Source organism: Cetorhinus maximus, chromosome 11 (assembly GCF_964194155.1).
Source record: "Cetorhinus maximus chromosome 11, sCetMax3.hap1.1, whole genome shotgun sequence".
Classification (NCBI taxonomy): domain Eukaryota; kingdom Metazoa; phylum Chordata; class Chondrichthyes; order Lamniformes; family Cetorhinidae; genus Cetorhinus; species Cetorhinus maximus.
Window position 1 is genome coordinate 116,967,962 of NC_135889.1, and position 72,089 is coordinate 117,040,050.

Sequence of the window (72,089 nt, forward strand, 5' to 3'; positions counted from 1 at the left end):
CAAAAGGGAATTGGGATAAATATTGAAATTGAAAAGTTTGCCGATCAGTGGGAAAAGGGCAAGGGGCAGTGGGACTAATCAGACAGTTCTTTCAAAGAGCCATGATGGGCCGAATGGCTAAAAAGCATTAGTGCGAAAATTTCTACATTTTAATGTAGATTCTGGCATGAGGAAGTTTTTTTTCAAGGGAAGGTAAGCAAGCATAAATATTAGAGCGCAGTCTTGGACCTTTGAAAAAAACGATACTGCATGAATATTATTATTGCTGTATTCACACATCGGTGCAATGGAAACAGAATGCAAAGAAGCAAATAGTATGGTTCAAGGAATCTACAGAAAGCCCAGCTGGGACAGTTCTGAGAAGTGATAAAGGCTACAGAGAGGTCACGAGATTTGAAGTATCTTGGTTATGATGAAGCATAAGCAGGACAACATATGGCAGTGGTAGTAATTATCTTCAGAGCTATGCAATCACTTTTTACTTCACTGGTGTGAAATAATACTGGCAGGGCATTTGGAGAAACAGTGTTTGATGAATTGAAGTCTAAGTCAGATGTGCAAAATCTCATCGCCAGTGAGAGCGATGAGATAACGCAGCAGGAATCCTGCCCTAAGCATTCAATCTGGATTTTACAACTATTATTTATGTTTATTTTTGGGAAATAGTCAAGAGTTTTAAACATGACTAATATGTGTTTTATCTTATTTCTGATGCGTTATCTGCTTGCTGGGGTAAGGTCCCATCTAATACAGTATCATACGGCCCTGAAGGCCTTTCGGCCCATCATGCCTGTGCCAGCTTCCTGAAAGAGCTATCCAATGAGTCTCACTCCGAACTCCTCATGAAAAATAAGAGTGTGACAAAGCTGTGTACTAGCCCCCACTCTGTTTGGCATCTTCTCCTCCATCCTCTTGGTCTTTGTCTTCCCTGCAGAGATGGAAGGAATCAAAAATGCTGTCTTTCAGATGGCGATGTTTCCTAGACTGGAGAATTTTAACGAAGAGGGAATATTGGATAGACTAAGGTTGTTTTCTTTGGAATGGAGGAGGCTGAGGGGAAACCTAATTGAAGTGTAAAAATTATGAGGGGTCTAGATAGATGGATAGGAAGGCCCTTTTCCTTTTGTTGAGGGATTCACATATTAGGCATTGAGGAAGGAAAGAGATAGAAGGTTTAGAAGGGGTTCGAAGGGAAAATTTTTCACCCAGAGGAGAGTGGGGTTCTTGAACTTACAGCCTGAAAGGATGGTAGAGGCAGAAATCCTCATAACATTTAAAGAGTACTTGGATATGCACTTGAAGCACCATAACTTGCAAGGCAACAAACCAAGAGCTGGAAAGTGGGATTAGGCGGGATGGGTTCCCGTGGGCCAGTGGCAGACAAGATGGACCAAATGGCCTCCTTCTGTGCTGTAAATTTGTATGATTTCTATACCTGATTTTTATGTTTTTGGTTATCAGGTGCGCTTTGTCCAGCAAACAATAGCTGTGCCCTTGATATTAACACATTAGTTGGTGCTTGAAACAATACAGGCAGAGAGACTGATTAACTGAACAAAACACTGGTAGTTTATTGGAACTAAGAGCAGAGCACTAACACCATGTGTGCTTCTTCAATCACCTCCAGCTCTAGACTTACAGTTACCCAAGAAGCCCGCGCTGTGTAGCAATTGGTCAATACAGTTGCATGGTCAACTAACCACATTCTCTTCAAGGTACACAAGCACGCCACTTCACCACACAGATGTTAAACTGAAACCTTGTTTGGTCTCAAGTTAAAATGAAAGATCGCATAACATTTTGGAGAAGAGCAGGGGAGTTCTCCCTGGCATCCTAGCCAATATTTATTTTTTAACAATTTAACAATACGAATTAGGAGCAGGAGTAGGCCACTCGGCCCCTCAAGCCAACCCCGCCATTCAATAAGATCATGGCTGATCTGATTGTAACCTCAACTCCAGATACCCATCCAGCCCTGATAACTTTCCCTCCTTGTTGATCAAGAATCTATCTAGCTCTGCCTTAAAAATACTCAAAGCCTTTCGAGGAAAGACAGTTCCAAAGAATTTCTCCTCATCTGTCTTAAATGGGCGACCCCTTATTTTTAAACCACAAGCAGAAACATCCTCTCCACATCCACCCCTGTCAAGAAGACCTTATGTGTTTAAATTTGCTTGTGTTTAGTTTTGTGGTTAGATCCCTGTCTCTAGTTATATCCTATGTAAATGCATCATCCTCTCAATTATCTTTCCCACATTCGCCCTGTTGTGGGAAAAATAATGAGTTTGCAACGTGACATTCTTGGGTGATTGCAAACATGGGCTATATGTGATGCAAGATGTTTTTCCTGCCTCAAGCTACCCTTCTTTTGATAATAAATGTGGATTTTCAGACTCTCTGCAAACTCATCAGAGATCTGCAGCCTCGAGTGCCACGTAAACAAAAGACTCGTGGCTTCTGATTGACAGCTGGGGACGCGCATGCGCCTGTCGGCTTGGGGGGGGGGGGGACGAGGAGGTGAGGCAGGTAGCGGTGTGCGCACGCGCACATTGACCCGGGACGAGGATGCCATGTGCGCATGCGTGCGATGGTCGGCTGCGGCTAAGGCGGTGTGCGCATGCACCTGTCAGTCCGAGGCGAGGAGGAGGCGGTGTTCGGTGGGTCTCGGGCCCGGGAATCGAAGGTGCTGTGCGCCTGCGTACCCACCCGCTTCTGCCGGAGTCCGGCGGACGGACGGAGGGAGGGAGGGGTTTCGGGACTCGTGCGCATGCGCCCTTCTGCCAGCCCGCGGCCTGAGGGGGGCGGTGTGACAGGGTGAAGATCGTGACTCCCGGGAGCCCTGCGTTCCCCAAAAACCTGCCCCGCCGACTGTGCGGCACCCCCCCCTTCCCCTCCCCTACCGACCGACCCACCCACCCTGCACAAGACCGGAAAGCCTCATGGCCTGAGCGCCCGGGGGGGGAGGAGGGCTGGGGGCTGGGGGCTGGTTACTCGGGTAAGGCCGAGGCCTGGGAGACAGCGGGGCCCTGCAGAGGAGGCCGGCCGCTTGGAGCAGCAGCTGGGCCAGAAGCAGCGACTGGGTAAGAGCCCAGCTATTCAACTGTGTGTGTCAGCACCCCCCCACTCCACATGGACTAGAGCAAAACAACCCAAGCTGACACTCCCATTGCGTTTTACTGAGTGACTAGTGGTGAATGGATGTTTTTCAGGCTGGAGGAAGGTTTGTGATGGTGCTCCCTAGGAGCGGGGGGGTCAGGGCTGGGACCTTTTGCTCCTCCTGAGGCATTCTTGGTGTGCAGGTCACAGTTTCACAAGTTTTATATGATGCAAACGTTGGGAGCCTGGTGAACTGTGAAGGAGGGTCGTGTAGACCTTCAAAATGACAGACAGCTGGGCTGGAAAGGTGAACTTGATGAAGTTCAATGTGGGGAAATGTGAAGTGATTCATTTTGGTTGGAAGAACCCGGAGGTACAATATGAAATCTGGGGTACAACTCTAAAGGAGGCGCAGGAACAGCGGGATCGGGGGTATCTATGTGCATAAGTCATTGAAGGTTGAGAGGACAGGTTGAGAGTGCGGTTAAAAAAATCATAGTGTCCTAGGCTTTATTAATAGGGACACAGAGTACAAGAACAAGGAGGTTATGTTGAACTTGTGGAAGACGCTAGTTCAGCCTCAGCTGGAGTATTGTGTCCAGCACTAGATCCCGCCCTTTACAAAAGATGTGAAGGCATTGGAGAAAATGTAGAAAAGATTCACGAGAATGGCTCCAGGGATGTGGAACGTCAATTAAGAAGATAGTTTGAAGAAGTTAGGAATGTTTGATTGGAGAAGAGAAGGCTGAGAGAAGAATTGATAGAAGTATTCAAAATCATGAGGGGTCTGTCTGGACAGAGGTAGGTAGAAAGTCAAGACTGGGAGTGCTGCAGAGTCGGAGGGTTAGTACCAAGGGAGCACTGCACCATTGGAGGATCAGTACTGAGGGAGCACCGCACTGTCAGAGGGTCAGTACCGAGGGAGCACCGTGCTGCCGGAGGGTCGGTACCAAGGGAGCGCCGCACTGCTGGAGGGTCGGTACCGAGGGAGCGCCGCACTGCCATAGGGTCAGTACCGAGGGAGTGCCGCACTGCTAGAGGGTCGGTACCAAGGGAGCGCCGCACTGCTGATGGGGCAGTACTGAGGGAAGGGTCGGTACCAATGGAGCGCTGCACTGCCGGAGGGTCGGAACTGTGGGAGCGCTGCACTGCCGGAGGGCCGGTACTGAGGGAGCACTGTGCTGCCGGAGGGTCGGTACCAAGGGAGCGCCAAACTGCTGGAGGGTCGGTACCGAGGGAGCACCGCGCTGCCAGAGGGTCAGTACTGAGGGAGCGCTGCACTGCCGGAGGGTCGGTACCGAGAGAGCGCCGCGCTGCCAGAGGGTCAGTACTGAGGGAGCGCTGCACTGCAGCAGGGTCAGTACCGAGGGAGCGCCGCGCTGCTGGAGGGTTGGTACCGAGGGAGCGCCGCACTGCTGGAGGGTTGGTACCGAGGGAGCGCCGCACTGCCGGAGGGTCAGTACCAAGGGAGTGCCGCACTGCTGGAGGGTCGGTACCGAGGGAGCGCTGCGCTGCCAGAGGGTCAGTACCAAGGGAGCACCGCACTGCCGGAGGGTCAGTACCAAGGGAGCGCCGCACTGCTGGAGGGTCGGTACTGAGGGAGCGCTGCACTGCCGGAGGGTCAGTACTGAGGGAAGGGTCGGTACCAACAGAGCGCTGCACTGCTGGAGGGTCGGTACTGAGGGAGCACCGCGCTGCTGGAGGGTCGATTACGAGGGAGCGCCGCGCTGCTGCAGGGCCAGTATCGAGGGAGTGCCGTGCTGTCGGAGGGTCGGTACCGAGGAAGTGCCGCGCTGCCGGAGGGTCGGTACCGAGGGAGCGCTGCACTGCCGGAGGGTCGGCGCCATGCCGTCAGAGCACAGTACAGAGGGATAAAAAGAGTTAAAGTTTCGAGTCGAATTTGTCTCCCTTTCAAAATTCTGAAGAATCAAAATAAAACTGGTTCAGTTGGTCATCTCATTTGCTGTTTATGAGGATGTTGTTTTGCACAATTGTCTGCCATGTTTGCTTCTATAATGGCATATTTAAAATAATGAGTTCTGAAGATAGTCATATTCGACCTGAAATGTTAACTCTGTTGCTCGCTTCACAGGTGCTGTGAGACCTGCTGAGTTTTTTCTGCACTTTGTGGAAGTTGGAAATCTGAAATAAAAAGAATGTTTAGCTTTTATCCAAAGATTAAAATTGTCAAATACTGAATATGATTTTCCTAATTTCCGTTCATAAGGGAAATAAAGATCTTCATTTTCAAATAATTAAATACAGATGTGTAATGATGTTTTTCTATCATCTGAGTGTTTAGATTGATGGGAATGGAGTGCTGTTGATGGCATTTTCATATTGTAAAGTTTGGAAATCTAGTTATTCCTGAGTTTGATGCTGTCATCAGGTCTCCATTTCAAACTAGATGTGCTTTTATATTTGGTGGATTTGCAGTTCTCATGATAGGGCAGCAATAGGATAGATAGTCTAGGATAGATAGGAAGCCTTGGCTTCCTTTGTTTATGTTGTAAAATCTATTACTGTATCCCAGCCATCGCACCATTGGTTGACGAAAATCTGAGTCTGCCGATTAACTTACGTGATAAGGGAGGCGGTTTTACTAATGCTTATTTAGGGAGTTGATGCACAGGGTTCAACTCTTGCAATACCCAAAACTGCAGAATTAACAAGTGTGGAACTTGATTGTCATCCTTTTGGGAATGTTAATCAACCTTCAATTTGGGATGAAAGCAGGAAGAATATTAAATGGGGAGAGAGATAGGTGGATACCTCACTGGTCTGCTTTTAGAACCCGAGGTAAACTTTGGGACTAAGTGTAGCTTCGTATGACCAGTTAGTAATTAAATAAACCACCATTGAAGTTTATAAACCAGCTGTCAATTGTGTATTAGTTTATGTTTTATAATGAGCAACTCAAGATTTTTAGAGCTAATTTCTGGATTTTTAAAAGTTTGTCTTCTGTATCATGAGATGGTGGTATTGACATCCCTGCTGTCTGCCCAATTAGGTAGATGTATAAGACCATTGTAGAAGAGCAGGAGTGTTCTCCAGGTGTCCAGGCCAGCATTTATGCTTGAATCAGCATCGCTTAAAGCAGATATCTGGTCATTATCACATTGCTGTTTTTGGGATCACGATCTGCACAAATTGATTACTTTATTCTTACATTTACAGTGGTTACTCCACTTCAAAGCTACTTCATCGTAAAGAGCTTTGGAATGTCCTGAAGCTTTGAAGTTGCTATGCAAGTGCAAGTCTTTTTGTTTCGACACAACAGCATTTATTGACAATGGCCTTGTCAATTGCAGTTCCTAACCTCACCCTGACCCTGGCTAGTCCCTCGACCCCCGCACCACCACCTCCTCCTCCCATGCAGTCACCCTGATGCCCTCCGCAATCACCCCCCCCCCCCCCCAACCCTTTCCGCCACAGCCTTATCAGTGGCTTATCCTAACCTTGACTCCTCCCCCTTTTCAACAGCAGTCTTTAACCGTAACACTACCCCTTTAACCCTCAGCTTGCCAACTTGCCTTGCACATATTCCTGGAGGTTCCATCACTTGACCTCCCACCCTGTCAATCTACCTTTTTTCTCATCTCTAATATCTTAATAACCAAGTGAAGAAGTTGAGGGGAAAAAAATGTCAATCTTTATGAAGACTTGTGCTCCTTTAGAAATGCGGGTGGAAAATGTGAGAGACATCTGGCAGATGTGGGAGGGCTGGCAGACCTGACCACTTCACTTAGTGGTTTTGGCCAAATTGTATATTTAATGATTCTGATTAACTGCCAAGGCTTTCAGTCCTTGCAAAACAACCCACTTTATATTCACTCATTTATTGATCTCTGCATAATATTTGCTACAGGACCCTGAAAGAAAAAAAATACCAAGTGAAGCATCTGACCCCACCCTACTAGAAATATTTCACTGTGAGCAAGGAGCCAAAATGGTTGCCAGTGCAGGGTCAGTGTGGTTGTCAAGTCTGACTGTTGCGTTTGGGTGTATATTTTACTGTGATGTAATGAAATAGTGGTTGTTTTAATCAGATTCTTGTACAAGCTTCCAGCAGTTTATCTGGTGAAAAGTATTGTCCAAAGTTTAACACAACCCCACTGACTAGGGTCATGGCTCTCAACTGAATTAGTTGTTCTCTGGTAGTCGTCTTCTGTTAATGCTGCAGCTGAGATCAGCTAACCCAAAATGCGTCAGCAATCAAACCAGTTTCAAAGTAGGCAATGAATCTCAATCAGAGCTTCATTCACTTAGAGGTGACCTGATTAAGATCTATAAAACAAGTAAAGGACTCGATAGCATTCCTATTGATTGATTATTCCACTTTGACAGATTGGGGAAGATCATGAGACACGAGTTTAAACTCTGTAAGAGGACCGGATGTCAACACTTCTCCCAGCGAGTAGAATCTCTGCAATAAGTTGCTGGCTGATCTGCTGGCTCCTGACTCTCTGCACTGCCTTCAGGAGGGTGCTGGAGTGGTTTCTATCTGGGGCAGTGGCCACATTGTAAAGAAGGTAACATGGCTTTATAGATCACACATGGTCCTTGTGATCCCCTGGGCTGGTTTCGATTATCTGTGTGGGGCCGGAGAGGAATTTTCCAGAGTGTTTGTTTTCCCCTTTTTGGTGCTAGGCTTTTTCCTCTGGTTTTATACCTCCCTTTAGAGACTATGTGGTTATGGAGGGAATGGGGAGCTGGCTGAAGAAGGTGATGATGCTCCAGCCATCATGGTGTGCGGCAGGCTTGATGGGCCAGCTGGTCATTTAGTACCTGTCAGTTTTGTATGTTTGTATGCCATGATGATAAGAGCACAGTTACTGACTTGATTGTGCTATGGCAGAAAATCTACACTATTTTCACTTCTAAAGGTTGTCTGGTGAATCTTGCTGAAAAATTTGGATGTTGGGTAAGAGTATTCACCTTGACTGGGATGTTCCCCTGCAGTGATTGGCTGCCACTCTGGAATCATGCATGAATATTGACCGCCTCAGCAAACTACCAAAAGTGCCATTGGAACTGTAGCCACTTGGTCAGTGTCTGAGAAAACTAATAAAATAAAACCAGAGTGCCTTAATTTAACAGGTGGTCTTGTGGCACAGTGATAGTGTCCCTCCCTCTGCGTTCAAGTCCCAAGCGAGGACTTGATGGTCATGGAAGGTATGTTCATAACATGGCCAAACAGGTTCATTATCAGGCTGTAAACCCTTCCAATATGCCTGATGGCAGGAGGTAAATAGCAGTGGAGTTTCCTGGTCAGCCATACTGCAGAAGGCAACCACTGCAGTACTTTGCCAAGCATAATCATGGACCAATTCAGTGGAAGTCCATGGTCTCCAATGCCCTCTTAGGGCATGGTACCTGGAGGAGGAGGAGGAGTCTAATTTAACAATAGTCCCACCTAGAATTCTCATTTGGCATGATGATTAACAAATTCACTGTGAAAAAGTTGCATAAACATAGTTTGTATTTCCTTGTGTTTAGAAGGTTCAGGTTGAAGTGTTTAAAATGATAAAAGGATTTGGTAAAAGATAACTGCAAAAAATCTCCATCCTCTGCAGGGAGAATTCAGAACAAGAAGGTATAATCTTGAAATTAGAGCTAGACCATTCATAAGTAAAACCAGGAAACGGTATTGCCGCTGTGAATATCTCGCTCCAGTGGGCGGTGGGTGAATTAAAATTTTCAAGACTGAGATGGACATTTTTTTTTAATACGTGTGAGATATGAATCAAAGGCGAGTAAATGGAATTGAGGTATGGAGCAGCCTCAAGTGGCTGAATGGCCTATTCCTGTTTCTATGCATGCTACTGTTCAAGTGTAAGCAGTTAACAATTCCTTGAAGGTTTCAGGGAAGGGTTTCAAACTCTTGTTTTCAGCAGATCTTCCAGTCTGCTGGTCTTAATGAGACCTGGCACTTCAACATTTTGGCTTGCAGCTGGCTGCACAAGAGAACCTAGTATTTGTATTCCAATATAAATGCCTTTAATTGCTTACATGGTGTTCCATGGGTGACATAGACAAAACATTGCCAACTGCGAGAGTCAAAAGCGAATTATCCAATAATTTGAATTAAACCGTGTGAATAAAATGGGAATTTAATGCTAAGAAAAATTTAAACTACTAAAACACTAACAATTAAGACACTGAGTGGAATCATAGAAAACTCATAGAATCCTGCATCACAGCCCGTCATACCTGTGTTGGTCTTTGAAAATACTGTTGGTGCTTAGTCCCATGTCCTTGCTTTTCGTCCGTAACCTTGTAAGGGCCTGATCCTCACTTGTCCATCTAACTCCCTTTTAAATTTATTTATGGAATCTGCTTCCACCGCCTTTTTAGGTGGACCACTTTTGATCCTTTCAGCTTCTTTACTGGTTTACTTATTGGCACTTCCAACACGATTCCTAACATTAACAATCTGAATGAAGCCCAGGGCTAGTGCTGCACATTCTCGATCCCGACAACTCTCTCAAGTGAAGTATTTCTGTTCTTCACCCTTCTGGATCTTCTGCCGACGATTTTAATTCTATGATCTCTGGTTATTCACCCACTTGCCAGAGGGAATAGCTTTTTTGCTACAAAACTTCTCATCATCTTGGAAACCTCTATTAGATAGCCCCTGAGCCTTCTCAGTTCTGAGGAGAACAGTGCTAACTTTTCCAACTTCTCAAAACTAAAGTCTCTTTGGAGCATCCTGATAAACCTCTTCCATTTCATGTATTTAAATTAATATAATAATACTTGTCCCTCCATTAACCCAGCCTTCCTTCTATATTTTAATAATGTTTTCAGAGCAAACCAATCTACCTATGTATTGCCTACCAATTGTTGAATAGATGATTTCCATTTATCATTAATAAAGGGATGCCCAATCTTGATAGCTGACTAAATTCTCTTGCAATTATTGTTACTCTAAGGATAGTTATCCACTCATTTATGGAGTTTGAGCTGTGTTTTCACAAGCAACTCAGCACTGAATCTTTTTGCACTAGCCAAAAGGTGGTGTTCAGCCTTCCCTCAGCCCTACCGATGACTGTCAGCATGGGTTCAGCATAATTAATAAAATGGGTTTTCAGTGGGGGAGTCATTGGTTTTGAATATTTAATCCAAGTGCTTGAGTCACATCGTTCAATGCATTCAGTGCTACTTTATTTTACACCTGAACCTGGGCTTTTGGGGAAAATAAAGAACAAACTTCCATTTACATCGTGCCTTTCATGACCTCAAGGCATCATAAAACATTTACAGCCAATGAAGATTCTTGCAAAGTGGAGTTGCTGTTGTAACGCACAGCAAGTTATCACAAACCGCCATGAGCAACAGATCTAAGCAGATAAACATGCCTTTGTTAGCTTTACACTTGCCCATTCCGATGTGCACCTGGTCAGTTTTCCACCTTGCACAATCCTGTGAAGCACCTTGGGCAGTTTTATTACTATTTAAATGTAAGTTGTTGGTACTGAACCTTGTGAACTCGAGACAAAATGCTTGCTAAGCTAGCAATGATTTATACAATCTCCTGGTGCAATTGCATCGGTGGCAACAAGGAATCTGAAAGTACTGTCGAAAATTGAATGCAGGTGCTTGCACAATGTAATCTTGATCTCATTGTTATCGGTGTTGCCCATGATTGTAGAAAAATAGTTAGAATCGATTGGCAAAATTGCTTGGGGCCTTTAGATAGTCTAGGAAGCTGCAATGGTTGACTTTGTATTGACAGAGCACCTTAATAACCATGCAAACTGCATGAGGCAAAGGGCAGTTTTTTCCTCATCCTCTTGTGCACAGCAATTACTCAATCTGACTCCATGGCTTAACATTCGGTCGTTGATAAGATTTTAGAGTCCATTATTAAGGATGAGATTTCAGAATACTTGGAAGTGCATGGTAAAATAGGGCAAAGTCAGCATGGTTTCATCAAGGGGAGGTCATGCCTGACAAATCTGTTAGAATTCTTTGAGGAGGTAACGAGTAGGTTAGATAAAGGAGAGCCAATGGATGTTATCTACTTGGACTTCCAGAAGGCCTTTGATGAGGTGCCGCACAGGAGGCTGCTCAGTAAGATAAGAGCCCATGGTGTTAGAGGCAAGGTACTAGCATGGATAGAAGATTGGCTGTCTGGCAGGAGGCAGAGAGTGGGGATGGCGGCCGGTGACTAGTGGAGTTCTGCAGGGGTCAGTGTTGGGACCACAACTTTTCACTTTATACATTAATGATCTAGATGAAGGAACTGGGGGCATTCTGGCTAAGTTTGCAGATGATACAAAGATAGGTGGAGGGACAGGTAGTATTGAGGAGGCGGGGAGGCTGCAGAAGGATTTGGACAGGTTTGGAGAATGGGCAAAGAAGTGGCAGATGGAATACAATGTGGGGAAGTGTGAGGTCATGCACTTTGGTAGGAAGAATAGAGGCATAGACTATTTTCTAAATGGGGAGAGAATTTAGAAATCTGGAGTGCAAAGAGACTTGGGAGTCCTAGTCCAGGATTCTCTTAAGGTTAACTTGCAGGTTGAGTCGGTAGTTAGGAAGGCAAATGCAATGTTGGCATTTATTTCGAGAGGACTAGAATATAAAAGCAGGGATGTGCTGCTGAGGCTTTATAAGGCTCTGGTCAGACCACATTTAGAATATTGTGAGCAATTTTGGGCCCCGTACCTCAGGAAGGATGTTCTGGCCCTGGAGAGGGTCCAGAGGAGGTTCACGAGAATGATCCCAGGAATGAAAGGCTTAACATATGAGGAACATTTGAGGACTCTGGGTCTATACTCGATGGAGTTTAGAAGGATGAGGGGGGATCTGATTGAAACTTACAGAATACTGAAAGGCCTGGATAGAGTGGACGTGGGGAAGATGTTTCCAATAGTAGGAGAGACTAGGACCCGAGGGCACAGCCTCAGAGTAAAGGGAAAACCTTTTAGAACAGAGATGAGGAGAAACTTCTTTAGCTAGAGAGTGATGATGGAATTCATTGCCACAGAAGGCTGTGGAGGCCAGGTCATTGAGTGTATTTAAGACCGAGATAGATAGGTTCTTGATTGGTAAGGGGATCAAAGGTTACCGGGAGAATGGGGTTGAGAAACTTATCAACCATGATTGAATGGTGGAGCAGACTCGATGGGCTGAATGGCCTAATTTCTGCTGCTATGTCTTATGATCTTATGTATTTTACAGGTTAATGTTGACAGCAGCTAAAACTTGACACTGGGAAAAATTCATAGTAGCACAGGCAGGCTTGTTTCTCATAATATTATTTCAGACACTGCATTTTAAATGCCTCCGTATCATGAGAACATAAGAAAAAGGAGCAGGAGTAGGCCTTTCGGCCCCTCAAGCCTGCCCCACCATTCAATAAGATCATGGCTGATCTGCCTCAGGCCTCAGCTCCTCAGAGCCCTCAACTCCCCGATATTTTAAAAAATCTGTCTACCTCCTGTTTAAATACTTTCAGTGATCTAGCCTCCACGATTCTGAGGTAGAGAATTCCAGACATTCACTACCTTCTGAGAGAAGAACCCCCTTCGCATCACAGTTTTAAATGAGTGTCCCCTTATTCTGTAACTATGTCCCCTAGTTCGAGATTCCCCCACTAGTGGAAACATCTTCCCAACACTTACCCTGTCAAGCACCCCCCAGAATCTTGTACGTTTCAATAAAACAGTCAGCTCTGGCTCAGTGGCATTCCCGCCACTGAATCAGGAGGTTGTGTATTCACTTGTCACTCCAGAAACTAGAACACCAAAATCTGAGACTGGCGCCTCAGGGGCTCTAACCTCTCATGTGGATGTAAAAGATCCCATGGCACTATTTCGCTGAAGAGCAAGGGAGTTATCCCTGGTGTCCAATATTTATACCTTAATCAAAATCATTAAAAGCATGTTATCTGACCATTAGCAGTTTGGTGTTTGTTGGAGCTTGCTGCGCACAAATTAAGTGTCGTATTTCCTACTTTCCAACAGTGACCACGGTCGGAATCTTTCGTTTTCAGTGGGTTCCTTGCATGCTGCCTGAAAAAGCGACAAGACACCCATACTGACTCATAGAAGGAAGGCCCATCATATCTTCTGCCCATCAGGCAGTCAAGAGGACAGCGACGGGCCTTCTTGCCAACTGAGGACTCCAGGATAGGACATCCCGTCTGCCAAGAGCTGCCAGCCAATCAGAGGCGGGCCGCTTTTGCACTGAGCAGTGCCACGGAGAAGGACTTTGTTGCTGCCAGAACAACACCCCTCCGGAGTCCCAGGACCGCAGAGCGACCCAGGAAAAAGGTAAGCGCTATTGGAGAGAGGGTCTTGTGGGGTGGGGGTGGCCATGTGGATCAGCAGCAAGGGCAGGGAGGTGGCAGTCGGTGGCCACCCTCCTGCCCCATGTCCAGGACCTCAATCATGCACAGATCAATGCAAATCGAGTACCCCGACCCCACCGGCCGCAACAACTGACATACAGCCCATACAGTCATTCACCAGTCATTCATGCTGCATGTTGGCGGGCCCACTTCGAGCTGGAAAGATTGCAGTGGAGGAAGGAAGAGGCCCTAAAGTCATCAATTGGCCACTTAAGTGACTAAAGTGGAGGCGGGGCGGGAAGATCGATCATGGGCCCTCCCACCCAGAGCTTACTTCCAGTGAAGGCATCGGGTATTGGTCCCGATGCCAACCACCAAATTTTCAGGCCCTCCCACCTCGTTTCGCACCTCCTGCAGGGGAAGAAGATTCCAGCCTACTTTTCAAAAGTAGTTCAATGGCTATAAAGCACTTTGGGACGTCTGGAGGTTGTGAAAGGCACTACATAAATACAAGTCCTTTTTGGATTCCATTTGTCTGGTCCTAGGTAGAAAGTCCTAGAACCATAGAAAAGTTACAGCACAGAAGGAGGCCATTCAGCATATCTTGTCCATGCCAGCCCGAGGGCACCCAGGTGCCCTTTCTAATCCCACCTTCTTACACCCGGCCCATAGCCCTGCAGCTTACAGCACTTAAGGTGCAGATCCGGTACTTTTTAAAAGAGTAAAAGTTTCTGCCTCTACCACCAACTTGGGCAGCGAATTCCAGACACCCACTACCCTCTGCGTAAAAAAGTTCTTCCTCATGTCCCCCCCTACACCTCCTGCCACTTATCTTGAATCTATGTCCCCTGGTTCTAGAATTCTCCACCAAGGGAAACAATTTTATCCTGTCCACTCTATCTATTCCCCTCAATTTTGTACACCTCAATCAAATCACTTCTCAGCCTTCTTTGTTCTAAGGAAAATAACCCCAACCTATCCAATCTCTCTTGTAGCTACACTTTTCTAACCCTGGCAATATTCTTGTAAACCTCCTCTGCACTCTCTCCAGAGCTATTACGTCCTTCCTGTAATGTGGTGACCAGAACCGCACACAAAACTCCAGTTGTGGCCTCACCAGTGTTTTATACAAATCCAACATTATATCCTTACTTTTATATTCTGTACCTCTGCCAATGAAGGAGAGCATTCCATATGTCTTCTTTGCAAACTTGTCTACTTGAACTGCTGCCTTCAGGGACCTGTGTACTTGTACGCCAAGATCTCTCACTTCATCTACCCCTCTTAGTATATTCCCATTTATTTTGTAATCCCTATAACTGTTTGACCTCTCTAAATGTATGACCTCACACTTCTCTATGTTAAAATCCATCTGCCACTTTACCGCCCACTCCACCAACCCATTTATATCGTTTGGAGATTATGGCTACACAATCCACTGCTCAGCCAATCTCTGTGTCATCTGCAAATTTGCCAATCGTGCCCCCCACGTTCACATCCAAATTGTTAATATATAACACAAACAGCAAGGGTCCCAACACTGAGCCCTGTGGTACACCACTTGAGGCAACTTTCCATTGCAAGGGCATCCATCGACCATCCTACGTGGTCCATGTTGGGTTTGATAGCCAGGTAGAGCAAATGTGCTTTTTTATAATTCTGTGGAGGTCAAGAGAGGCACTTGGATCTCTACATGGTACAAGGCTGAAATGCAGGTTCAATTTGGAGGTTATTGTATCTTTTAAAAGTGTAACCTGGAATCTAGAATAATTGTAAAACTGCTGATTTTCACAATCAATTTAAACACATTACTAAAACAGGTGTATAATAAAAGACCATACAATTAAGTACCTACTTGGTTGCAGCTGACCATAAGATGTAGGAGCAGAAGGAGGCCATTCGGCCCATCCAGTCTGCTCCACCATTTAATGAGATCATGGCTGATCTGATAATCCCCAACTCCACTTTCCTGCCTTTTCCTCATAACCCTTGATTCCCTTAGTGATTAAAAATCTGTCGATCTCAGCCTTGAATATACTTAACCACCCAGACTCTACAACCCTCTGCAGTAAAGAATTCCATAGATTGGCTACCCTCTGAGAGAAGAAATTCATCCTCATCTCTGTTTTAAATGGGCACCCCCTTACTCTGAGATTATGACCCCTGGTCCTAGACTCTCCCACAAGGGGAAACAACCTCTCAGTACCTATCCTGTCAAGCCTCCTAAGAATCTTATATGTTTCAAGAAGGTCGCCTCTCATTCTTCTAAACTCCAATGAGTACAGGCCCAACCTACTCAACCTCTCCTCATAAGAAAATCCCTCCATCCCCGGGAGCAACCTAGTGAACCTTCTCTGGACTGCCTTCAATGCCAGTATATCTTTCCTTAGGTAAGGGGATCAGAACTGTTCACGGTATTCTCGGTGTGGTCTAACTCATGCCTTGTATAGTTCTAGCAAGACTTCCCTATTTTTATCCCCCATTCCCTTTGAAATAAAGGCCAACATTCCATTTGCCGTCCCTATTACCTGCTGAACTTGTATGCTAGCTTTTTGTGATTCATGCACGAGGACTCCCAAATCCCTCTGTGCTGCAGCTTTCTGCAGTCTTTCTCCATTTAAGTAATATTCAGCTCCTCTATTCATCCTGCCAAAGTGCATAACGTCACATTTTCCCACATTATATTCTATCTGCCAAGTTTTTGCCCACTCACTAAACTTGTCTATACCCCTCTGTAGACTCTTTGTGTCACCCTCACCGCTTGCCTTCCACCTATTTTTCTGTCATCTGCAAACTTGGCGATAGTACATTCGTTTCCCTCATCTCTAAGTCATTCATATATATTGTAAATAATTGTGGCCCCAGCACTGACCCCTGTGACACTCCACTTGTTACAGGCTGCAATCCTGAAAATGCCCCCTGTATCCCAACTTTCTGTCTTTTGTTAGCTAGCCAGTCCTCTGATATTCTACCCGCTACACCACGTGTTTTTATCTTATTAAGTAGCCTTGTGTGTGGTACCTTATCGAATGCCTTTTGGAAATTCAAATATATTACATATACTAGTTCCCCTTTATCTATCCTTGTTTTATACTTTTCTACAGTGCTATTAGGTAAATTAGATTATATCAGGGAGTAGAGGGAAAGGGAATTTTTTTTTGGCCTAATTTTATTCCTGTTGCCCTTTTTCAACTTATGATGCACGTGGTTCTGAAGTGGCAAACAAATATATTTTCTTTAATTAGCCATTCTTTAAATTTAAGCGAGGTTGGGAAGGTCTGGTAGGCAATCGGATCATAGGATTCATCACCACCAAGCCTGAACTTTCACTTGCTCACTCATTCTGCCAATGAGCTCCTGGTCATTGGGTCATGATTAGGAGTTGGAACTCCAGCTAGTTTTTCCCTTCCTATCCCTGGCATGCTGAGGGCAAAAGTCTGGCGACAGAGACTGGAGGAGACTGGAAACATTTGGCAATTTAAGATCTGTATTTGCAATAGGTAGCGTATTTCAATGTCTGCATGTTACATTTAAGGAAATGTTAATGGAACCTTCTATTGGTGTTGCTTCACACACTTGCAGATTATTTACCATGATCAGCAATGATTGAATAATGTTTCTTCAAGTGTACATCTAACCATACTGTGCTTCACCTCGATGCTTGATTCCTATTGTGTTACCCTGCATTACAGTAAATGTACCAACATTTTAAACATAGCTCTTTTGGAAGTAACTTTTACATACTATGCAATTATTTAACACACATTTAAATGTGTTAAAGCGTTTTCCTTAAATGTTTTCCAGCACTCCTGGGACGTTGTCGGAAATGTCCATGGTCCTGTTTGCTTCAGTTGTGCGTGTCAGAGATGGCCTTCCGCTTTCTGCTTCCACAGATTTTGAACAGAACAAAGGAGTTCAGGAGGTCAAGAAGCATCTTAAAGTGCTGTCAAAAAAGCTAGGGCATCTGCCTGACCGATGTACTCTGAAAGGTGTACAGTACAATATACAGTAAGTCATTGATGCCCCTTTCCCCTATTTACTTTAGAAGAAAGGAAGCACTTGCAATTTAGTAGTGCCTCTTGTGTCCTTAAGCACCTTACAGTCAGTGCAATGCTTCTACAATGAAGTCACTGTCATTAAGTACTCAAATGTTAATCTGATTTTGGAGGTATTGGTTAGGTGAAGAAGGTTGACCAGGTCACTGGGGGAATTCTGTGTGCTTTTTCCCACAGTGCAGTGTGGGCCCTGAACGTCCACCTGAGCAATCAAGTTGGTTTTACGTCTTGCCCTAATGACAGGAGCTATAGACAATGCAGCATTCCCTCTGTAACTTCACTGAGGTTTATATGCCCAAACCCTGTGGTACACAGTATTCTGGCTCCACTGGGAGCTAATGCTTTAGGGAGACCCTTGTTGTTTGAGGGGCGTTGACTGCACTCGTAGAGAACTGAAATCACGTGGATTGATGTAGCATACACTAAACATGTAAGGAACACAAATTAGTGACATAAGTATACAAAGTGCTCTTCATTATAGGTTATATCGAGGAAACAATTCTTACTTCCCTCCTCCACATCCACACTCAGTTGTAATATTCATTGCATCTGTTTTGCTCCATGGGGAAAAAATAAGTAAATTTGAGTTTTACAGAGCAAGGCACAGATGGGAAATGCCACTGGTTGTTAGCAAATGGAACGCAGTGTGTAAACCTAAATGCAGATTACTGTCTTCCGCAGAACACTTTTGTTCAAAGTTGTATACAGGTCACTGTCAGCCAAAGGGTCAGTTGTGTTTTTGTAGTGCATGAATTAGTCACTGCCTTGTGTATATTGTACGAAATAAAGAATAGTTGGTGGAGAATTGATGATGTGTATGCAGCCCCTTGTTGGCTTGGGGCTGGTCTAAGATGAAGGTATTAAAACTGCTTTTGTTTGCTGTGCTGGCTGAAACTTGCCTTAAAATGGAAATAAATATAACAAAGCCAACATTACCTATTATACTGGAGGTCTGTGACTTCTAAAACCATGTTTGCCTGTTTCATTAATCATCTTAAATGTCATCATGTTTCTGTAGTTCCCACCACAATCTGAGGTCAGTCCCGTTGATGTGCAGCGTAACCTAGCAAAAAGGTCAGACAGGGAAGTGAGGGGAGGTGATGACTGACATCTCTTTAATCTAAAATTAATGGACTTGTTGAAAACATAAGACTAGAGAGACATTTCTCCAAAAAAACAAACCCATGATCTGGATATGTGCTCATCACTATTGGCTGATATGGTTATATACTAAGTAATTTCTACCCTTCAGCAGTGTAAATGTAGTAAGTGTTATTCAAATGATTACAAAACAGAAACATTGAAGCCCCACCTATAGTCTTCATGTCTCTCTGAAATGCAAGTTTCATGGTAAGTGACAGGGATAAGTCTAGCAGTTAGGGGCCAATTAGCTTAACATCTGTGGTGGGAAACGTTTGGAGACGATCCGGAAAATAACTAATTGCCATTTGGAAAAGTATGGGCTGTAAAGTGAACGTCAGCACAGATTTGTTAAAACAAATCATGTTTGACTATCTTGATTGAGTTCTTTGAAGTAATGGAGAAATTTGACGCGCATATGGACTTTAACAAAACATTTGACAAAATAGTGCATAATAGACTTGTTAGTAAAATTAAAGCCCATGGGATTAAAGGGACACTGGCAGTGTTGTTACAAATTTGACCAAGGCTCAGAGCACACGGAATAATAGTGGTGAATGGTTGTTTTTCAGACTGCAGGGAAATACACTGTGGTGTTCCCCACGAGCCAGTAAATAGGGCATCTTTTCAAAGTATACACTAACACAAATCTCAAAGATGTCGTAAATGGTGAGGAGGATAATGGACTTCAGGAGGACACAGACAGACTGGTGAAATGGGAAGACGCATGACAGAATAAAATTAACTAAGCAATGTGAAGCAGTACATTTTGGTAAGAAGAATGAGGGAGACAATATATAGTAAATGTCACAATTTCGAAGTAGGTGCAGGAACAGATAAACATGGAGGTGTGTGTACACAAATCCTTGAAAGTGTTAGGTGAAGCTGTGATTGGTTCCTTGGCTTTAGTAGTGATAAAGAGTACCAAAAGAATGGAAGCTTGGCAAAATCTTCATAAAATGCTGGCCAGGCCTCAGCTGGTGTATTGTGTTCATTTCTGGGAACCACACTTTAGGAAGGATACACACTTTTTAAGTGACTCGCTTCTGAACCATTTGAATGGCATCTCTGAGTGGGATGGCCACACTGTGACTCACTATAGGCCATTTTCTGTTATGGGCTCATGCTGAGCAACGAGGCTCAATTCTAGCTGGATTTGAACCCAGGCCATAGAGGAGAAAAGGCGATCTGTCAATGCGCTGTGCTACCCTGTCCTCCTACCTATTGCCCAAGTGTCATTTTTCCGCCTCTTGATTGACACTAGAATGTGTAGTGAACAGACGGATAGTTTATCATCTGCCTCCTTCAATAGATCATGTAGCTTTTGAAATCTGTAGGAGAAACAGTGACATGAAAACAAATAGTTCAAACCTCCTTTCCTTTGCAGAATAGTATGTATTGTCTGGCAATCTGTTAACAATTGGAGCATTGGATTCTATGCCTATCCTTCAAGCTTAAATTTTGCTCTTCTACTTAAAATATCTTTTGCTTGGCCTATTAAAAAATACAGAAGTGCAAAAATCCTAGCGAAGATACAGCTGACATGATGAACATTGAAGTTAGTAGTTTTAGCAGGCAGGAGAAATAGGCCTAATATTGCAGATACATGAAATGCTGATTTGACCAGTTGTATGTGGAAAAATTGCAGAATAAAAGCACTATATTATCCTCTTATAAGGGGAGTTCTGAGTGAGCTAAGATTACGGTAACTTTCTGGTTCTAGGATGTATTCATGCTTTCAAGTTGTGATTGGAATACTAACAGCATTACATTTATGTAGGATAAATCGAGTCCCGAGTATGTTTAGAGTGGGACTTTCGCGTGTTTTGCTGCCATTTATTCCTGTGACAGGTTAACCCTTGACTGGGTTCTGTCTGTTTTTATGCTATAATTGCAAAGTGAAGCATATTTGCTTCAAACCAATATTGCAGTCACACTGTAAATGCTTCCGAAGGTTACGTCAGAATGCAAGTAAGGAATGTACTGTTAAAGGTTTTGAAATCACCTTTGTTATTAAGTTAACATGGGCCTATATTTCCATGTATTAAAAACAGAAAATGCTGGAAAAACTCAGCAGGTCTGGCAGCATCTGTGGAGAGAGTAACAAGAGTTAGCGTTTTGAGTCCATGTGACTCTTCTTCAGAGCTTCCATGGTTTGATAAAGCAAAAAAAACCTGTTATGTTTATCAAAAAGTAATTCTGTCTTAAAGGCATTATTGTACATTTAGGGCCATTGATCCCTGCTGAGACAGCATTTAGTTTACTGTAGAGTGACAAGCATGCAAGAGTCAATTTTGTTCCTTCAAATTATTTTAAAATCGAAATGTTGGACAGCACTATTGCACAGGACATTGGAGCACCACCTCATGGCGCTGTGGAATCGTGGGCTCATGCCCACAAGCTTGTCTCAGCCATGTTCCTGCGGGGAAGTGATGAATTTTTGTTTCTTCACAAGTTGGGCAAGAGCTTCAATGCTTGAGTTTTTTCCCCAATCCACTCTTGTGGATCTTCCATTGGTTGCTTCAGAGAAACTGAAGGCGTGTGAGAAGGTTGCCTGCTTTCCCTAACTGCAGGTGATGTGGGGACACCAGGATACAGGAAAAGATATATTTCCTAACAAGGCAGGGGAGTTTGGCACTTTCACTGTCTCTAAAAAAAAAAAAAAAATTGCTGTCCACCTTAGTATACAGAAACACAGAATTGTTTTGGTGCAGAAGGAGGCCATTCGACCCATCATGTCTGCACTGGCTCTCCAGGTGAGCGTTATGACTTAGTGCCATTCTCCCGCTTTTTTCCCCGCACCCTTGCACATTGTTTCCATTTAAATAATCATCCAATGCCCTCTTGAATGTCTCGATTGAACCTGCCTCCTCCACACTTCCAGGCAGTGCATTCCAAACTCGAACCACTCACTGCATGAAAAAATTTCTTCTCACATCACATTTGTTTCTTTTGCAAATCACTTTAAATCTAAGCCCTTTAGTTCTCGATCCTTTTACGAGTAGGCACAGTTTTTCCCTATCTGCTCTAATCAGCCCCCTGATGATTTTGAACACCTCTATCAAATCTCTTGGCCTTCTCCTCTCAAAGGAGAACAGCCCCAACCTCTCCAATCTATCTTCACAACTGAAGTTTCTCATCCCTGGAACCATTCTTGTAAACCTCTTCTGCACTCTCTCCAATGCGTTCACATCCTTCTTATAGTGTGGCACCCAGAACTGTACACAGCACTTCAGCTGAGGCCTAACTAGTGTCTTATTTGATGCACTTTTTGATGGCAATAATGCACTTCAATTTCTGCAGCAACCCTTATTCACTGTTCCCCATTGTTGACTATCAGCAATGATGCAATCTATCCTCCTGTAAGTAAGTCAGTCAATTTTCATTTTTTGTATTTCAAGCCAATAATACATTAAGACCAGCCTTTATTTCTCCTGTTAACATCTGAAGTTACTTTCCAGTCAACCGTGAAGCTCAGAACTTGGTGAAATGCTTAAGAATTACTTTGGCAGCTTACATGATTTTCTAAAACTGAGGTTTGCTTTAACACAACCTCCTTAGAGCAATGTAAAGGAGGAGAATCTAGTTAAATCCTAGTAGTAGAATAATGTAAAAGCAATGGAAATGGTTCATTAGGATATTACAGCTATAAAGAGAGTGACTTACGTTGGGGTTTTTCAGTAGTGCTGGGAAAGTTGAAGGATGACTGATGTGGGCCTTCAAGATGTGACAGGTACCATGAAGTAAATACTCATAAGCTTGTTTCCATCAGTGAGATGGTGCCAAGAGGGCACAAATTTTATGACCATCTCAAAAAGAATTATTAAGGAGGATAGAATTTTTTTTTAGCTAAGAAGATGGCTAGAATGTGGAATTCCCCATTGAAAACTTCTGAAGCAGAGTCCACAAATTCTTTAACACGCGGAAGGAGAGCAGGATTCGATTACATGGCTCGTGGAAGGAAAGCACTGGTGCAGACCTATTGTTTTTGTGTTGCAACATTCTCTGAATCTCAGCTGTGGTTAAATTCATACACTCATTCAAGTTTGGAATATGATAAAACATGGTTTTTAAGGTTTTTTCCTGCTTCAGAAGAGGCAAGTGCATTTAATGCATTTGCGAATTGTAGAGTGTTAATTTTAGTAATGTGCCATTTGCTCGATTATTTTGAATCATTTCTGTACACTAATTGTTTCATATTTTCTGTATTATGCATTAATTAATCTGTTCTTCTCCTTAGTTTTATAAGCTCATTAGGACTAGGGTATATGATGATCTGCTCTGAAAACTACCCAAACGTCCTCGCTTTCTGTTTCTTGGATGAACTGCAACGAGAATTCATTACTTTATATGACACAATGAGGATAAACATTGCTGTCAGGCCATACTCCTTCATAGAATTTGGTGAGCTCGCAGGTTTCAGTAAATGGACTAAATGATGATGGAAGCAATGATAATCTGTCTTCTAGAGTGTAAATTTGTGGAGGGGAAAGACATGAGAAGTGTTAATTACATGTTACTGGGGGGGGAAGTAGATAGAATTTTAAACTATGTTAATCTAATTTTATTACATTAAGTATAATTTTTCATTTTGGTACAGTGAAGTCAGGTGCATAAGTCACATCTTTCTCTTGTATAGTAATTTGGACAGGAGTAAGATTATAACAAAGAGGCCTGCTGTGTATTTGAGATCAAACAACAGTTTATTGTAATGCACAACAAATAATGGGAAGCATATGGCACATTAACTTAGTGTACAATCCTTTGAGTTCTGCATTAAGGGGTTCAGTCCACCTCAGGCTAATGGGATAAAATCAATCTCTCTGCCTTCAACTGAGAAGGTGGACAAGTCACTTTTGCCATCTCTGACACTGAGTTGTGCAGGTTGACTTGCATTTCCAAGGTTCCCTCACCTCCCCTCCCTGCCCCCAGACAGCCTGGGTTAAGTTAATTACTTAAGTGATGGAGGTTGAAGGAAATAACTTACCCCTGGAAGCTTATTGTAAAAGTTACTTGTTTTGTTAATTGTTGGCTAAAGAATTACAATTCACCACTGCAGTACATCAAAGAATATTGATTGTTTAAAATGAGAATAGTTAAATTCAAACCCATTTCACCATTTTGTAAAGAAAAAGAAACTGTCTTACGAATAGTATTGAAGTTAATTTTATCACCACCGTGGAATGTTTCCCTCCTTGCCGGGCCGCTCGGCATGACCCCATTGCAAACTCTGGTTTCAAACTGTCCTCTGGGCCACCTCAGAACAGCCCAGAACCACCCTCACTCCTGGTGGCACCAACAGGTAAAAATTTCTGTTCTATTAGTAATGGCCTGGAATTCACTGCCTCCGAGTGTCGCGGAAGCATAGATGATGAATAATTTGAAAGGAAACTGGACAGTTTCTTGAGGGAAATAGACTTAAGGCTACCAGGATAGATGAGCAGGGGAATGGGACTGATTGAATTGCTGTGTGCAAAGATGGCATGGACTCGATGGGCTGAATGGCCTTCCTCTGTGCCATTTTGACTCTGAGAATCCATTTCTTTGAAATAATAAAAAAATCTTAATTCTGTTTTTTAAAAGAAAAAGGATTTTTATGTTTCAAAATGTGTTTACTTTAAACCTGTAGATAATTTTATCCAGAAGACCAAGCAGAGGTACAATAACCCTCGGTCTCTAGCAACGAAGATAAACCTTGCTGACATGCAGACAGAGATCAAATTGAGGCCATCCCATCAGCTAACTACGCTAGATGTTGGAACAGTAAACGGAAGCGTAAACCCACATGCTGCCCCTTATAAGGGGATAGGTGAGACACTTTAATTTTTGGCAAGTTTCATAAATATGTGTACCATAGCATCATGTTAGCAGCTTCACATCTCCTCTCCTAAGACCTACCGCCTGCTCCCTTATTCCCCCTCTGCTCAGCTCCTGATGAATGAGCTATCACTCATCATCAACAATGTACATTTATATAGCATCTTTAACGGAACCTTCCAAGACACTTCACAGAAACATTAACTGTCAAAAATCTCACTGATATCACCGACTACCTTTTAAAATGCTCCTTAAAATCTATCGCCTTAACCAAGCTTTTGGTCCCCTGTCCTAATATCTCTGTGTGTTTTGGTGCCCATTTTTGTTTGAGTAAACTTCTTTAAAGTGTTTTAGAATGTTTTACTATGTTAAAGGCACTATATAAATGCAAGGCAATGTTAATTCTTTGGCTCAGGGACCTGGTCTTTCTTATTCCTTTTAAATCTGTTATCATTGTATTTCACTTCAAAAGGCCATTATTATGGCACAGCCGATGGTAAATGCTGAGTTATTCAAATCACAGAGGGAACCTTGAGACAACTGCCACAACTATTTTTGCAATTTGTATATTTCAAGGTGCGGGCTTTGAATTCAGTAGTAATAAGACGACCGAGCCTTATAGGTTTTTACAAAACTAGATTAAACATTTATTAATAAGAGAAATGATTTTAAACACATACATATGCCTACAAATTACTACTATAATAACTTCTAAATCCCCTAATTAATCTGACTCCCAGTTACACCTCTGTTAAGGCAACAGTAAGACACACAGATTTTTAAAGACCCAGGCAAAGAAATATGATACCCTGAACAATCCAATTCAGAGTGAGGTTTCTTAACTTCAGTTCGCTGTAGACAGCAGTTTGAGGCGTAGATGCCTGCCTTTACACATAACCTCTCCTTTATACATTTTTTCCCATTTGAAAGCAAATTCCCATTGTTTCACTATGTCTTTGGACTTTACCTCCCTGATCATAAAAATTTACCATAGTACCAATTTTACCAGTATCTTTGGGAAAAATAAACACAGTTTCTGAACTTCACCTGGCTAGGTGACACATTTCACCCCTCCTTTGAAAACAATCTAGTCTGGCTTATTTAGAAATGCATCTGGACCTTCTATACTCTTTAGCTGCAGTCCCTGTTTTGACCTATCTTCTTTTATAAGGTTCTCAAACGCTCGGAAGTGAAGGTCTGTGAGAGGGTGTTGAAGAAATTTACCAGAATGATTCCAGGGATGGGGCAATTTTAGTTACAGGGTTAAGTTGGAGAACTTGGGGTTTCCTCGGAGTAAAAGAGATTGAAGGGAGATTTGATAGCACTGTACAAGATTATGACAGGTTTGGATAAGGGAGACAAGGAAAAACTGTTCCCATTAGTGTAAAGACTGGGGGACACAAATTTAAGGTTTTTGGACAAGATATGCAGGAGGGGTAATGTGAGGAAGAACTTTTTATGCAGCAAATGGTAATGAGCTGGAACTCGCTGCCTATGAGGATAGTGGAAGCACTGACAATGAATGATTTCAAAATGAAATTGGATGGGAACATAAAGGAAATAAACCTGTAGGGCTACGGTGACCGAGCGGGGGAGTGGGCCTGATTGGGTTGCTCCCCGGAGAGCTGACACAGACTTGATAGGCTGAACAACCTCATTCTGTGCCGTATATGACTCTATGACTTGATTGGCACCTAAACGTTCTGCCACTTTCTATTCAGATCCCTTCAATGTGGGTTCCCTGCTGTCCACAGTACTGGAATTTATAAAGAAATCAGCAAGAAGATCCAGTGTGACTGCAGCTTCAGTGCATTATCCCTGTCACCTAAATTCAAGTGTGTGTATAGATGAGTGAGAGGGCTATTCCATCCACCTAAACCAGTTCACCCAGATTATGTTGCAGTTTCTCACATTGCCCTAAGCAACATTGTCTTCAGGCAGAAGCAAAACTGTGAGCAGTTCAGGAAAAGTTCTCCATTTCCCTAAGTCACATGAGCAAATTCAGGCGACCAGAGTTGGCCATGGTTCACCGTAATCTCAACTAACTCAAATCTTACCCCTTAACTGGAGATATCCTTTTCTCTCAGCAACTTCTCAAGTTCTCTTTAAAGTACAAGAGTAAAATACTGAGGATACTGGAAATATAAAAGCAAAAGAAATTATGGAAATGCTCAGCAGGTCAGGCAGCATCTGTGGAGAGAGAAACATAGTGTTAATGGACTGGATTTTATGCTCTCTTGCCGGCGGCTTTGAAGGCGGAGGGGTGCACACAAAATCCAGCGGATGGCCTTCTCACCACCTAGCGGCCCACCCTTGACCTGTCTAAATTTTACAGATGGGGTGGGAGAGGGGAGTGAGCAGGGGAGGTGTTTGGTAGCCCAACCTCCCTCGGGCCTATTGAAGTGGTAAGTGACCAGTTAATGGCCACTTAAGGGCCTCATCCTGCCGCTGCTGCCAGTATCTCACCCGTGGCAGGGTGAGGCCCACGCCACACAGGAAGCCCCGACAGCTGGTGTTAGGCAAAATGCCATCTTTGTGGGTCCCCTGGGCCCATTGGAGACACAGTTCACTCCCCACACTGCCAACAACGCCCCCCCCCCACCCCCCCCACCCAACCTCTTGAAACTGGCCCCTCACCTCGCTTGCTGAGACCCCCGACCCCCTGACTTACTTGGGCTTCTCAGCATGGTAGGACTGCCTGTGGTCCCAGCAGTTGCCACCACTCCTGGCTGGTGCTCATGGAACTACAGAGCTATTGACCATCCAATTGGCTGTCAGCTCTCTAAGGTGGGACTTCTTACTGAAATGGGGGTGGAAGTCTTGCCTTAAAGCAATTAACGATGCTGCCAATGTTAAATTGCTACAGGGTAACCATAGCCAGACTGCAGACTAGTTAGTGTGCCAGGTTCTGAGAGAGGGTGAGCAACTATAGGCAGCAAGATGCTGAAGCTCACCATGTAGGAAGGCAGGTGGAAGTTTGCCCTTGGATTGAAAAGACCAAATTCATGAGGAGTTAAAATGAGGGCGAAAGATTCACCTGGCTTGAACTAGAAAAAGAATCATTGGGAAAAAAACCTCACAGTGAACAACAGTGCTGAGATTAAAAGGTCCCAGGCTGAGAAAGGGAAGAACAGAAGTAAACCTTTGGGACTGGTTCTGGGTGAATTGACTGCCTACTTAAAGGATAGTGTAAAGTATACCTGTAAAGTGTTTTCAGTTGCACTAAAAGGTGAATGGTTCTGTTTTGTGATTTAAACTATAAGTTACCTACAAAGACTATGTTTAATGAATAGTGCTTTTAAGTCTTTTGTTACAGTAAAAGTCTTAAAACGTGAAATTATTGTGTCATTCTTCAGCTATTAACTGGAAGTTCGAATTTCTTTATAAAATTATCGGTCTCTGCCGAGATTGTAACAAAACCTCAAATGATCCAAGTATAGTTCTCATGTCTTATTTCCTAGGCTGTTTTCTTTGATGAGCATCTTGTGGTTTGTCTTGGTTTTCTAACTCCATATGCTTAGCTGTGTCCACATAATGCTATCTAATAGTCCCAGTATAGATCTCTAAGGAGCTCCCTTTGCTTCCATGACTTAAGCCAACTCTCCATTGAATGTTGTAACTGCCCTGAGATCTTCGTAATTTTGTCATGACCTTCTTCATCAAATGTATTTTGGAAATCAGGGCACATAATATCAACTAGCCTATCCTCATCCACCATTGCACTCCGTAAAAGAATTCAGTCAAGGCAGGCAGGACCAACATTCCCTCATCTTCATCCTCTCTGCAACCTTCACCATAGACAGTCATTCCAACATTGCATTCAAGGTGCTATTTAAATGCAGCTGTCATAATTGAACATCAACATGTATGAGTATGTATAGAACTGCAACAAACCCTGTCCTTCAAATGTAAATAATTGCTTCTCAATTTCTATTCTTAATTACTAATGTCAAGGATAGGTAGGTATATATGACAGGCGTTTCCACCAATCTCCGAGTTTAAGGTAACATTTCGTGCACTGCATATTGCCAACCTAGGAGCAGCATAGGCCAATGACTGGGAGCAGCAAGAAACCTGCTTTACTCTGTTTACCAGGTGAATGATGTTTTTTAAGTGGACTTCAGATGAAAATAAAATACACTGGTTGTTTGTTTTTATCCACTTAAATAAAACACCCCAAGGTGTTTCATATGACTGTTAGCTGATAAAATTTGGCACTGAGTCATATAAAGAGATATTAGGACAGATGACCAAAAGATTGGTTGAAGAGATAGGTTTTAAGGCATGTTTATTGGAAGAGTTAGTGGCTGAGAGGCTGAATGAGGAAGTTCCAGCATGGGTCACTGAAGTTCTCTTAAAATATGTCAACAGTTTAACTTTCAATCTACCCTTTTTTTAGCATGGGTCAATATATTGTCTTTAAATGTATTTTTGCTTTATTTTAACACGGTTGCTAACCGTGGTTAATGACTGCATTAAAATAGCGCTCACAAAAATTTAATTGTAATATAATGACCAGTGGGGTCAAAAAATGTCAAAGAAAATGAAATCCCTTTGACTCTAAATGTATTGAATGAGCTGAAAGCGTTAGATTTGTCTGATTGATCCTGCTGTCAAGTCCTGGGGTTATCCAGATGTCAAATCCTGTGGTGTATTTTTAGTAAGAGCTTTAACAGGACTTACACAGCACTTTGTAATCTCCAGTTTCAAAAAGATGGGATTTTTAATTGTGGCTACTAAATATTTGTAAGAACAACCTTAGCTGGGAAGGAATGTGATGCCATATCTTTGACTTGCTTGGAAAGCAAACTTTAGCTAAAGCTCAGCATATGTAAACAGATAATCATCAGTAGATATGGATTGAGAACTAATCACCTGCATTGGGCATTAAACTGATGCTGACATTACATGAGGGAGAGTGTTGAACAGATGGCTAACCGTCTCAAAATGATGAATGTTAATGGCTATCACTGGAATTTGTTTGCTTTGCTTAGGTGTAGGGTTGGGTGAATAGAGTTGTTTAAATTCGTTCACTACCATTTGGTCAGCAGTGCAGGTGGATAAGGTTGAATTTTTAAGCCTAATCGCAGGAAAGGTCATGTGTCTTTTGATTGTTTGAAGTGGGACAAAAAGGAGTTGCTAGAAATGTTCAGTAAATTGTGATGGCTGCTCTGATTATTTAAAGTTGTGGAGAAGAGCTTCAAACTCTGTTACCAATTTCAGTTGTATTTTTGCGCTGTTTCTGACTTGTCACTCTGTAACAGTTGGTACTCTTGTCTGAACTTCATTCAAGCTTTATTCTGCTTAATGAGTGTGATTTCCTAACTGTGCTGGGCCTCAATGTGAACGCCTGTACGGAAGCAGAGCATTTTGACTGGGATTGAGACAGAACTGCAGCAGAATCAATCCCATTGTGGAGACCCACATCTCTTGGCAACTACTGACACAATACTGATGCTTCCTGCATCAGTGAAGGCCCACAGTCCAAGTCACCTAGCTGAAGAAGAATGGGTGTTCAGGTCATAGGGTGAGAAATGTCATGGTCCAACTTATTGTTTCTTGGTTGGACCATGGTTATGATAGCAGCAAAGTAGAGGAGAATGGTGCTAAGTACTTTATGTTTTGCCACATTTTACTATTTTTTTGTTGTCCCCTGCTGTGTCCTTAGTGTATGTCATAGTAAAGTCAACATTGCAGATCACTCATTCTCATATATCTGCAAGTGCAGAGGTGCCAGAAACAATAAAACTGAAACGTCACTTGCAAGCATCTGTAATCTGTAAGTAGTGCAGTATCCAACATGAAAATGCTATTTTCATGGTCTTAATACTTTAGGAGATTCTATAAAACTATGTCTGAATGTAACAATAGATAGGATTGGAGACAATCACACTAACCTTGACCTCTCTCCATGAATCATTTTGTCACTTTTTTTTAATGCTTCAGTAACTTTAGACGCACTCACTCACTCTTCAGTAATTCAAGGTTGGCATTCACGTTCCGCTGAATCCATTGTCTCTCTGTTAGTGTTTTAGACTTTGAAGCTATCAAATCCCTTGTTCACACATGTCCTTGTAAGGTCATGCCAAAAGGCTGTGCTATGTCTCTGATCCACCAAGCAAGTTAACACATTTAAACTATGGAAACAGATAGAGATTGGTTGGATCTGAGCTGACTTGGTCAAACACGTTGAGGCTGATTTGGAGACCCAGGGATAGAAGAGCTCTGCTTTTATAGATGACAGATAAAGAACCCCCTGTTCCATGAAAGTCAGGAACTGCACCAGAAATTCAGTACCCTCTCAAAATGGGCCATGGAATTCTGGAACGCTGCCTGTATAGAGTCAGGAATTGTGGATTGGTATTCAGGAGGGGGCCTTTGACATGGGTTGGTCTCAGCATTCGGGGAAGGGCTCTGAAATTGGGGTGAGACAAGATGGACACTGGGGAATGTGACCTTGGTGAGTGGAGGAGAAAGGGGACTAGAAGGACTAGTTGGGCAATTGAGGCTCAGGGAGGACTCGATGTTGGCACCATCATTCTCTTCAGAGCCAGGAGCAGAAGCCACAATGTGGAGAGGGAGCAGCACTGAGAGGGGAACAGTCAGCAAAGTGGAGAAACCAAAGGGGAAGGGAGGAGGAAGATTCTTAAACTGTGGGCTATTGACCAAGGACTTCTTCACCGCATGTGGGTATTGATGTGGAAAATAATATTTTATATGAAAGGAACTTAGAATTAGTTCCTCCGGTCCCAATGCAGGACAATGGGCAGCAAGACTCTGCCACTGGCTGCGGTCCATCACAGTCTCTTTCGCTGCAGCCCAGGTGGTGTCCCACTCTTGGAGATCCTCCTTAAATTTACTTTGCCAGGTCTTCATCTCCCATCTGGTGGTGCTCATTCTAGTGCCACTCTGGTGGGGCATACATCCAGGAAGCGAGCTACATGTCCTGCCAACTTCAGTCGCCTCTCCGTCACAATGTCCCACAGGCACCTCTGACCAGTCCTTTGTAGCCCTTCTTTGTTGGTGATGCTGTCCCTCCATGTAATGTCCAGGATCTTACATAGGCAGCGCTGGTGAAAGACATCCAACTTACATGACACCTTTGCTGTTCTCTTCCATGTCTCGCTGGCACAGATTGCGGTTGGTACTACTATGGACATGTAGAGTCGCAGCTTTCATGGCCATGTTGATGGTGTTCAATGCCCAGACTGTGGTGGGGCCACTGGAAGACTGAGGCTGTTTTGCCAATTCTCGTGTGAAAGGGAAGACAACTATCTAAAAAGGAGGAATATTAAAGGATTTGGAGGTTACAGCAGAGAGTGCCAGGACTGAGGTTTGAAATCCTCCTCCTATACTGCAGTTTCTTGCTTTTCCCACTTCGCCTGTTCACACGTAGCTTCTTGATTCTCGGGATATCTCGCACAACAATACAGACTGCCAAAATGAGCGGATCCCAGAACCGAGACATCCTTACCTCAATAGACGTTGACCCCAGGATGGTAATGAACTGGGAAACCCAATCAACAGAAAATGGAACTGAAGTCACACCCCGCTGGCAGGGCTCCAGAATTAGACACAATCCGAGGAGAATTATAAAAAGGAAGGAACGCTGCAGGAGATGCAGCTAATTCTGGGATATTTGACTCATCTGCTTTACAATACATACTATGTATGACCAGGACCTGATGGTTTATTCCTGAGAAAAAGTGAAGTATCTGATTATAATTTTCCCAGATTCTTCACCAAAAAGTAGGAAGAATGCTGCCTCTCAGGATTATAGGATGGCAAGTTTGACACTTACCTTCAAAAAAGGATGGGTTAAGCCAAGGAAATAAAGATCAGTTAGCTGCACTTCAGTTGTTGGTAGAGATGAAAACCGAGGGTGAAGCTACAAGGCACTTGAATAAACGTAAACTAATTGAATATGGTGATTTCATTTGTTGGTTTTCACCATAACCTTAATGGAGCCGTTGACAATATAGTGAGTACGGTTTACTGAAATGTCAGTTTTGCTTGACCAGCATTAGAAAATTCTTTAAAGCAGTAACAGACAGCACAGATAAAAGAAATGTGGTTGGTGTAGTTTATATGGATTTTGAAATAGTACTTGATCAGAAGCTTGTGGCAGTGGCACATGGAGTCAAGGGAAATACTGCCACATAGGTAGAGAGATGGTTAGAGGGAAGAAGGCAAATGGTGGGAGCGAAGGAATACTTCGCAGTTTGGAAACATGTGATGAATAGTGTTCCACGAGTGTGTGTTTGGTGCATTATAAGCAATATGCATAAATGATTTGGACCAGAAATTGAGGAAAAAATATTAGAATTTGCAGATGACACCAAATTTGCGGCAGAGGAGAGTGTGTTGGAAAATCGCAATGAGAACCGAAAGGTTGAAGGAGAACATATGCAGCACCTCATCTTCCGACTAGGTACTTTACAGCCTTCCGGGCTGAATATTGAATTCAACAACTTTAGATCTTAAACTCCCCCTCCCCCCATCCCCACCCCGTTTCTTCCCCCTCCCTTTTTTTTTCAATAATTTATATAGATTCTTCTTTTCCCACCTATTTCCATTATTTTTAAATCTACAACTAATACTTTGTTAGTCTTTCCACCCCACCCCCACTAGAGCTGTACCTTGAGTATCCTGCCATCCATTCTTAATTAGCACTTTTCTTAGATAATATCACCACCTTCAACACCTCTTTGATCCTTTTGTCTGTGACATCTTTTGATTATCTGCTCCTATCACTGCTTGCTTGTCCCCACAACCACCCCACCCTCAACTTCTCTCTCCCCCCGCCCCCCACCTTAAACCAGCTTATATTTCACCCCTCTCCTAACTATACTTCAGTTCTGCCGAAGGGTCATGAGGACTCGAAACGTCAACTGTTTTCTTCTCCACCGATGCTGCCAGACCTGCTGAGTTTTTCCAGGTAATTCTGTTTTTGTTGAGCAGATAGGTGGCAGGCAGATGCATTTCAGTGCAAAAAAAATTTGTGAAACAGTACATTTTATGAGTAACAACAGCTAAAGTAAATGCACCTTTAATCATAAGATTAATAGAGTAGATAGAGAGGCGAGCAGAAACCTTAATTTTGGATTAATTATCCAGTAACACACAATAGAAAAGCAAGGAGTTAATGTTAAACTTTTTTTTACAAGAGCTTACTTGGGCCACACTTGGAGTATTGCATGCAGTATTGAGTAACCCATTAAAGGAAGACAATGCAAGAAGTACCAGCATGATACCAAGGATGGGGTGCAGGGGTTGCACCTATGAAGAGACAGTGGAGAAGTTAAAGCTTTTTTTGTTATAGCTGTGAAAATCAGTATCCTGATTTTTAAAACCCTTCAGGATAATGGAGGTACGTAGTGATTGTTTCCACTTGTGACACCTTTGAGATAACCAGAAGAATCAAAGGGATAAAGGCAAAATACTGCAGATGCTGGAAGTCTGAAACAAAAACTGCTAGAGAAACTCGGCAGGTCTGACAGCATCTGTGGAGAGAAAGACAGAGTTAACGGTTCGGGTCCATATGACTCCTCTTCAGAAAAAGAAGTAGAAATGCGGTGAAATATACACTTTTTAAGGGGTGGAGGGGGAACAGGTGAAGCTGGATAGAAGACCAGTGAGAGGTGGAGGCAAAGGAGAGATTGCAAAAGATGTCATAAACAAAAGGTCAAAGGGGTGTTGATGGTGGTGATACTGGCTAAAGGAGGTGCTAATGGTGACAATAGAGTAGAAAGCAGGATGATCAAGTGACAGATGGCCCCAGTGGGGGTGGGGTGGGGGAGGGGATGGTGTGGGAGAAAAGATCAAAATAGGCTCAAAAGGTGGGGATAAAACAATGAATGGAAATAAATTTTTAAATAATAATAGAAATAGATGGGAAAAGATATACGTATATAAAAATTTAAAAATAAATATTTCAAAAAAGGGGTGAGGATGGAGGAGAGAGTTCATGATCTCAAGTTGTTGAACTCAATGTTAAGTCTGGAAGGCTGTAAAGTGCCTAATTGGAAGATGAGGTGCTATTCCTCCAGTTTGCGTTGAGCTTCACTGGAATATTGCAGCAGACCAAGGACGGACATGTGGGCATGAGAGCAGGGTGGTGTGTTGAAATGGCAAGTGACAGGAAGGTCTCTCAATGCGGTCTCCTCTACATTGGAGAGACCAAACGCAGACTGGGTGACTGCTTTGCGGAACACCTTCGGTCTGTCCGCAAGCATTACCCAGACCTCCCTGTCGCTTGCCATTTCAACACTCCACCCTGCTCTCATGCCCACATGTCCGTCCTTGGCCTGCTGCATTGTTCCAATGAAGCTCAACGCAAACAGCACCTCATCATCCGCCTAGGCACTTTACAGCCTGCCGGACTTAACATTGAGTGTAACAACTTCAGGCCATGAACTCTCTCCTCCATCCTCAACCTTTTTTGATCCCTGTTTTTCAAATATTAATTTTTAAATTTTTATATATATATTTTCTTCCCACCTATTTCTATTACTTTTTAATCTATTCCCATTCATTGTTCTATCCCCACCTTTGAGCCTATTTTGATCTTTTCTCCCACACCATCCCCTCCCCCCACCCCACTTCCTTAAGGGCCATCTGTCACTTGCTCATCCTGCTTTCTACTCTTAATGTCACCATTAGCACCTCCTTCAGCCAGCATCACCACCATCAACACCCCTTCGATCTTTTGGTTATGACATCTTCCGCAATCTCTCCTTTGCCTTTACCTATCACTGGCCTTCTATCCAGCTTCACCTGTCCCACCCCCCTTTAAACAGTGTATATTTCACCGCATTTCTACTTCTCTTTAGTTCTGAAGAGTCATACAGACTCGAAACATTAACTCTGTTTTCTCTCAGCAGATGCTGTCAGAATCAAAGGGATATTTGGTGTGTGAAATTCTGTCGCAGTGCGTGAAGCAGAGTTCATTTTTTTCTTGAAAAAGGATAAGCTGCTTGAATGATTGACATGCTGAAAGGTGTAAGCAGGAGAGTGGGATTGTGGAAAAATCTCCAGCATGTAATGGCCCTATTTCTGTGCTGTAACATTCTATGATTAACCGACTTACTGTATCATCTAAAACAACTCTATCTGAAGTGCAGGTTGGAATGAATGCTTTTTGTATTTTATATATATTTCACAGAATCATGTTACATAAGAACTAGGAGCAGGAGTAGGCAATTCAGCCCCTCGAGCCTGCCCCGCCATTCAATACAATCATGGCTGATCTCATTTCGGCCTCAACTCCAATTTCCCGCCCTCTCCCCATAACCTTTCAACCCGTTACTAATTAAAAATCTGTCTATCTCCTCCTTAAATTTATTCAGCGTCCCGGCATCCACTGCTTTCTGAGGTAGTGAATTCCACAGATTCAAGATCCTTTGAGAAAAGTAATTCCTCCTCATCTCTGATTTAAATCTACCACCCCTTAACCTAAAACTATGGCCTCTCATTCTAGAATGCCCCACAAGGGGAAACATCCGCTCCACGTCTACTTTGTCTATACCCTTTAGCATCTTATATACCCCAATTAGATCTCCTCTCATCCTTATAATCTCTAGCAAGTATAGGCCTAAACTACTCAATCTGTCCTCATAAAACAAGCCCTGCATCTCTGGAATCAATCTAGTGAACCTCCTCTGAACCGCCTCCAGTGCAACTACATCCTTCCTCAAGTAAGGGGACCAAAACTGTGCACAGTACTCCAGGTGCGGTCTCACCAATGCCTTGTACAGTTGCAACAACACATCCCTATTTTTATACTCTACTCCTTTAGCAATAAGTGCCAAAGTTCCATTTGCCTTCCTTTATTACCTGCTGTAGCTGCATACTAGCTCTCAGCGATTTATGCACGATGTCACCCAGATCCCTCTACACTGAAGCATTCTGAAGTTTCTCTCCATTTAAATAATAAGTCGCCTTTTTATTCTTCCGACCAAAATGGATAACCTTGCACTTATCCATGTTAAACTCTATCTGCCAGATTTTGGCCCATTCACCTAACCTGTCCATATCCATTTGTAAATTTCTTATTTCTTAATTGCAACTTACTTTCCCACCTATTTTGGTGTCATCTGCAAATTTAGCTATAGTACCTTCTATCCCTGAATCCAAGTCAATTATATAGATTGTAAATAGTTGGGGCCCAAGGACCAAACCCTGTGGCACTCCACTAGTTACAGCTTGCCACCCAGTAAAAGACCCATTTATCCCGACTCTCTGCTTTCTGTTGGTTAGCCAATCCTCTATCCAAGCTAATATATTACCCCTAACTCCGTGTAAACTTATCTTACAGTTATTTGCGTGTTGCATTCAAGCTGTTTTTTCTGTTTTATCCAGACTAAATATTTTCACTAATGAACTGGCTGTTTGACCTTTAAGCTGCAAAGTCATTTCAGGTGTGACTGATGTTTCAAAAAAGGGTGTTGGCATTAAAAGCAATATATGTGTTTAAAAGCTATTAAGTGTTTCTCTCAATTGGTCATTTCAAATACTATTCAATCATCTGCTAAAATTTGTAATAATGAGAGTTGAAGTCAAATGTGTATGTTGTTCTGGGTTGATCTTTGGGCCAGGAAGTATATAGCCTAAGAACCTGCTAAGTTACTAGACACTTGTTATTAACCCAATTTACACAAGGTACTTTTTTTTTGTTTTAAGTATGGAACTTTCTTCATCAGTGCGTCACTGGAAAGGAAGTGTACAACCAGCGATCCATTAATCGATTTTACACTTCTGCCAAATTGGAAAGTTCTGCCCTGAAATCTGTCCAGTGCAGATGTTGCCAAATGCAAAAATATGGGGCCTAATTTTACACCTGCACAGGCCCATGTTGTTATGAACAGCTGTGATCCCCCCACCACGCCCTCTCCACACCAAGTCACTATTCTGAGTGGCTATTGCTCCTGAATGAGTGAATGCATTGACTATTGACAGGTTGTAAGTTCGGCTTTGGAATTCCCTCCCTAACCTCTCCATATCTCTGCCTCTCTTTCCTCCTTTAAGGTGCTCTTCAAAACCTACATCTTTGGCCATCTGGCCAAACCTTTAGTCATCTGTCCTGGTAGCTCCTTATGAGGCAATGGTGTCAGACTCCCTCAAAATACCTTTGGGCATTCATTCGAGGTGCGATATAACGAGACCGATATGTATTTACATAGCATCTTTGACGTAAATCCCTAGGCACTTCCCAGGTGCGTGATAAAGCACAATTTGACACCAAGCCACAGAGCAGTGGCTGTGTAGCATTACAGGTGCAGTTTTACAGTTCATCACATAGCTTCAGAGGAAAATCTTCTGCACGCAGTATTCTAACAATAAAAGTTAGAGATTTAAACTTTTTAGGAAGTACATATATATAACGTTGTAGGATGCCATCAGTAATTTTTTGGGCTGTTTAGGCTCCTGTACAGCACTTTGGAGAATTTTATTAGGTTAAAGGTGCTATATAAATTCACGTCATTGCTGTGGGAGACGCAATTCCTCTGCACAAGCCTTCCTTGTCATTATGGTGTCGCTACGGCTTCTGGGGGCTACGTGACTATTTAAAGTGAATTTCTGAAATGTCACTCCAGACACTGTTGTCATCTTGAATATAAGGGAAAGAAAGTCTATCAACTGTCCACAAGTGCAGCTATAATATTTGCATAGAATTTACAGCATTAAGCGCAACTGGCCTATGTCAATGTTTATACTCCACATGAGTCTCCTCCCACTCCTCTTTGTGTAACCCCATCAGCATATCTTTGTATTCTTTTCTCCCTTATGTGCTTATCTAGCTTCTGTGCTATTTGCCTCAACTCCTTGTGGTAGTGAGTTTCACATTCTAGCCACACTCTGGATAAAGAAATTTCTCCTGAATGCCATTGGTGACTGATTTGTTGATGACTTTGGACATTATGGAAGAGTTACTTATTTAAAAAAAACCTTGTAGATTCATTACAAAAACAGAATTACCTGGAAAAACTCAGCAGGTCTGGCAGCATCGGCGGAGAAGAAATCAGTTAACGTTTCGAGCCTTCATGGCCCTTCGGCAGAACTGAAGCATAGTTAGAAGAAGGGAGAAATATAAATTGGTTTAAGTGGGGGGGGTGGGGGGAGGTGGAGAGAGAGAGACATTGAGGGTGTGGTGATTGTGGAGATGAGCAGATAATCAAAAGATGTCACAGACAAAAGGGTCAAAGAGGTGTTTTGTCTGAGAAAAGTGCTAATTAAGAATGGAGGACAGGATATTCAAAGTACAGCTCTAGTGGGGGGTGGGGTGGAAAGGCTAACAAGGTTTTAGATTTAAAAATAATGGAAATAGGTGGGGAAAGAAGAATCTATATAAATTATTGGGGAAAAAAAGGGGGGGGTGGGGGAAGAAACGAGGTGGGGATGGGGGGAGGGGGAGTTTAAGATCTAAAGTTGTTGAATTCAATATTCAGCCCGGAAGGCTGTAAAGTGCCTAGTCGGAAGATGAGGTGCTGTTCCTCCATTCATTTCCCACTGCACAGTACGCAGATGAGAAGTTGGAGTGGTGTCTGGCCGCCAAGTTACTGTCACTATGAAATCAACATCAAAAGGGACCAAGACCGCCTGACACCATTGTGATGATCAGAGGAAATTGTTGTTCAAATGCAGTAGACTGAAAATGGCTAGGTGTCTCACATGAAAGGGAAGAAAATTAAAAAGAAATGATTTCCTGTCAGGAAACAACCAGCTAATAGCCTAGGAACTTGTAACTCGGAGTTGCCGGCTATTGTGGGCAGGGAATTGAGTAGCGCTTCTCTAGTTCGCCATTCTAGTTTTACATTCACCGTGTTCAAAGTGCACATAAATAAGATTTTATCTCAACCTGGGAATGCCTTGCTGCTTGCTGTACTCTGTCTGCTCAGTGAAGCAATACCACCTATATGTTTAGCAAAGTTTTTATTAAAATGTTCGCCTTTTTTTCCTGTGGTTCTCCTGGTCCAAATACCAACCGTGGGTCAAACATTGCTTGTTCCCAAACTTTTACCAATACGTAGATACAATCATACAGCACAGAAGGAGACTATTTGGCCCATTGTGCCTAGACTGGCTCTTTGAAACAAGTTAGTGGCACACTTTAGTCTTGCAAAACGATGGCTTGTGCCTTGGTGGTCAACTCGGTGTTAAGCATCGCCTGCTGTGGCTCATCCCCACTCTGGCATGGCAGCCTCTGCTGCATTTGCTGCAGAGGAAGACAGTGAGCAGAGAAGGTGCACAATTTGCTGGCCTCTGTTTTCTCTGGACCCTCTTCTCGGCTAGCTGAGGTTTTGGTTTCTGCTCACCTCTTCCACTGCACCTCCAAACAGCCTCCAGAGGTCACGACCATCAGCGACTCTCCCAGTTATCAGTGTCAACGTCCGCCACCTTCATAGCTCACTTTCAGGTGTCCATCTAGCAGAGGTATGGACACCCAGGAGGTTGTGACCTTGTGGCCAGTTCACCATATGAAAGGTTTTTGGGCATATGGCTGTCATCCATCCAATGAATGTGGCCAAGCCAGTGCAGACATCGTTGGCTTAGCAATGTATGTATGCTGTTAGAACTGACACCTTCCAGGACCTCTGAGTTGTTGATCTTACCTAGAAATGCCAAGGATAAGTGTGAGACAGCAAAGGTGGAAACTGTTCAGCTTTTTCTCCTGCCTTACATATGTTGTCCCGGTCTCATCACTGTGGAAGAATGTATTGAGGATGCAGGCTTGGTAAACTAGCAGTTTGGTGTTCTCAGTCAGGTTGCTGTTGTTCCATGCTCTCTCACTCAGATTGGACAGAACATCTGCAGCTTTTGTGATGCATGTGTTGATTTCAGCATCGAGTGACAGATTGCCAGTGATTGTGGAGCCTCGATATGTGAAGCTATCAACAACCTCCAGCGCCACATTATCAATGCTGATAGATGGCGGTATGGCAACATCCTGGAACATTTGTCTTCCTGATGCTGATGGCCAAACCAAACTTGGGAGAGTCTGTCCATTTGCCGTTGCAGGTGTTCCTCAGTATGGAATGTTAGGGTGACATTGTCAGCGTAGAGCAGCTTTCTGATGAAGACTTGGCTCACTGTTGGAAGAGCTGTCCAATTAATGCCACTCCCCTGCTTTTTTTCCTGTAACCCTTCAATTTTTTCCTTGTTAATATGTATCTAATTCCTTTTTGACAGTTATTATCAAATCTGCTTCTACCGTCCTTTCAGGCAGTGTATTCCAGGTCATAATAACTTGATGTGATTTTTTTTAAAAAGAGAATTAACCTCATCACCCCCTGCATCTTCACCAGTTATTTTTGATCTGTGTTTTCTGGCTACTAACCCTCCTGTGAGTGGAAACAGTTCCTCCGTGTATCTGTGGCAAGCAACCTTTTCTCTTTATCCAGTCACTGACATTAAGCAAACCACATATAACAGATGGTGAATGACGTGGTGCCTTTTTATAAATTAAAACTAATTTCCACCTTTATCCTGATTAAGCCATTGCCTCTAGTGAATTACAGTTCCTAACCCTCCAATTCATTGTCCGTCTAAACACTCTTCATAGGTAGTAAATGTTGGCCTGCTAATAGCTCATGGGGGCATCACAGCTGAACGCAGTCCTGCCTAACGTCTCATGCGGGTCACTGGATAGTGATTAGGAGCAGGAATCCTGGTCAAATGTCTGCCTTTCCCAATACTGGGAATGTTGAGGCCAATTTCTGGAGCACATTGCCTTGTTTGAGATCAACCCACTTGGCACCAAATGGGAATCAAAGCTAGCCTCTGTGCTCAGTAACGCATTGGATTACTTTCTGAACCATTGGGGAAGTTGATACTAACAGGAATGTACAAGCTAAGCTATTGATTGAAACATGTGGCTAAATTCATGTTGCCTTTTTTTCGCTTTTGTTGCCGGCAGCTCCAAATCAGCGACTGGAACCAATGTCGCTGCCGGGAATCATATCTTGTTTACTATGTGTGCTGTGTGCGGCTTTAAATCTAATCCGTGGGTTTCATGCAATGGAAAACGTGTTCCAGGTGAGTGGTGTAATTTGTGAACATTTCCGCAGCAACATTTCCTCAAGCCGATATGTTTATTTTCTTTCTGAAACTTAGGTTTTACTGCATGAAAACATCTTGTGTGAGTAACGCTTAAATAATGATAGACTGGCGTGAACAACGCACTACATCACCGGCTTGTAGGCACCTCCCCCCCCCCCCTGCTGTAAAGAGTTTCCAATCCCGTATGAGGGGTGATTAGCAGTGGCCTAGATGGAGATGGAGGGAAATCTGAGAGCAGATTGACCCAAGCTGCTTTTGTGTTAATGGGCAATTAGAGTGGCATTGGCAGCATTCTGTATCCGCATTCCAGGTACATGGATGGGAACAATAGAAGGGGATGATAATGAAGATTGCAAAATTGATCTGATGAGAGAAATTCTCATGTAAATTTCATGGTAATTATCTTAATGAGCACAGGCAGGTGATGACCATTATGACCAATATCTGCATTTGAGGAAAGGTTAAAAACATTCCATTGCAGTTGCTTCCAAGCTTATTAAGTGATCCATTCCATTTGATTCTAAGGAAGTGACTCTGCCAAAAGCTGCCTGTATGTTAACCAGAAAGTGGTGTAAGAGTTGGATTCCCGACACCAGATTATGGTTTTCAACAGCTCTTGTTTATTTGTATGAGATTTAAGTTCAGATACACACACTACCTTTAAGCAATAGACATATAGAAAAAATAAACCCAACTGCTGTGCTTTATTTCTCTGGGTAGAGACATGAGCTTGTCTTTATTCCTTTCCAATTCTGATTTCCTTTAAATTGTTAGAGCGTGAGATCTCTCTAGTCTGTTTCTCACGAATAAAGTCAATGATTACAAATCAAGGCATGACAGGTGTTATTGTGGCATGACAAGTGTTATTGTAAACAAGACCCCAAGAAAGGATGCACTTTCTTCAGATCAGATTCCAACAGTTTTAGCCTGTTCTTCCACTGTTCTCACCTCAAAACTGCCTTGGCTAACTGTTTCCCAATTTGGCATGATTCTGGATCATCCTGTCATTTCAGTAAACCCCGAAACCATAGTGTCATTTAAATTGTCCCCTGACAGATCAAACCCTAAAGCATCACGAGAATTAACAACTTCTATCATTAAACAAAGAGAAACCAAATACTCACCTCACGCATATATGTAAATGCTCCTTGAGTATCTCACAATAGCACAAGTGCAAGTTTTAATGTGACTTGGAACTGACATCCTAAACTGCAAAAGCAAAGTAGTTTATCAGTAAACCCTAAGGTGACTTGATGCCCTCAGAATTTTTGCTGTAGTGTGTCAGCCCTTTTAATATGTGCAGACTTAACAATGTATATGGTCATTTTCCAGCTTTCTATTTTTGCTTTGATATTTAGGTTCAAATAGTCGTTTGGTAGTACAGAAATTGGATATGTCTGAAAAAAAAGAGATTTGTTGAAGCTTTTCGTCATGCACTCATCAGGACACTTTGCAAGAATACCAATATAAGGGGAAAACAACAATTTATACTGTGTGAGAAGAGAGCATTCCTGCAAAGTGTCCTGATGAGTGCAAGACGAAAAGCGTTGACATTTTTTTCAGCAGTATTTAGGTTCATAACAAAAAGCGCTTATGATCTAATTGTGCAAACATCCGCAAATGACGCTGTGGATCATAAAACTATTAATAGCGTGGTAATAGTTTACTGTGTTATACTCCAGAGTGAATTCTATAGTTTCAATGGGTGGAATTTTACACGGAGGCTGCCTCTGCTTCACTCGGAAGCATGTTGACTTTATGGCCGTTGGGGCTGTTATTCAGCTCAGGGCGAGACTTCCAACCCCCACCTGGGGGAGGGGAAGTCTCACCTCCGAGAGCTGCCGGCCAATCAAATGGCCAGCAGATCCCTGGTCCCGCAGCACCACTGTGAGCGGTGGCCACTGCTGGGATTGCACCACGTCCCCAACAATGATCATTGCTGGTGCCAGATGCTCATAATTTGAGGGTTTTACCAGAGCCACTCTGGCAGGTCCTAGCAAGGGGGCTGGGGACCTAGGTTCAAGAGTGTTGTGGGGGCCCTCTCTTCTGTTGGGTACAGGTTGCCCAAACAAGAGACCCTGCCTCACCCCCTCAGCCCTCGACAAGGCTGCCAGGTACATGTGGCCTGGCCCCCCCCCCCCCCAAGTCAATATTGGAAGCAGCGGGCAGAGGCCCTTAAGTGGGCATTAATTGTCACTTATAGACCTCAATAGGCTCAAGGGCCTAAGGACCTAAAAAGTCAAGCCGCCCGACCCCACTCCGCTGCTGTTAAAAGACCAGTGGAGGCAGGTAAACACTGCACCCGTGCTATGCTAGCCAATTTTGAACCCCGCCCGCATGCCAGCCCACTCCTGGACGGAGGGTGCTTGGTGACGTAAAATACCCCCTAATATATATTGCTGAGAACTTTGCTCCCAAATTTGTTCCTTCAGTTATTTTAGGTGGTCCTTATGATCGTTTGTTCCTCGTTAATACATTGGCTTTAACGCAGAATGAATGGATCAACAATGCAGCTGAATGTTACTTAATGGCTGAATTAAATTCAGTATAAACTAAGGTATTGACATTTTGAATGCCTTAAATGCAACCTTTGCACAGTGGGTCCGAAGGGGATTACTAGTTGTCAAATAGATTCATTTAGTAAGCACATTCAATACCAAAGCTTGCAAATGTCATGTATTTAGAATGATCGTTCCATTAGAAAGCAACAAGGCTTTTAACCTGGATTTGGAGGGGTGATTGCAGATGAGAAAATAGTTGTAGTTGAACGAAAAATGAGCAGGTAATATTCAGGATACAGATAGAGTTGGAAGAGGTTTTGTTTTTATTCATTCATGGGATCTTGGCATTGCTGGCTAAGCCAGCATTTATTGCCCATCCTAATTGCTCTTGAGAAGTTGGTGGTGAGCTGCCTTCCAGAACCGCTGCAGTCCACATGGTGTAGGTACACCCACAGTGCTGTTAGGGAGAGAGTTCCAAGATTTTGACTCAGCGATAGTGAAGGAACAGTGGTGAGTGGCTTGGAGGGGAGCTCTCAGGTGGAGGTGTTCCCATGCATCTGCTGCCCTTGTCCTTCTAGATGGTGGAGGTCCTGGGTTTAGAAGGTGCTGCCTAAGGAACCTTGGTGAGTTCCTGCAGTGTACCCCTAATTTCACTCCCCTGCCCTTTCCATGCGTCCCTGCAATTTTTTTTTTCTCTTCTGATATTTATCCAATTCCCATTTGAAAACTCCTTTTGTATCTGTCTCCACCACACTCTTAGGCAGTGCATTCTGGATCATAACCACTTGCTACTTTAAAAAGATTTTCCTTGTCTTGCTGTCAGTTCTTTTGCCAACCACTTTAAATCAATGTCCTCCTTCTGCCATTGACAGCTGGCATAGACACGATGGGCTGATTGACCGCCTTCTGCGCTGTAACTTTTCTATGACTCTACAAAGCGTAATAGCAATTGAAAAGGTGTTTACAACAGCAGAAGGGGAGACAGCAGACGTAATCCGTGTAGAAATTAGTCTTGTTAAATCAAACAAATTGGCAACTGCAATCGATTTGAGATTAAGAGATGAGAGGGGATTATTTAGGCAAGAGATGGTGCAAGAGGTCATACTGTGGATTCACAGGCGATTTCGACATCCAGAAGTTATGGGCCGGGAACAACAGGAAGAAGGAGGTGTAGTACTCCATCAACTGATGCATCTTGAGGGCATTTGATTTAGTGTAAGTTGCTGTAACCTTGTATACACAATTGCTGAGGCCACAGTTGGGTTACTCTGTTATTTTGGTAACTTGCCATCAAAAGTATATTGATACATTGGAAAGGCTTCACAGAGGACTGACACGGATGATTTAGGGCCCTTTGTTCTAAGTTCTGAAGACAGACCTAAACAACTGAACTTGTTTCAAGTACAGAAAGGATGATTGAGAGCCAAAATGACCAAGGATTTTTAAAATGCTGAAGGAATTGGACTGCAGCATCAACGGAGCTGGAACTGTTGAAAGGACAAGATTAATGAGTCGAAAGCGGGACGAGTGACTGGAAGAACATTTTAAAATCCTCTCCACAGAGTCATGGATTTAAACAATAGACTCCCCCCCCGCCCCCACACACAAACACCCAATGAAGCTAGTTAATGGTGTGGCCATTAACATTTAAAACTTGCATGACTATCTAATTCAGGACAGCATTTCTGAGAGGTTAACTATTGTCAAAGTCATTGTTTCAGGCGATGGCCATTAGTCAGAACAGGATGAAGTTAACTCTGTTTCTTTCTCCACAGCTGCTGCCTGGCCTGCTGAGTATTTCCAGCATTTTCTGATTAGAATGGGGAAGACGGAAGAAAATATTGAGATTATAGTCCTCACTTAACATGGGGTTTACAGTGTGACAAATCTAAAAATATCTTGGATTTTTCTGTAATAGAAGGTCACGGTATTTTGTTTGATTTTTCTTTGCTTATTTTTTTTTATTCATTCACGGGATGTGGGCTTTGCTGACTGGGCCAGCATTTATTGCCTATCCCTAGTTGCCCTTGAGAAGGTTATGGTGAGTTGCCTTCTTGAACCGCTGCAGTCCATGTGGTGTAGGTACACCCACAGTGCTGTTAGGAAGGGAGTTCCAGAATTTTGACCCAGTGACAGTGAAGGAATGGTGATACATCTCCAAGTCAGGATGGTGAATGACTTGGAGGGGAACTTCCAGGTGGTGGTGTTCCCATTTATCTGCTGCCCTTGTCCTTCTAGATGGTAGTGGCGTGGATTTGAAAGGTACTGTTGAAGGAGCCTTGGTGAATTCCTGCAGTGCACCTTGTAGATGGTACTCACTGCTGCTGCTGCAGTTGGTGATGGAGGGAGTGAATGTTTGTGGGTGTTGTGCCAATCGAGCAGGCTGCTTTGTCCTGGACAGTGTCAAGCTTCTTGAGTGTTGTGGGAGCTGCCCTTGTCCAGGCCATTGGGGAGTATTCCATGACTTGTGCCTTGTAGATGGTGGACAGGCTTTCGGGAGTCAGGAGGTGAGTTACTCATCACACGATCCCTAGTCTCTGACCTGCTTTTATAGTCACAGTATATGGCCAGTACAGTTTAGTTTCTGGTCAATGGTAACCCCCAGGATGTTGATAGTGGGGGATTCAGTGATGGCAATGCCATTGAACATCAAAGGGCGATGGTTGGATTCTCTCTTGTTGGAGATGGTCATTGCCTGGCACTTGTGTGGCACGAACGTTACTTGCCGCTTGTCAGCCCAACATGGATATTGTCCAGGTCTTGCTGCATTTGGACATGGACTGCTTCAGTATCTAAGGAGTCACGAATGGTGCTGAATCTTGTGCAATCATCAGCGAACATCCCCACTTATGATGGAAGGAAGGTCATTGATGAAACAGCTGAAGATGGTTGGGCCGAGGACACTACCCTGAGGAACTCCTGCAGTGATGCCCTGAGCTGAGTTAACTGACCTCCAACAACCACAACTACCTTCCTTTGTGCTAGGTATGACTCCAACCAGCAGAGAGTTTCCCCCCCTGATTTCCATTGACTCCAGTTTTGCTAGGGCTCCTCAATGCCACACTCGGTCAAATGCGGCCTTGATGTCAAGGGCAGTCACTCTCACCTCACCTCGGGAGTTCAGCTCTTTTGTCCATGTTTGAACCACGGCTGTAATGAGGTCAGAACTGAGTGGCCCTGGCGAAACCCAAACTGGACATCAGTGAGCAGGCTACTGCTAAGCAAGTGCTGTTTGATAGCACTGTTGATGACCCCTTCCCTTACTTTACTGATGATGGAGAGTAGACTGATGGGGCAGTAATTGGCCGGGTTGGATTTGTCCTGCTTTTTGTGTACAGGACATACCTGGGCAATTTTCCACATAGCCAGGTAGATGCCAGTATTGTAGCTGTACTGGAACAGCTCGGCTAGGGGTGTGGCAAGTTCTGAAGCACAAGTCTTCAGCACTATTGCCGGAATATTGTCAGGGCCCATAGCCTTTGCAGTATCCAACATCTTCAGCTGTTTCATAATATCATGTGAAGTGAATCGAATTGGCTGAAGATTGGCATCTGTGATGCTGGAGACCTCCGGAGGAGGCTGAAATTGATCATCCACTTGGCAGTTCTTGCTGAAGATTCTAGCAAGTTCTTTAGCCTTTTGCACTGATGCACTGGGCTGCTCCTCCTCCATTGAGGATGGGGATATTCGTGGAGCTTCCTCCTCCAGTAAATTTAATTGTCCACCACCATTCACGACTGGATGTGGCAGGACTGCAGAGCTTAAATCTGATCCGTTGTTTGTGGGATTGTTTAGCTCTGTATCACTTGCTGCTTATGCTATTTGGCACACAAGCAGTCCTGTTTTATAGCTTCACCAGGTTGACATCTCATTTTTAGGTATGCCTTGTGCTGCTCCCGGCATGTCCTTCTGCACTCTTCATTGAACCAGGGTTAATCCCCTGGCTTGGCTTGATGATAATGGTAGAGTGCGGTGGGGGGAGGAATATGCCAGGCCATGAGGTTACAGATTGTGTTTGAGTACAATTCTGCTGCTGCTGATGGCCCACAGCACCTCATGGATGCCCAGTCTTGAGTTGCCAGATCTGTTCAAAATCTATCCCGTTTAGCACGGTGGTAGTGCCACGCAACACGATGAAGGGTATCCTCGATATGAAAGCAGGACTTCGTCTCCACAACGACTATGCGGTGGTCATTCCTATCAATACTGTCATGGACAGATGCATCTGCAGCAGGCAGGTTGGTGAGGATGAGGTCAAGTATGTTTTTCCCTCTTGTTGGTTCCCTCACCACCTGCCGCAGACCCAGTCTAGCAGCTATGTCCTTTAGGACTCAGCCAGCTTGGTCAGTAGTGGTGCTACCGAGCCACTCTTGGTGATGGACATTGAAGTCCCCCACCCAAAGTACGTTCTGTGCCCTTGCCACCCTCAGTGCTTCCTCCAAGTGGTGTTCAACATGGAGGAGCACTGATTCATCAGCTGAGGGAGGGCGGTATGTGGTAATCAGCAGGAGGCTTCCTTGCCCATGTTTGACCTGATGCCATGAGACTTCATGGGCTTATTCTCTAACCTTTAGAGTCACAGAGTGAATGAAATACAAGGAAAAAAATTGGTTCTAGTTCCTTTTCAATCTATTTTCACTTTCGCTAACACTGAACAGTGGTATAAAGTTGGACTTGTGGTTTATTGGAAAGAAAGCTAGTGCGTCACACGAGGTGCATAATTCATGTGCCTGGGATGCATTCTGCAGATGTAGCACCACAACAACAACTTATATAGAGCCTTTACTGTAATAAAGTGTTCCAAGACGCTTCACAGAAGCATTATAAAATAAAATATGGCACCGAGCCACACAAGGAGATATTAGGTCAGATGATCAATAGCTTGGTCAGAGAGATATGTTTTGAATTATGGTTTAAAGGAGGAAAGCGAGGTAGAGAGGTAAAGGGAGGGTATACCAAAGTTTAGGGCCTAGGCATCTGAAGCATGGCCACCAAAGGTGAAGCAATTAAAATTGGGATGCTCAAGAGGCCAGGATTAGAGGAGCACAGTTGACTCGGAGAACAGTGGGGCTGCAGGAGATTACAGAGATAGGGAGGGATGAAGCCATGGAGGGATTTGAAAACAATGGTGAAGATTTTTAAGTCAAGAAGTTGCTTGACCGGATGCCAGTGTAGGCCATCGAGCACAGGCGTGATAAGATGAACAGGACTTGGTGCAAGTTAAGACATGGGCAGCAGCATTTGGATGACCTCAAGTTTACGGAGGGTCGAATGTGGGAGACCAGCCAGGAGTGCATTAGAGTAGTCACATCTAGAGGTAATGAAGGCATGAAGGAGGGTTTCAGTAGCATATAAGCTGAGATGGGCAAAGTTGGGTGATGTTACATAGGCAGGAATAAGTGGTCTTGGTGGTGGCACAAAATGAAGTCGTAATTTCATCTCAGGGCTAAATGTGACAACAGGTTGTGAACAGACTGTTGCCAGGGAGAAGGATGGAGTTGGTCACTAGGGAAGTAGATCAGTTTGAATCAGCAGGTTATGGGTTCATGCCCCACTTCAGAGACTAGGACACATAATCAAGGCTGATACTCCTGTGCAGGACTCTGTTGGTGGATGTGCCACCTTTCAATTGTGATGTTAATGTGAAGCTCTGTCTGCCCCTCACTTGGGTTTAAAAGATCCCATGACACGCTTGGAAGAAGGGCATGGGTGTTCTTTCCTGACCAATATTCGTAGCTCGACCAACATCACGATAAAAAGAAAGCAGAATATCTGGTCACCATCAAATTGCTGTAAGTGGGATCTTGCTGTGCAGAAATGGGCTTCCCCATTTCCTACAACAGTTACTATTTCACAAGTACTACTTTGGCTGAACAGTGCTTTGGGACATCCTGAGGTTCCTGGTTCAATGAAAGTGCATGAGGGCATGCCAGGAGCAGCACTAGGCATACCTAAAAATAAGGTGTCAACCTGGTGAAGCTATAAAACAGGACTACTTGTGTGCCAAATAGCATAAGCAGCAAGTGATAGACAAGGCTAAGCAATCCCACAAACAACGGATCAGATCTAAGCTCTTCAGTCCTGCCACATCCAGTCATGAATGGTGGTGGACAATTAAACAATTCACTGTAGGAGGAAGCTCCACAAATATCCCCATCCTCAATGATGGAGGAGCCCAGCACAGCAGTGCAAAAGATAAGGCTGAAGCATTCGCAACAACCTTCAGCCAGAAGTGCCGAGTGGATGATCCATCTCGGCCTCCTCCGGAGGTCCCCAGCATCACAGATGCCAGTCTTCAGCCAATTCAATTCACTCCACGTGATATCAAGAAACGGCTGAAGGCACTGAATGCTACAAAGGCTATGGGCCCTGACAACATTCCGGCAATAGTGCTGAAGACTTGTGCTCCAGAACTTGCCACGTCCCTAGCCAAGCTCTTTCCAGTACAACACTGGCATCTACCTGGCTATGTGAAAAATTGCCCAGGTATGTCCTGTACACAAAAAGCAGGACAAATCCAACCCGGCCAATTACCTACTCTCCATCATCAGTAAAGTAATGGAAGGTGCATCAACAGTACTATCAAGCAGCACTTGCTTAACAATAACCTGCTCACTGATGCCCAGTTTGGGTTCCGCCAGGGCCACTAAACTCCTGACCTTGTTACAGCCTTGGTTCAAACACGGACAAAAGAGCTGAACTCCCGAGATGAGAGTGACTGCCCTTGACATCAAGGCAGCATTTGACCGAGTGTGACATCAAGGAGCCCTAGCAAAACTGGAGTCAATGGGAATCAGGGGGAAAATTCTGCATTGACTGGAGTCATACCTAGCACAAAGGAAGATGGTTGTGGTTGTTGGAGGTCAGTCATTCCAGCTCCTGGACATCACTGCAGGAGTTCCTCAGGGTAGTGTCCTCAGCCCAACCATCTTCAGCTGCTTCATCAATGACCTTCCTTCCATCATAAGGTCAGAAATGGGGATGTTCGCTGATGATTGCACAATGTTCACCATTAGCGACTCCTCAGATACTAAAGCAGTCCATGTCCAAATGCAGCAAGACCTGGATAATAACCATGCTTGGGCTGACAAGTGGTAACATTTGCGCCACACGAGTGTCAGACAATGACCATCTCCAAGAAGAGAGAATCCAACCATCGCCCCTTGATGTTCAATGGCAACACCATCACTGAATCTCCCACCATCAACATCCTGGGGGTTACCATTGACCAGAAACTGAACTGGAATAGCCATATAAATACTGTGGCCACAAGAGCAGGTCAGAGACTAGGAATCGCGTGTTGAGTAACTTGCCTCCTGACTCCTTAAAGCCTGTCCACCATCTACGAGGCACAAGTCAGGAATGTGATGGAATACTCCCCACTTGCCTGGATGAGTGCAGCTCCTACAACACTGAAGAAGCTGAACATGGTCCAGGACAAAGCAGCCCGCTTCATTGGCACCCTATCCACAAACACTCACTCCCTCCACCACCGCACAGTAACAGCAGTGTGTACCATCTGTAAGATGCACTGTAGGAATTCACCAAGGCTCCTTAGACAGCACCTTCCAAACCCACGACCACTACCACCTAGAAGGACAAGGGCAGCAGATAAATGGGAACACCACCACCTGGAAGTTCCCCTCCAAGTCACTCACCATCCTGACTTGGAAATATATCGTCATTCCTTCACTGTCACTGGGTCAAAGTTCTGGAACTCCCTTCCTAACAGCACTGTGGGTGTACCTACATCAGATGGACTGCAGCGGTTCAAGAAGGCAGCTCACCACCACCTTCTCAAGGGCAACTAGGAATGGGCAATAAATGCTGGCCCAGCCAGCGAAGCCCACATCCTGTGAATGAATTTTAAAAATGGTTGAGTAATTACAAATGCCACTTCTTTCTCCTTAGATTCAACTCATTAGCGATTTATTTGGTCAGTGAAGCACTAAGTGATATTTCTTATTAAATTGTTAATTGAGTGCTGGGCTAAAAGCAACGTGATGATCAAAGAATCCATGGGGCACCATTAATAACGATGCACAGATTGTCTGGAAGTTTGCATAAATTGTTTTGGAAATCTTCATGCAGAACCTTTCCCTCATGCGATTAAAATGGGTGCAACATTTTACTGGCCTGGATAGATTTTACATGGTTTATGTGGGATTGATGGACTGAATGGTCTTTTTCCCAATGGCGGAAAATAAACTTTTTTGTTATTCATTGAAGGGATATGGGCGACACTGCCAAAGCCAAAAATCATTGCCCCTCTCTAATTGACCTTGAAAAGGTAGTGGTGAATCACGTGTTACTTTCTAAGCCGTTTCAAAGGGCAGTTAGAGGGTCAACCACATTGCTTTGGATTATGGATTTCCTTCTTTAAAGGACAGTAGTGAACCAGATGGGTTTTTAACCACAGTCCAGTAGTTTCACGGTCACCATTACTATCCTAGCTTTTTATTCTAGATTTATTTAATTAACTGAATTTAATTTCCTCAGCTGCCGTGGTGAGATTTGGATTTGTTTCTCCAGGTCATTAGTCCATGTCTGCGGATGACTAGCTTCATAACAGAACCACTATGCTACTGTTCCGGATAATAAATGTCATGTGTGATCCAGAATAATTGTCCGTTTGTGACACAAGTAGGGGCAAGTTGGAGCAGTGGCAACTAATTAGACTATGTTGGGTGAGAGTTTTGCCAGCAAGAGCAGTTGTTCGCTTCCCTTCCACATGTCCTCATGCTGTACTCTAAGCCCCTAGTTGGGGTTGCAGCCAAGCACATAGTCCTTGACATGCCATTGTAACTGGCCGCTAGGCAAATCTGCTAGAAATATTTGCTGGCAGTTCTTTTCCTTTCTTCGCTGTAGGAGAGTGCTTGGCTGAATGCCATCCCCTAAGGGCTCCTTCATCTCTAAAGCTACTGGCACAAGCCTGTCGAGTTGTAGCACGTTGGTCCCTGGTATCTTGCTACCCTGTATACTCCGACTGCTTCCCAAAAATTAGTTTCTTTATTCAGTGTTACATGGTTGTTGGGAAATTATAGAAAGCCAGAGTGCTTTTTCTTCATTTACTGTTCTCTCAATCTATAAAACATGCTGCATTTTAATGCCGCACTGTAATCGTGTATTTTAATGAACATTTATGATCTTGCATTTTAATGTTACTGTCTTCAAAGGATGCAAGTAATCTATTCTGCTGTGTTGGAATTTAAAAGGATTAGCTGGAAAGCAGATCAATTCATAAGACTAATGTGCTGTGACCTGTAATGGTTTCACTCACTCAGACAGTTACTGCATATCAAGATTTTTCGAGCAGGTGAATGGTGGTGTGAATTGAGGCTATGGTGTTACATGGCCCTCTGCTGGAATGATGTACCATATGCTCATTATTTGTTACTTCAGATGGTTTATTTTACTCACTTCTTCCTGGCTGAGATACAGTTCACAGGCATCAGCTACCCTAGTACCTCACCCATATGACCATTTCTGGAGAGCGAATCTAAGCGGAGTGTTATCTGCAGATCGGGGAAAACAAGAGGAGCCGGGCCTGATCCTGTCTGCACACGTACAGCAGGAGAGGGTCACTGGAAGTCAATCAGAAGCAGGAATTCTGACTGAATTCTTTGCCTCCTTAGCCAAAGGGCATTGAGGTTAATTGTAGATACCCCACCCCCACACCCAGGCTTGTGCTCCAGCAAACTCGAGAGATCAGTAATCTAACCCAGAACCTCAGTGTGGCTTTGTACAATACATTATGTGTTGACAGCGGGAGAGGTACTTTAAAGATTCTTAATGAACATTGAACCCTTGGTTTCGTTCCCTTCTTTTAATTGCTTGTGGGTTTTTTTTTTTGCATGCAACACTCCCAATTAAGGACACAGTATCAGCACCAAGCATTGACCAGTCGAGTTACAACAAAGGCAGCTGAGGAGAAACATGTCTACTCTTCTAGCTTCAGAAGGATGTTGCCTTACTGTAAAAGTATACATTTTTGGTTTCCCACACCGCAGCCTTTCCAGCCTATTTTGAAGTGTGAGAGTCCATGCCTAATAGAATGGGTTGAGGCACCTCACATAGGATCCTTGGAATCAACTGCTCTCATTCCATCAACCTGAACCAGATTCAAACTGAAGCCTTGAGTAAAATGACACCTACAGTAACGCAACAGTTTCCCCTCACTTACATCCTTTTTCTAATTTAAGGGACACTTCTGTGATATTGGGAGGCAGTGGTGTAGTGGTATTATCACTGGACTGGTAATCCAGAGACCAAGAGTAATGCTCCAGGGACCTGGGTTCGAATCCCACCACAGCAGATGGTGAAATTTGAATTCAATAAAAATATGGAATTAAAAGCTAGTCTCAGTTATGGTGACCATGAAATTATCATTGATTGCCCTTTCGACCTTACCTGGTCTGGCTTCCAGACCCACAGCAATGCCCTCTGAAACGGCCTAGAAAGCCACTCAGTTGCATTCATTTAAGGATGCCAGCGATACCCACGTCCCATGAACGAATAATAACATTTTAAAATAGATACCAGCTGTAAAAATTAGTTGTATTTATGTCCCTCCTGTACCGTAAAGAAATGTAAAACTGTAAACAAAAGAAGCTCAAATGTTAATCTGAGCAATGATATTAACTATACTGCCTGATTGCTCAGCAGCAGTTGGAAGAGCCTGCTGCAGTTTTCAGGATAGAATATTTCCTTCTGTGCCTTTTATGTTCCCCCATATAACACACAGACTTGTTTTTAAATCAAACAGGATGATGAGGAGGAATTCAACAATGTTGCTGTTTTTTTCATCGGTACTGCTGCGTGTTTGTATCAGGTAAGTTCCTGATCATCAAACAATTTCAGGTGAATCTTTTTTTTTGGGCAGCCAGGTGCCTGATACATGTGGGAACGTGTCGCTATCTCTGAGTCCCTAAACAAAACTGCTGAGAAACCCTTTCGGCTAGAATGTCTACTTTATTGAATACCATTAAATTCTTGTTACCATTCTTGCTTTTAGCCGTGAATTATACCTCTTGCTTAGACCTTGCAGATTTATATGTGATAGTTAATGTGATAAATAACGTAAACATTCATTCCAGCTGCATCAGGATTGGAGGAAATAAAGGAGCAGCATAAGTTCAGTGCAACAAAGGGCAGGTATAGTTGTCAGAAAATATTTCTTTACACAAAGGGCAATTAACAGGTTGGGCAAGTTGCCAGGAAGAATGGGTAATGTAGGACGTTTCTGAATAGCTAGATGCTATAATGAGAAGAGGACTAAGGTTAATTTTCTGGAAGGATAAGATTAAAGGTGCTGAAGGATTGCAAGTGAGTTTATATTGGATCCCGTATTCTGATCTGTGTTTTGCAGTGAGATGCAATTTTGTAAGCATTACCTTTGGTCAATTCTGGAATCTCGCTGTTGCCACCTAAATTGAACCATATTTTTTTGCTGCACAGATGTAGACAGAAGGAAAAATACAACTTGCATTAAGATAGTGCCTTTAGCATCCTCAGACTGTCCCAGAGTGCATAATAGCCAATGAATTACCTCTGCAGTGCAGCCGTTGTTGCTGGATAAGCAGGGCAGCTAGTTTGCAAGCAGATTTCTCTTTCCCTTTTGATATTTTCCAATGCCTGCAGTAAATTATAACGGGCAGGTTTCTGTCACATTCTGCCATGTTTTGTGTTTGTAACTGCTGTTGAACTTCGATGCAGAGGTGAAGCAAAGGTTGTGTCTAAGGTAATCCAGGATCAAATGCATTCATGGGAGAGATGTTATAAGGTACTGCTTCTGTTTTTTGTATTGTGCCATTTAGATTGTAGTGCTGGAGAGCGAAAGAAATTACAGTAAATAGTGCAATGGAAATGATGCCAAATATTGAAATTCAACAGTAGTTTTTGAACAAAAGCACATCAGGCATACCTTTGGTTGAATGAAGATGCATCTATACAGTGTAGAGAAAATGACAAACATTTTGTCTCTGTCTAGCTCAACCCATGAGAAAAATCTAGCTAAAAATCACCATGCAACTGACCCACTGAGTTATTTACCCTGTGTGTGAGATTGTTCCATCTGAAGTCCGTTAGCTTTCCTCTCCTGAGCCTGAGTCCCTGCCACTGGTTAGCTTGCAGTAATGTCAAACAGTTTGTTAATATAAAGTTTATTTTCGCCCATTAGAATCTTGAAAAGCATAAATTAAGCCTCCCAATGTCTTTCCTGTGCTGTAAACATTGCTGGCTACTTCAGTCCCTCCCTGTAAATCAAGTGCCTAATCTCTGGTATAACTTCACCCCATTTTAGAGTTGCGTTTTAAACTAAGCTGGACGTTTTATTCAGCAGGAGAAATGAAAGCACTTGTTTGTTATTTGTACCAGCCCTTCCGATGTTGTGGAGATGAACTTTGTTATTGTAGCAGGCTCACTTTACTCTGAATTGAATCGTCCAAAAATGTTTTTTAAAAAATAAAAAAAAAATGTAAATCTCCATTTTCTTTCAGTGTTACCTGCTGGCGTGCTACGTCGGACAGAGGAATCTGAAATCATTCCTGATGTTTGCATTGGTCTGCCTGTGCAATCTGTACCTGCATGAACTTCGCAATACCTGGCAGATCCTGTTTCACGTAACGGTGGCTGCATTTGCTACTCTGCAGACACGGATGAGGCAGCCACAGGGAAAAGCCCCAGACTACAACGTCTGAGATTCTGTGACTATTGGAAGGCGCTTGTTTCAGGAGATTTATGATTCCACAGGAAGCACACGACAGTCTGGGACAAAGAATTTGTTGCTTTTTTTTTGCCAAAAAAAAAAGGGACAAGTAGGTTTAATGGGCCAAATGGGGGAAAAATGTATCTGAGTTCTTCAGAAATGTTGTGACAAAATACTGCCACTCTGAAACTGAAAGCTACTAATCAAATTTTGTGAAGACGAATTTCTGCTGTCAGTTCCTTAATATCTTATTGCTGCAATATATGTATAAACGTCCACCTGTTTCGGCATGGAGCTAGAAAAATCCTGGATATTACATTAGTTCTTTGTTGAGATTGAACTGGTGTGAGACTTCTTCCCTTTTATTCTTTTAATTTTATTTCCAGTTTATTTTTCGTCTCTTTCGGAAAGCACTGTTTCATACTCGGGGTATGACCCTGTGGGCGCTGGCAGCTCTGTCATCTTAATTGGGTGACCATTCTTCATGAGAGAGGGCAGATCACAAGGGTGTTGAAGGCAGTGCTTTCATGTCCTGCTCCAGAGACTTGAACACCATACCGAGGGACTGTAAGGGTGCTGACTTTCTGATGAGTTGTTATTACCAAGGCTCCGTCTTCCCCATCTGCTGCTTGTTATGGATTCCATGCCATGATTGCGAAAAAAAATCAAGGGAGTTCTCTCCTGTGTCCTAACCAATATTTGTCTTTCAACCAACATCCCCTTTCCAGCTAGCCACTCCTGTGCCACTCCTTTCTGAATTTGCCTGGGTTATTTCCTCAGTTAAACTTGCCCCCCTTAGTTCTAATATTTGCTGCTCTCCCCAGATTCCACTGAGGCAGGGGGACTTTCTGCCAAGCTTCCTTGCCTGTGCCATCCTGTAACTCACTGATAAGAGGCTGAGTACAAGCGTACCCCCACAATGTTTATTTTGCATTGACATGCAGCTGTGAAGAATCTAGCCTTTGTTTTGGAGACTTTTACCTTTGAGTTTGTGAGCAGTTGCGGGAGTGAATACGCTGTCTCCCAGCCCATGGCGCGGTATCTTGCTGCACCTGCACATTGTGTCACCGTACTGCCTGTTGGGATCTAAATTCTTTTCCGATCAGGCATTCACAGTTGTGGGTGAGAAATATGCTCTTTTAGAGAAAGTACAATATATGCAAATGTCTATACACAGTACGCAAATATGTTCCAAACTTTTGTAGAAAATTAGTAAGAAATAAAATAACTAAGATATATATTTAGAGAAATGCTTTCTCCTGTACAAAATATACTGTCACCTTTTATATTTGAAACCTCCAGTGCGGCAATTCCTATGGAATAGCTATTCTCCATCTTCCCATCAAAAAAAAAATAGTCGCCATGAAACTTATTCTCATAGAGCCATGGAGGTCTACAGCACAGAAAAAGGCCCTTTAGCCCATCGAGTCTGTGCCAGTCAAACAAGTACCTTACTATTCTAATCCCATTATCCAGCACTAGGCCCATAGCCTTGTATGCCATGACATCGCAAGTGCACATCCAAATGCTCCTTAAATGTTATGAGGGTTTCTGCTTCTACCACCCTTTCAGGTAGAGAGTTTCAGATTCCCTCCACTCTCCGCGTCAAAAAAATCTTCCTCACATCCCATCTAAACCTCCTGCCCCTTACCTTAAATCTATGCCCCCTGGTTATTGATCCCTCCACCAAAGGGAAAAGTACCTTCCTGTCTACCTTATCTATGCCCCACATAATTTTATACACCTCAATCATGTCCCCCCCCCCCCCCCCCCCCCCCCCCCCCTCAAACTCCTCTGCTCCAGGGAAAATAACCCCAGTCTATCCAATCTCTCCTCATAACTAAAACTCTCCAGCTCAGGCAATATCCTGGTAAATCTCTTCTGCACTCTCTCCAGTGCAATCACATCCTTCCTACAATGCGGATTCCAGAACTGCTCGCAATACTCTAGTTGTGGCCTAACCAGCGTTTTATACGGCTCCAGCATAACCTCCCTGCTCTTATATTCTATGCCTCGACTGATAAAGGCAAGTATCCCATATGCCTTCTTAACCACCTTATCAACCTGTCCCACTACCTTAAAGGACCGGTGGACATGTACACCAAGGTCCCTCTGATCCTCGGTACTTCCCAGGGTCCTACCATTCATCGAATGTTATCCAGCCTAAAATTACACATATACATCCTAAATTAAAAACAGAAAATGTTGGAAATACAGGTCTGCAGCATCTGTGGGAAGAGAAACATTTCAGTTCTGTGACTTTTCATAAGGACTGGCAAAGCTTAGTGATGTAACAGGTTTGAAGCAAGTAGATTTATATCCTAACCCTTGGGATCCAACTTCAGGTCCCACTGTTTCCTTGCTCTTTCTGGTAGTCGTTTAGTCCATTTGGATTTGGAAGGCATGGATGAGTCTGTGGCTTGCTTCCCCATTCTCCACATTGAAAAGAAACAGTGGGTTGAGGCAACAGCCACTTGGGTGGTAGGAGAGAGTAACTTGTAAAACAAATTGGGGGAAAAAAATGGGATAAGGCAAGGAAACAACTGTTGCAACTTGGTTAATCAGGGTGCCCTATTGCAATAAAGGACTAAGCCCTGGTGGAAGAGTTCTTTTGAATGTGCTTTTGAGATGATTATCAGGTTGGAAGCCCATCTTGTGAACATGGGGAACAAGAGGAGGTTATTTAGCCTCTCAAGCCTGTTCCGCCATTCAATGAGTTCTTGGTTGATCTGCAACCTAATTCTATGTACCATCTTTTGCCCCATATCCCTCAGTACCAATGGGGAGAGGGAAAGATGGGCACTGTGCTCTTTGTCCCACAGAAAACTTGACATCCCACTAAATTGATTCAAATTGCTTGTGACTGACTTAACTAATACCTCAGCTACACTAAAATGTCAAATTCATGGATTGAATTTAAAAGATACGGATAGTGCGTTTCCTGACAAAGTTTTAGATATCACCTACTTTGAATGGTGTCTGAAATATTATGAACACTAACAGAAATACAGCAAAGTTTGTATCAAAATAATTCAGAATAAACTTGTCCTCAACCCCAGTACCAATCTGTTCAATGAACCCAAAAAGAATGCAATGCACACGTGCATCATATTCATGAGTGACGCAAGTGAAATCAATGATGTATACAGAGCATTTCAAATTTCTAACATCCAGAATGAGTTTGGAAAAAAAAATTTCCATTTTTCAGCTCAGTGGGATTTCCCTTGCTTGTTCAACTCATTTTTTCAATCATAGCTAGAACATCTCCAACAATTTCTTCACATCCCTGTATTATTACCTATAGAGTCTCTTAAGGATCTGTCTTTGGCCCTTTCTCACCACTTCCCTCGACTCCTTCACTGCATCTGTGTGGTCAGACTTCTTCTGACATCCAGTCTCGGATGAGCTGAAATTTCCTCTAGTTATAAATTTAGAAGACTCAAGCCATTGTCTTCAGCTTCCACCACAAATTATGTACCCTTGCTGCTGATTCTAACCTTCTCCCGAGCCACTGTCCCAAGTTCCGGGACGTTGCTGCAGGAGCTCCTCAGGGTAGTGTCCTAGGCCCAACTATTTTCAGCTGCTTCATCAACGACCTTCCCTTCATCATAAGGTCAGAAATGGAGATGTTCAGTGTCATTTTTGACTCTTCAGATACTGAAGCAGCCATTTCCATATGCACCAAGACCTGGACAACATTCAGGCTTGGGCTGACAAGTAGCACGTAACATTTGTGCCACACAAGTGCCAGGCAATGACCATCTCCAACATGAGAGAATCCAACCACCTCCCCTTGACATTCAATGGCATTACCATCGCTGAATCCCCCACAATCAACATCCTGGGGGGTTACCGTTGACCAGAAACTGAACTGGACTAGCCCTCTCAATACTATGGCTACAAGAGCAGGTCAAAGGCTGGGAATTCTGTAGTGAGTTATTCACCTGACTCCCCAAAGCCTGTCCACTATTTACATGGCACAAGTCAGGAGTGTGTTAGAATACACTCCACTTGCCTGGATGCAGCTCCAAGAATACTCAAGGAGCTTGACACCATCCAGGACAAAGCCCATTTAATTGGCACTCCATCCACCATCTTAAACATTCACTTCCTCCAACACCAATGCACAGTGGCAGCAATGTGTACCATCTACAAGTTTCATTGCAGTGAAAGGTAACTTCAGCAGCACCTTCCAAACCTGTGACCTAGAAGGACAAGGGCAGCAGATGCACGGGAACACCACCACTGGCAAGTTTCCTCCAAGCCAGACACTGTCTTGACTTGGAGCTATATTGCTGTTAATTCATTGTCAGTGGGTCAAAATCCTGGAACTACCTTTCTAACAATATTGTGGGTGTACCTACACCAGATGGACTGCAGCAGTTCAAGAAGGTGACTGACCACCACCTTCTTGAGGGCGATTAGGATGGGCAATAAATGCTGGCCTAACCAGCAACGCCCACATTCCATGAAAAAATAGTTTTTAAAAAATTGAAGCAGACTGTTTACAACCTTGGCATCCAATTCATCCTCAAATTGAGCTTATCAGCCCCAGATCCTCCATCACAAAACCACCTATTTCCACCTTTAATGTTGTTCACTTCTATTGAAATCGGTCTCTGCTGAAATCCTAATCTGTGCCTTTGTCACCTCCAGACCCGACTATTCCGATGCTCTTCTGACTGGCTTCTCATCCTCTATTCTGGATGTAAGGTCACCCAAAACTATGCTGGCTATTTACTAGCATGAATCAAGTCTCACTCACCAATAATTCCTCTTCTTGCTGGCCTACATTGGCTCGTTGTCTCCCAATATCTCCAGTCTTAAACACTTATTTTCATGTTTAAATATCTTGCTGGCCTCACCTCTCCCTCACTCCAGCCCTACAAACTTTCTCAATTCTCCATTGCTCCCATACTGCATTCTTGTCCATTCCCCACCTCCTCTTTTCGTATGACCATCACTGGCCATGCTTTCAGCTGTCCAGTCCCCACACTCTGGTATTCTCTTTCAAGTGCCCCATTTCCTTTTATTCCTTTAAGACTGGATGTTTTAAAAATAAAACACCTTTTTGGCCAAGGATTTGAAATGCTTTACTATTTCCATTTTACCTGCCTCTAGTTCTTCATTATCGCTCTTTTTTCTAATCACTACATTTTTTCTAACCTCTACATTTTCTAGATTTTTGTTTGGTTTCTTTTTTGGATGATGAACTGTAGATATTCCATTTTTTTTAAAGCTTTTTCATTTTAGTTCCTCTGCTCCCTCGAGGAATTCTAACTCCTGATGTTCTGCTTGTGGCAGTATGTTTAGTTTCATCATTCCCTGGTAGAATATTTCTCATTGTGCACAGTCTTATTTCCTAATTTCTCTTCCAGTTGATCTGGGTTGGTTCCCTTTGCATCTCATTGAAATTGAGGCAGGTGATGTTGGATTTGCTGAGCATTTCTGACATGAATCTATATTCCAGTTGACTGCTCAAAACTGATTGGTTTCGCTTTCCTGCAGCAACTCCGTAACACAAGACCAGCATCTGTTCTCTCATGAAACGTCAATTTCCACAGTCAACAATTGCATGTCAAAAAGATCTCTTCTACTTTTAAACAATTTGGAGGATTAAGTAATGAGCACAGAAAAATCATAGCCCATGTGCTATGTTATTGTAAGTGTCTCTATTCAGCTTATAGTGTGAAGACTAGAGTAGCAGTTAATTTAGAAAGGGAATACCTTGAATGGTTATAATAATGAACATAAAGTATTGGCAGTGCACACAACTCAGTCAAAATCTAAAGGAGAATGGGGGGAAGCTGTTGCACAATAACTAAAGTGGACACATATACTCTGAAGTATAGGATAATAGATGAAATAATGACTCAAGTAAGGAAACAATTAAAGAGAATAGAATTGGAACAGGAAAAGTTGGAAAGGGGCCTTGAAGCAAATGAAGCTCTCCATTGTCAAGAAAAAAAAGAAGCATTTTTTAAATAGCATATTGGAAAACAAAGTACAGGTTTGACCTCGTTACCTAACCCTTTCTTTCAAACTCTCTAAAGGTAACATGGTTCACTAGACTGACTCTTGAGATGGGGAGATTGTCCCCCGAAGAGAGATGGAGTAGACTAGGACTATATTTATTGGATAAAAACAAAAAGCTACTGCGGATGCTGGAAATCCAAAACAAAAACAGAATTACCTGGAAAAACTCAGCAGATCTGGCAGCATCGGTGGAGAAGAAAAGAGTTGACGTTTCGAGTCCAACATGACCCTTCAACAGAACTGAAGTATAGTTAGGAGAGGGGTGAAATATAAGCTGGTTTAAGGTGGGGGGCGGAGGGAGAGAAGTTGAGGGTGGGGTGGTTGTGGGGACAAGCAAGCAGTGATAGGAGCAGATAATCAAAAGATGTCACAGACAAAAGGATCAAAGAGGTGTTGAAGGTGGTGATATTCTCTAAGAAAAGTGCTAATTAAGAATGGATGGCAGGATACTCAAGGTACAGCTCTAGTGGGGGTGGGGTGGAAAGACTGACAAGGTATTAGTTGTAGATTTAAAAATAATGGAAATAGGTGGGAAAAGAAGAATCTATATAAATTATTGAAAAAAAAAACAAAAGGGAGGGGGAAGAAACGGGGTGGGGATGGGGGGAGGGGGAGTTTAAGATCTAAAGTTGTTGAATTCAATATTCAGCCCGGAAGGCTGTAAAGTGCCTAGTCGGAAGATGAGGTGCTGTTCCTCCAGTTTGCGTTGGGCTTCACTGGAACAATGCAGCAAGCCAAGGACAGACATGTGGGCAAGAGAGCAGGGTGGAGTGTTAAAATGGCAAGCGACAGGGAGGTTTGGGTCTTTCTTGCGGACAGACCGCAGGTGTTCTGCAAAGCAGTCGCCCAGTTTGCGTTTGGTCTCTCCAATGTAGAGGAGACCGCATTGGGAGCAACGAATGCAGTAGACTAAGTTAGGGGAAATGCAAGTGAAATGCTGCTTCACTTGAAAGGAGTGTTTGGGCCCTTGGACGGAGAGGAGAGAGGAAGTGAAGGGGCAGGTGTTGCATCTTCTGCGTGGGCATGGGGAGGTGCCATAGGTGGGGGTTGAGGATCTGCGTGGGCATGGGGAGGTGCCATAGGTTGGGGTTGAGGATCTGCGTGGGCATGGAGAGGTGCCATCCTCAACCGTGTCCGGCCCATCTCCCGCGCATCCGCCCTCACGCCTTCTCCTCCCTCCCAGAAACATGATAGGGTCCCCCTTGTCCTCACTTATCACCCCACCAACCTACGCATTCAAAGGATCATCCTCTGCCATTTCCGCCAACTCCAGCATGATGCCACCACCAAACACATCCCTTCACCCCCCCTGGCGGCATTCCGTAGGGATCGTTCCCTCCGGGACACCCTGATCCACTCCTCCATCACCCCCTACTCCTCAACCCCCACCTATGGCACCTCCCCATGCCCACACAGAATAATTTATATAGATTCTTCTTTTCCCGCCTATTTCCATTATTTTTAAATCTACAACTAATACCTTGTCAGTCTTTCCACTAGAGCTGTACCTTGAGTATCCTGCCATCCATTCTTAATTAGCACTTTTCTTAGATAATATCACCACCTTCAACACCTCTTTGATCCTTTTGTCTGTGACATCTTTTGATTATCTGCTCCTATCACTGCTTGCTTGTCCCCACAACCACCCCACCCTCAACTTCTCTCCCCCACCCCCCCACCTTAAACCAGCTTATATTTCACCCCTCTCCTAACTATACTTCAGTTCTGTTGAAGGGTCATGTTGGACTCGAAACGTCAACTCTTTTCTTCTTCACCGATGCTGCCAGACCTGCTGAGTTTTTCCAGGTAATTCTGGTTTTATATTTATTGGAGTTCAGAAGAATAAGAGGTGATCTCATTGAAACATATAAAATGCTAAAGGGGCTTGACAGGTTAGATGGCAGTGAATGTTTCCTCTGGCTGGAGAGTCTAGAATTATAGGGTTGTCAACTCTGGTTAAATGTATTCCTGGAGGTTTCATCACATGACTTGCCCCCATACTCATACAGATAAGGAGCAGGAATAGGCCACTCATCCCTCGAGCCTGCTCCACACTCCAGCCATTAGTCAGCCAACACATCCATCCTTGTGACATACTGCCTTCCTTAGCCAATTGGAAAGCAAAAAGACTCATTACCCAACTGGATGATGCTTGACTGTTAGCCAAACAGCCTGTTTTCCCAACTTGTATATTTAAAGAGAAATAAGAGAAATGTTCAAAGAAAATGACGGAAAAAATCCTTTATAATGTTCCAATGATTTTTCTCCAGGGTTATACAGAGCAGTGTCCAGGAGATTGATCTTTAATTCTTGGAGGATCCAAGCCAACCCTGGAGGGTTGACACCCTATAGGATTAGGGTTATAGTCTTAGAATAAGTGGTCGAATAATTTAGGACGAGGATGAGAGGGATTGCGTTTCTCAAAAGGTTGTGAATCTTTGGAATTCTCTACCCCAGACGACTGAATGCTCAGTCTTTGAGTATATTCAAGGCTGAGACTGATATGTTCTTGGATGTGAGCGTAAGGGGTGAAAGTGGAATTGAGGTAGAAAATCAGCTGTGATCTTAGTGAATGGTGGGGTAGACTCAAATGGTCCACTCCTGCTCCTCTTTCATCAATCCTTACGTTGGGATTTATAGCCATAATAAGGTAGATCTACAAAGATTAATGCACTGATGAAGCCTCACGATGCACTGTGGGTAACATTAATCACCACATTTCATAGTGATATAGGCATTGTGGAGGCTGCAGGAAAGAGCATTTAAGATAAATTATACCAAGTGTAAAGAGGAAGAAGCACGTGGAAGAATTAGAGCAGTTTAAGTTTCACTAACGCAAATAAAGTGTTAAATGGTATAGGTAAAGTGACCCCTGATTACTGGTTTGAGGAAAGTCAAGCTAGAAGGACCAAGAAAATGTGAATATAAATTGCTGAAAAGTAAACTCTGGACAAATTTTAGAGAGAAAAAAATCTTGGCTAAATAGTAAACATTTGAAGTAATTTGACAATGTGCTTCTAGTTAGCGGCCACCTCTTGGTTAATGAAGATAGTAGATTCAAGTCCCAAACTAAAACTTGAGTGCATAATCCAAACTGCCCTTGGTACTGAGGGAGTGCTACGCTGATGAAAGTGCTATCCTTTGGGTGGGTATTTAGGTGGACATAAAAGATCCCCATGACACTCGGGAAGAACCGAGAATTCTGGTATAATAGCCTACATAGGAACAGGAGTAGACCATTTAGCCCCTCGAGCCATTCTGAAATATCAGTTGATGTGCAACCTAACTCCAGAAACCTGCCTTTGCCATGTCGTTTGGCTAACAGAAATCAATCAATCTCAAGATATAAAATTAACAATTGATCTGGCATCAATTACCATTTGTAACGGGAATTCCAAATTCTACCATCCTTTGTGTGTAGAAGCGTTGCCTGATTTTACTAGCTGTAATTTTTAGACTATACCCCCTCGCCCAAGACTCCCTAACCAATGGAAATAGTTTCTCTCTATCTACCAAACATAGTCCTCTAAATATCTTGAAAGATTTGAACAAATCACTCTTTAACCACTTAAATTCCAGGCAATACAATCCTAGTTTGTGTAATCTCTTTTAATTTAACCCTTGGAACCCAGGTCTCATTCTGGTAAATCAACGCTGCACTCCCTCCAAGGGCATCATTACTACAACAAAGAACAGTTTAACTGGCCATATATTGTGTTGTTTACAGGATTTCAATGTGTGTAAGTGGGCAGCTGCTTTTACCAGGACAAAATTAATTGTTAAAAAGTGTTTTGAAACTAATAGGATCAGGTGTGATAAAAATGCAGGTTCTTTCTTTACTTAATAAATGAGTTAAAGACATTGGGATGTTCAGAGTACAGTGGAATCTTTGGGTTGGGTGAGTTAATAAGAAAGAACTTGCCTTTATATAGTGTCTTTTGCAATCTCAGGCAGACCCAAGGTACCTTTACAGCCAATTAAGTACTTTTGAAGCATAGTCACTGTTGTAATTTAGGAAATGTGGCAGCCAATTTACACACAGCAAGGTCCCACAAAAAGCAATGTGATATGATTGGATAATCTGTTTTTGTGGTGTTTACTGAGGGGTCAATATTGACCAAGGCACTGGTCTGGACCAAGCTCTTCTTCAACATAGAGTCATGAGACCTTTTATCCACCTTGGAGAACAGATGGGGCCTTGGTTTAATGTCTCATCTGACAGTTCAGCACTCCCTCAGTACTGCACTGGGAGTGTCAGCCTAGATTTTCCTGCTCAGTTCTCTAGAATGGGCTTTGAACCCACAAACTTCTGACTCGGGCATGAGAACTCCCAGCTGAACCATGGCTGATCCTAAGGCCCAGATCTTCTGGTCCCTGGATTGTTGTACGCTTCAGGACCCCTCGGAAGACCTGACGCACTGACTCCATGGGATCTTCCTGGAAAGTTTGAACTTCTGATGGGCATTTCCCCTGCTCCCCAGGACCATCCGAAAAGATCTCCAACTCTGAGAGTCAGAGACTTTGGATGGTTTCAATTTACTTACTTAGGTAGTTACTCAGGAGATGTTTGACAGAAAAATCCTAGTCTCAACCCCCAATTATCCCATGACCCTTCCCCGCCCTCAACCTCCCCCCCAACCAACCGACCGGACCTGACTAGCTTTCACCTCCCAACTCTCCCCCTGACCCCTGTCTCCTCCCTGACCCTCCCGACTCCCCGAACCAGACCTGACTAGCCCTCCCCACCAACTCCTCCCCGTGACTCCCACTGGACCCGATCTGACTAGCCCGCACCATCTGACTCCTGACTCCAGTAACCCTGGTGTAGCAATAAGGTTCGTGTCTTCCAATATGGAAGAGGTGGACTTTGTCAAGTTTGGCCCTGTTCCGGTTCTGGATGTTTTTGATCGCTCACATACTGGACTAACACTTTAGGTGGATGGATAGGTATGGATGCACTTACAAAAGGGTCACCACAGTCGGATGAATGTGCTATTGTACCAGTGTATTCTATTGCTTGAGGTTTGTCTTCCACCTGCTCAACGGACTCTCAGAGTGTTGAAGGATCAGAGTCACACTCACCTACTCATTGGTCCAATTGGTTAGTTACCGCTTCAGTAAGAACAAATTTATCCTCCATCTGCTGTATATCTTCTTGGAAAAGGGCTGGATTATCAGCCTCTGTGAAGAGTGTTGAAAAATTGGCGCTGAAGTTTTAATCTAGACTGTCAGTGCATGTGGATGGTTTGAGGGGCTCCGATTTGGTCTCATTGATGACTACCTGTTCATTGGTGTGTTCCGCTGCCTTGATGAGGTTGAGGTCAATACAAGCGTTTCGGCTCAGAAGAGAGAATTCCTGATTGCGGATAACCTATCATGTTTCCAGTATCTGTTTGTTCTTGTATTGGAACATTGTTTGCAACATCCCTATTACTTGATCTTTTCTGGGCCAAATAATGTAGATGGCATTGTTTCCCTGATGATGGTTCTTTGTCAGACGAGACTATTACACTTGCTCCTGTATCCAGTTTGAAATTAGTGATATGTCCATCGACACAAATGTTTGCCTTCCAGAACGTGTATCTTGGATCTTTGCTCTCATCCAGGGAACATTGTTGTTCCTCTTCTGGTTGAGATTCCTCAATTTTGTTGATGGCCTTGTGTGCAAAGATTCTCTCGTTATCCTCTTTGCATCCAGAGGTTTTAGATCTGCAAACTTTCCAAAGTGTCAACACCTTTTACAATGAAAGCAGTCTACACCTTGGCACCTTTATTTTCAGGCCAGACTTGCAAACTTCTTTAAAATTGATTTTTGGGGTCCTTCATAACTGCCATGTTGTATGTTGGTTGTGACTGGCTAGTGACAGTTGCAGAGACATAGACATGTCTGAACAATAACTGTTTATTGAATGAACATAACTATTTACAGATGTACATGAAGTTAAAGTCACCATAGTCCTAGAGGACCACAGGCTGCTCTGTCATTAGAGAGAGACAACTAGTGGCAAGTTTAACCTGAGGGTCACCACACCTCAGGCAAGAGGCAAGGTTGAGAAAGTGGAGTCTTCATGGATGACCTTAGCCAGTACCGGAATTGAACCCACATTGTTGGCATCACAAACCAGCTGTCCAGCCAATTGAGCTAACCAACCCCAAACAATTTATACAAGACTATGAGCGTTATTCAGACTAAGCCATGAGTTTTCTCCTCAACTCTTGGTCGGGTGTTTCTTACATCATCATGTGGGCGGTACCATTTCTCCAGGCCCACACATTAACTCTTTCAGCCCTGAACACCCGAATACTACACAGTATGCACCCAGTTTATTGAAATATTAGTATTCAGCAAGTTATTCACTCTCTAGCAAAAGAAACACAGATGAAAACAGTTGTTGCTGACTTATCTTTTTCATTTCTGTAAAAGTTAGTGAATACAATTCATTGTATGGAATGAGCCAAAGCAATTACAATAGCGAAAATATTCAAACTGTCGCATTTGCTGCAATCAATATGGAACTAAGACTTGAAAATCTAATTTGCCTTTGATTTTTATAAGGTGCAATCCTTGGCTTCTTCAGTTTTACTGTAGGAGCATTTGTGTTGGAAAATAAATTACTGCTGCACCAAATTGAAATACAGACTTCTGCATTCGGGTAGGTGTAATTGATACAACCTATAACTTTTTGTTAAAATCGTGGAACAGCACAAAACTCTATGTGCAACCTGGACTTTAGATCTGAAAATATACCTGATGATGTCTTCATTATGTCAACATCAAATTACACCTAAGTATCCTTACAATCTCATTAAGTTGCACCCATAGAACCATAGAAAAGTTACAGCACAGAAGGAGGCCATTCGGCCTATCTTGTCCATGCCAGCCCGAGGACACCCAGGTGCCCTTTCTAATCCCACCTTCCTGCACCCGGCCCATAGCCCTGCAGCTTACAGCACCTAAGGTGCAGATCCAAGTACTTTTTGAAAGAGTTTAGAGTTTCTGCCTCTACCACCAACTTGGGCAGCGAATTCCAGACACCCACTACCCTCTGCGTAAAAAAGTTCTTCCTCATGTCCACCCTACATCTTGTGCCACTTATCTTGAATCTATGTCCCCTGGTTCTAAAATTCTCCACCAAGGGAAACTATTTTATCCTGTCCACTCTATCTATTCCCCTCATAATTTTGTACACCTCAATCAAGCCACCTCTCAGCCTTCTTTGTTCTAAGGAAAATAATCCCAACCTATCCAATCTCTCCTCATAGCTACACTTTTCTGACCCTGGCAACATTCTTGTAAACCTCCTCTGCACTCTCTCCAGAGCTATAACGTCCTTCCTGTAATGTGACCAGAATTGCACACAATACTCCACTTGTGGCCTCACCAGTGTTTTATACAATTCCAACATTATATTCTTACTTTTATATTCTATACCTCTGCCGATGAAGGAGAGCATTCCATAAGCCTTCTTTACAACCTTGTCTACTTGAACTGCTGCCTTCAGGGACCTGTGTACTTGTACGCCAAGATCTCTCAATTCATCTACCCCTCTTAGTATATTCCCATTTATTGTGTAATCCCTGTAACTGTTTGACCTCCCTAAATATATGACTTCACACTTCTGTGTGTTAAAATCCATCTGCCACTTTATCGCCCACTCCATCAACCCCTCTATATCGTTTTGGAGATTATGGCTATCCTCTACGCTATCCACTACTCAGCCAATCTTTGTGTCATCTGCAAATTTCCCAATCGTGCCCCCCACGTTCACGTCAAAATCGTTAATATATAACACAAACAGCAAGGGTCCCAACACCGAGCCCTGTGGAACACCACTTGAGACAACTTTCCATTCGCAAGGGCATCCATCGACCATTACCCTTTGTTTCCTGTTAGAAAGTCAACCTTTTATCCAGTTTGCCACATTACCCTGAATCCCATGGGCTTTTACTTTCCTGACCAATCTGCCATGTGGGACCTTGTCAAATGCCTTGCTAAAATCTATGTATACAACATCCACTGCACTACCTTCATCAACCCTTCTTGTCACTTCCTCAAAGAATTCAAATTTGTGAGGCAAGACCTTCCTTTAACAAATCCATGCTGACCATCCCTGACTAGTCCACGACTTTCCACAAGACAGTTAATCCTATCTCTCAGGATTGATTCTACTAATTTGCCCACCACCGATGTAAGACTAACTGGCCTATAATTGTTTGGCATTTCCTTTGATCCCTTCTTAAACAATGGAATTACGTTTGCATTTCTCCAGTCCTCTGGTACCTCCCCTGTATCTAATGAAGATTGGAAAATCATCCTCAGAGCATCTGCTATCTCCTCCCTGACTTCCTTCAGCAGCCTCGGAAACAATCCATCTGGCCCTGGTGACTTATCAACTTTCAAGTAAAAATGGACATAAATCAGCATAAAATGCCAGAACTCACAAGGAAATGTCAAATTCACATCAGTGCATTTCTTCCCTTAGTCTTAAAGTTTAGGAACATAGGAACAGGAAAAGGCCATTCAGCCCGTCAAGCCTGCTCTGCCATTCAATACGATCATGGTTGATCGAACACTTCAATGTCTTTAACCTACACAATCCTCATAACTGTTTACATTATTGTTGTTAATCAGAAATCTATCAATCCCTACCTTAAACTTCCTCAATGACTGAGCTTCCACGGCCCTCTGGGGTAGAGAATTCCAAAGATTCACAACCCACTGAGTAAAGAAATTTCTCCTCAACTCGGTCCTAAGTAGCTTCCCCCTTATTTTCAAGTTCTGTCCCAAAATTGTTTCAACTCATTTAACCATCATTCATGCAGATAACCCGTGATTGGGGAAGATTGTCAATTTTGCCATGACTTAGTGAGGATTTATTTTTGGATCGGGGGAAGGGGGGTTAAGAAAAAACTCAAGAAGCTGTTATTAAGAAACCAAACATGACTCCTCGACGATATGGAAAAAGGCTTTATTTCCCACTGCACCAATATTTCTTTTACTTTCAAATTTATTTTTAGCTGAATTCAATTTCTCAAACTGCTATGGTGGGGTTTGAAATCATGTTCTCTGGATAGTATGTTTAGGAATTTGGATAAATCAACCATTAACATAACCATTTCACTACCATACGCAACAGAGGGAGGGTTATTACAGAGGAGAGATTATAATGGGGGTAAATGTAACGAGGTGGAGTTGTGGGGGTGGGGTTGGAGGGGGAGGAAGTTATTTTGGCCCCAAAAAAGGAGTGAGAAAGTAAAAAAGGCGAGATAAGAGCAAGCTGAGGAAAGATCAGGAAGAGAGAAAAGTCACCCCACTAGTATAGTTCCAAAAGCAGCTGCAGTCGACCATCTAGTGGACCTCCTAACCATACGAGAACTGT

At 43.4% G+C, this 72,089-nt stretch overlaps 1 protein-coding gene across 4 annotated transcripts; it reads left to right on the forward strand.

Moving 5' to 3' along the window:
- Positions 1 to 2,753: 2,753 nt before the first annotated feature.
- Positions 2,754 to 57,911, forward strand: sec22a (SEC22 homolog A, vesicle trafficking protein). 4 transcript variants are annotated; one of them, XM_078552630.1, is made up of 8 exons: positions 2,754 to 3,080; positions 13,071 to 13,379; positions 17,201 to 17,404; positions 22,832 to 22,995; positions 24,221 to 24,400; positions 41,324 to 41,442; positions 54,733 to 54,798; positions 56,465 to 57,911. In XM_078552630.1, exons 3-8 carry the CDS (start codon positions 17,223 to 17,225, stop codon positions 56,663 to 56,665), a joined length of 912 nt encoding a protein of 303 aa, XP_078408756.1. In that variant the 5' UTR covers positions 2,754 to 3,080; positions 13,071 to 13,379; positions 17,201 to 17,222; the 3' UTR covers positions 56,666 to 57,911. The 4 variants fall into 4 exon arrangements, with proteins under 4 accessions (XP_078408756.1, XP_078408758.1, XP_078408757.1 ...); XM_078552631.1 differs by lacking the exon at positions 2,754 to 3,080 and adding an exon at positions 8,765 to 8,782; XM_078552632.1 differs by lacking the exon at positions 13,071 to 13,379 and having other exon boundaries at positions 2,976 to 3,080.
- Positions 57,912 to 72,089: the final 14,178 nt, after the last annotated feature.

What these genes read in the sequence shown, in the direction of transcription:
- sec22a (XM_078552630.1), top strand. Translation starts at nt 17,223, where the DNA reads ATGTCCATGGTCCTGTTTGCTTCAGTTGTGCGTGTCAGAGATGGCCTT. An exon ending in CAATGGAAAACGTGTTCCAG is followed by an intron (nt 41,443 to 54,732) that starts GTGAGTGGTGTA and finishes TAAATCAAACAG; the next exon opens with GATGATGAGGAGGAATTCAA. An exon ending in CTGCTGCGTGTTTGTATCAG is followed by an intron (nt 54,799 to 56,464) that starts GTAAGTTCCTGA and finishes ATTTTCTTTCAG; the next exon opens with TGTTACCTGCTGGCGTGCTA.